The following is a 58043-nucleotide window of genomic DNA, read 5'->3' as shown; positions in this document are numbered from 1 at the left end:
TGAGTTGGTGTAAGCAGAAAGACTTAACAATGGTGGGTAAAATACAGTTGTTTGTATATTCTAAATTCAGTTATGTGCCATCCCTCACACCGGTCCCGAGATGGGTATAAATTATGAGGATTTAGCTTAGGTAACTGTCGATTTTTGTGTGGGCCCGTGGGAGGAATAAAATTAACAAAAGTACCTTGTATTTAGCAGTGGCGGATCCAGAAATTTCTTAACGGGGGGAGGGGAGCACAAACTCGCATGGGGTGAAATATATGAAAAACGATGGAGCGAGGAGTCAGCGACGAGGGACGGAGCGACCAAGTGGGGGCGGGTCTGTGAGGGGGTCAGAACCCCCTCTAAGAGTAGAAAGCATTTGCAATTTTATAACGATATTAAGCGCATTTACAGGCACTCAGGGGCGTCTCTAAAGGGGGGGTGTGGGGGTGCGATACCCCCACCTGTCAGGATATTGTCGGTAAAATTGCGCTGCCGTCGGGAAAAAGGAGAAAAGGGGGAGGGAAAAAGAGAGGGAAAGGGAAAAAAAAGAAAAAAGGAAAAGAAAAGAAAGAAAGGAAAAGAAAGAAAAAGAAAGGAAAGAAAAGAGAAGAAAGAAAGAGAAAAAAGAAAAAGAGGGAGAAGAGGAAAGAAAGGAAAAGAAAGGAAAGAAAGAAAAGAAAGAAAAGGGAAAAAAGAAGAAAAAAGAGAAAAGGGAAACAAAAGAAACGGGGGGGGGGGTGAAAGAGAGGAGAGAAAGGGGACACTGGCGTACTGGTGGGGGGCTTGGGGGCGCTAGCCCCCCCCCCCCCAAATAAAATTGAACCATGACTTATTTTCAATTCCATATACAAGTGATGTATAAATGTTCGTGTTATCACATGATTTTCAACAAAAATGCGCGTTTCTCCATTTCTGTTGCAAACTGACACATTCCCAAATGGCCAGGAAGAGCATATGTTTTTTTATAGTCACTGAGGGGCCGTGGCCACTAACAGTAACACTATAAAAAAAACTCCATTACCGAAGCAAATGTGACAAGCACTGCCGGGCGTTCCATACTTACATCATGTAACACTGCACATGCACCGTTGAGGGGCCCAGTGGGGAGATTGAATTCAGACTAGGATTAAAAGTCGAGAACGGTACAACCAGGAAGCTGTAATGAATGGAGATCCCGTCCAAGAGGCCCCTTTGAAGTCATCCGTGGCACCGCGCGTCTTTTGTTTCCCCTACCGTAATCCCCTTAATCCCCCTCCAAAACCTTACAGCTCCCTAGTAGCACTAAGTCCTCCCTTTCCACACACAGCCCAGCCCAGCGAGCACGGCGGCTTTTGCTTTGCCGGCCCGTACTTTGGGTGAATAGTGGTGCTAACTTGACAACTTCTAGCCCTAAATCAATAAATGCGCAAACATACAACACAATTTCATTTAGTTCTTTAGGAAGATAAACCTTTGGACTACCTTCCTAGCTATGTACAAATTTCGGAAATTTTCGGAAAATGTCAATAATTAGATGAGAAAATCATGATTATGAAAATCTTTCATTCGCTCTAACTCATGATTTCCTTGGTCGATTTCGCTGGTTAAAATGGCCATGTCTTCAGTAGAGCTATCCGAGAACGGAAGACGCATTTGATGACTAATAGAAAGTTGCATTGGTCATAATGTTGTGAATTCTGCATTTTATATGTTATAGCTAAATACATCTTCCATGAACATGACTTAATTTGTCGGTGCCACGCATGGCTTCAAAGCCCGATGCTTGCATATTTTTGCAAACGAGTGAATAGAGAACTTAGGGAAACAGATGGCGTTGCGTAACATTTCGTACTATTTGGAATGCCAGAGAGGGACTGTGCATTGATATGGACAGCTGTTGATGGAAATGATGGCTGGAGAGGGTTACATTTCTTTTTGTTAAGCCAGGTTAATCTTGAATAATTTTCCCTCAGAAAATTCTTTCGAGATGGTATCTCCATTCATTACAGCTTCCTGGTACAACGAATCGTCTTCCTTCTTTATAATTTAATGAAGTGTCAACGCTTCCGCGCTTCGGCGGGGGTAGGGGGTACTCAATTCAGACTAGGATTAAAAGTTGAGAACGATACAACGAATCGTCTTCTTTCTCTAATAATTTGATGAAACGTGAAAGCTTCCGCGCTTCGCGCGGGAGGGGGGGGGGGTAACTGAATTCAGACAAGAACACGATACAACGAATCGTCTTCGTGAAAGCTTCCGCGCTTCGCGCGGGATGGGCGAAAATCAATTCAGACAAGGATAAAGAGTAATAATTTATTGAAACGTAAAAGGTTCCGCGCTCCACGCGAGATGGGCGAAAATGAATTCAGACCAGGATTAAGAGACGGAACCGGTAAAATTAATCGTCTTCTTTCTCTAATAATTCAATGAAACGTGGAAGCTTCCACGCTTTGAGCGGGATGGGAAAAAATGAATTCAGACAAGGATTAAGAGTAATAATTTAATGAATCGTCAAAGCTTCCGCGCGAAGCGCGGAATGGGTGAAAAAAGAATTCAGACAAGGATTAAGAGTAATTATTTATTGAAACGCAAAAGCTTCCGCGCTTCGCGCGAGATGGGCGATAATGAATTCAGACAAGGATTAAGAGTAATAATTTAATGAATCGTCAAAGCTTCCGCGCTTTGCGCGGAATGGGCGAAAATGAATTCAGACAAGGGTTAAGAGTAATAATTTATTGAAACGTCAAAACTTCCGCGCTTTGCGCGGGGGGGGGGGGGGGAATTGGATCCAAACAAGAATTAAGAGTCGAGAACGGTACAACGGATCGTCTTTTTTTCTATAATAATTTAATGAAGTGTCAAAGTTTCCGCGCTTCGCGCGGGAGGGGGGAGACTGAAAAATAACTTAGTTCCTGGCCCCGGGTTTATAGGGTTAAATTTGTCGACATTTGGACATTGGCATTAATATATTTGTCGGTAATTGGTTGCTCGGTTTGTCGGTGATCGGTGGCCTCTACACCCTCCCCACTCCCTCACTGACAAAGGTCTAGCGACGCCCCTGATAACAACCCAGTTTATACACTCGAGAAAATTTTTGCAAGTACTACTGATGAAGTACCGGCAGGGGCGTCGCCAAAGGGGAGGGGTTTGGGGGGGGGTGCGACACCCCCCCCCCCCCCCCACCTGTCAGGATATTGTCGGTAAAATTGCGCTGCCGTCGGGAAAAAGAGAAAAGGGGGAGGGAAAAAAAGAGAGGGAAAAAAAGAGAGGGGAAAAAAGAGAGGGGAAGGGAAAGAAAAAAAAGAAAAGAAAAGGAAAAGAAAAGAAAGAAAGGAAAAGAAAGGAAAGAAAGGAAAAGAAAGGAAAGAAAAGAGAAGAAAGAAAGAGAAAAAAGAAAAAGAGGGGGAGAGGAAAGAAAGGAAAAGAAAGAAAAGAAAGAAAAGGAAAAAAGAAGAAAAAAGAGTGAAAGGGAAACAAAAGAAACGGGGGATGAAAGAGGGGAGAGAGAGGGGAGGTAAGAGTCTGAGAGAGGAGGAGTGGGAGTAAAAGAGAAAAGGGGGTTGTTGGGTGGAGTCGTCTCGTCGAGGGAGCAAGAAAGACACGGGTAAATATGTTGCTGTGTCGGGTCAGCTGTGTCGGTATTCTTGCTCGATCCTCATCAATGCATAAGTTTGAAGTCGGTGAGATGTATATTGTCGGTCGGCCGACAAGTTTTTTTCCCTACGAACTGCGACTTCTTATCCGCTGTGACGACTTCGAGAGTGACTACAACTACAATACTTTTTTTTTCTCGAAGTTTCACTTTCCTATAATATCAGCTAAAGAAATCAGAGGTTTAAAATTTTTGAGGAAACTAAATTCAACAAGGATTAAGAGTCAACAACGGTATACGACGAATCGTCTTTCCTTTCTCTATATTTTGATGAAACGCCAAAAATTCCGCGCTTCGCCCGTGAGAAGAAAACTTCATTAAAACGAGTCGAGAACGGTACAACGAATCGTTTGCTTTCTCTCAAAAATTTAAGGAAACGTCAAATCTTCCGCGCTTCGCGTGGGAGGAGGGAAACTGAATTCAGACAAATTAGGGTTAAGAGTCGCGAACGGTACAACGAATCCAGTCTGCTTTTTCTCATAATTTAATGAAACGTCAAAGCTTCCGCGCTTCGCGCGGGAGGGGGAAACTTCATTCAGACAAGGATTAAGAGTCGAGCACGGTTCAACGAATCGTCTACTATCTTTAATAATTTAATGAAACGTCAAAACTTCCGCGCGAAGAAGCGCGGGAGGGGGAAAACTGAATTCAGATAAGGATTAAGAGTCGAGAACGGTACAATAAATCGTCTTCTTTTCCTAATAATTTAAGGAAACGTCTTAGCTTCCGCGCTTCGCGCGGGAGGCCTATCACCCACACACCCCTAATGAGCGCGCTTTGCACGCTCTTTAAGTGATTCGCTCAACTACCGCCCCTCCCTAAAATAAGATACTAGCTCCGCGCCTGCATTTAAATATATAGCTATGATGCTGACTATGTTGACTGAATAATTCGTATGTTTATGTCGTCAAGGAAAATGACAACTTGCGCATACGCAAGTACTATAGATAGTCCATAGGGAAAACAATTTAGCCTTCGGCCCCGGGTTTATAGGGTTAAATTTGTAGATATTGGGACATTTAATTTTGTCGGTAATTGGTGTCTAGTTTTGTCGGTAATCATTGCCCTCTACACCCCCCACCCCCCCCCCCCCCCCCCCCACTGAAAAAGGTCTAGCAACGCCCCGGCAGGCACTCCCTGGAGTAATGACGTAAAATTGCTTCCTCCTACCCCCTCCAAGAGTAGGGATCTTTTGCAATTTGAGAACCACATTTGGCGCATTAATGTCCACGGGCACTTCCTGGAAGAAAAAACACGAGGCTGCTAATAATTGGTTAGAAGTTAGAAAAAAAATGATCTGTCACGTCGCGAGACGTTGTAACTAATATTCGTTGCTGCACAATGCACAAAGACGATGGTATGGGACTTCACCAGTAGTACTTGCAAAATTATCTCGAATGTATAAACTGTGTTGGTAGGGGCGTCGCTAGACCCTTTTCAGTGGGGGGGGGGGGGGGGGGGGGGGGGGTGTAGAGGCCACCGATTACCGACAAAACTAGCCACCAATTACCGACAAATATATTAATTCCAATGTCTCAATGTCTACAAATTTAACCCTATAAACCCGGGGCCAGGAACTAGATTATTTTTCAGTCCCCCCCCCCTCCTGGGCAAAGCGCGGAGGCTTTGACACTTAATTAAATTATTAGAGAAAGAAGACGATTCGTTGTACCGTTCCCGACTCTTAATTCTTGTTTCGCCCCTCCCGTGCGAAGCGCAGAAGCTATGACGTTTCATTTAATTATTAGGGAAAGAAGACGATTGGTTGTATCGACTCTTAATCATTTTCTCAATTTTCAAAAATGTTTCTTTGTCCGATAAATAGTAACAGTTCGTAGGAAGAAAAAAAAATTGCCGGCCGACCGACATAATACATCTCACCGACTTCAACCTTTTGCATTGATATAGTACACGAGGATCGAGCAAGAATACCGACACAGCGGACCCGACACAACAACAGTCATGATTATATTATATGCGTATATCTTTCTTGCCCCCTCGACGTGGTGACTCCACCCAACATCCCCCCTCTCTATTCCTCCCATCCCTCTTCTCTCATGCTCTAACCTCTTTTCTCTCTCTCTCTCTCTCTCTCCTCTCTTTATCCCCCGTTTCTGTTGTTTCTTTCTTCTCTTCTCTTTCCTTTCTTTTCCTTTTCTTTTTTTCCTTTTCTTTCCCTTACCCTCTCAATTGCCCCTCCCCCTTTTCTCATTTTCCCGACAGCATCGCAATTTTACCGAGAATATCCTGCATAATTTTGCAATGTGCATAATAGGGGGGGGGAGCTACACGTCTGGCAAGAGGTACCCCATATTATGCACATTGCAAAATTTCGTGCCCCCACGCCCCTTTCCCGGTAAAAAAAAAAATCACCTTCTTATAATGCAAGAAATGCAATTCCTCACGCGCTCGCACCTCTTTCTATCGTTGTTTAATTATCTTTCATTTGTTTCTCTTTCCCCCCTTTGTTTCCATCTCTTTTTTTCTTCTTCTTGTGCATTTTTTTTGTATTTGTATGGGGGAGCTACACGCCTGGTAAGAGGTACCCCATATTATGCACATTGCAAAATTTCGTGCCCCCACGCCCCTTTCCCGGTAAAAAAAAAATCACCTTCTTATAATATCATCCCCCTTTCTTTCTTTTCCCTTCTCATTATTCTCCTTTTTCCCCCTTTTCTCTCCTCCGTCTTTCCCTCTTTCTTCCTTCTCCGCCTTTTCTCTCTCCTCTCTCTCTCTTTCCCTTTCTTCCTTTCTCCCTTCCTTTTCTCCTCTCCCCTTTTCTCTCCTCCTTCTTTTTTTCTTCTTCTTTCTCTCTTCCCTTTTCTTTCATTTTCTCCTCCTTTTTGTTTCCCCTCCTTTTTCTCCTTTTCTCCTTTTCTTTCGCTTTCCATCTTCCCCTCCCCCCTTTTTTACGGGGGGGGGGGGGGGGCAGGTGCCCCCTGTGCCCCCCTGAATCCGCCACTGTTTAGATTACCAGTTTGGAGGTCTGAAAATTATGAATTTGGAATTGTTGTTTAAAGCACAGAGGGTTGTGTGGGTTAAAAAAACATACAGAAGATGATGGAATGAAATGGATGCTGTATTTTAATTATGACACAGAACACTTAGGAGGGAAATTCATATTTTCATGTGACTTTATCCTTGGACTCAACAGTGTCGATTTGTATCCGTGGTTGGGGGGATGATAAGTGTCAAAATATTTTTGGCAATGGATCAAAGCAACCAAGAGGTAAAAGCGTGTGGCAGGTTGCATCCCCTCCCTCCCAAGTTATTAACTTTTTCAAGTTACCCTCAATAACGATTACATTTTCAGAGAACATGGAACCCATGTGGGTCCCACATGGGCTTGCTACCTGGGTTATTATCCTCTCAAGCGCGTAGCAAGGATTTTATTATTAGGGGGCAGTAGTGAGCACGCGAAGCGCGCTCCCTAGAGGGGGGGGGGGGGGGGGGTGCAGGCTGGGTAAGTTTTCCCCGTCTCGCGCGAAGCGCGGAAGCTTTGATGTTCATTAAATTATCAGAGAAAGAAGACGATTCGTTTGTAATATCCTCCTTGGTTGTACCGTTCTCGACTCTTAATCCTTGTCTAAATTCAGTTTCTTTTGACGTTTCATTAAATCATTACAGAAAGAAGACGATTCGTTGTACCATTCTCGACTCTTAATACTTGTCTGAATTCAGTTTCTTTTGACGTTTCATTAAATTATTAAACAAAGATAAACATCTTTCTTATAAAGACATTTTAAAGGTTTTAAGAGATCACAAGACAAGGTACATTATAGCCGTTAAAGGGAGTTATATGGGAGGAGATATATTTTGGAACACAATTAATTGATCAAGGAATGGAGCAATCGGTAAATCACTTTTTAATTCCAGTGAGGTATTCGATTTTCATGGGAAGAGAACGGAGTTTCAAAGAAGTTGAATTTGAGGAAAAGAATTTGAAATTTGAAATAAATTTGAACTTTAGTGTGCTAAAATTTGAAAATCGTGCCGGCCGATATTTCGCTCATCTGACCGTATAAATTAACTACCTAAAACCCCTGAGCTTCCGGGGGCTCTGCCCCTGGACTCCCCGCAAATTAATGATCTGTCAGTGTCACAAATAAGGTATCTAAATATGCTTATCTGACTGTAATTTAATGCCTAAAACCCTGAGCTTCCGGGGGCTCAGCTCCAGGCCCTGGACCCCACGCCAATTTACGCTCTATACCTGATCGTTAATACTCAACTTTGAAAAACGTTCCGCGGGACCTGCATGTAACGTGTAAGAGTGGTGGTGATGCAGATTTTTCTTCTGCCCCCCCCCCTTCCAAATGTTTTTGCTCATTACCTCACTGCCCCTGGAAGGTGAACCCCTAGAATGATTGCCCCCCAATCCCAAACTGCTTCCGGTTCGCCTGGTTGGAAAGGATGTTTTTGAGAAAAAGAGAATGGGCGGGTGAGTTTGTGGATGGAAGGGGGAAGGTGGTGGTGAGGGTCAATGTCGCTATTCGTAAGGTTCGCTATTCATAAGGTCCGCTATTCAACAAGGTCCGCTATTCATAAGGACAGCTTTTCATAATTTGAGAAAAGGGTCATTATCATAAGGGTCATTATTCATAAGGACCGCTATTCATAATCAAAGAAGAGAGTCGGAATTCATGATATGTGAAGAGGGTCGCTATTCATATTACAAGAAGAGGGCCTCTATTCATAATGCAGAATGAGGGTCGCTATTCATACTATAAAAATGAGGGTCGCTATTCATAATACGAAATGAGGGTCGCTATTCATAATAAGAAATGAGGGTCGCTATTCATAATACGAGCAGAGGATGTGCTGCTCTGATGGGTTACTTTTTTGCCCCAAATTCCTAAACATGGAAAAGCGCCCCCACTTTGAAGACCTTGAACTTTAAACATGGGTTACTATTTTTTGACAGAATCATATCTCACCCATAATTTTGCTAAAGTGGAAATTTCAGATGTAAAATCGAGCAAAAATAATTGAAATCATTTCGCTTTTTCAACCAAAGTCCTCGCCGATTGTCGCACAGATTTAAAATATCATTAATTTGAGCTCCGCTTGTGACTAATTTATAAACGAGTAACCCACCCCACCCCTCGAGTGTACGCAAAACAAAATTCTTTGTGGGTTCTTACGAGTAATTGGCACTTTCGAGAAGTACTGCTTCTGGGAGCTGTATAGCAGTGGCGGATCCAGGGGGGGGGCCCGACCCCCCCCCCCCCCCTTGAGAAAAAAATCATGTAAAATCACGCGATTTTTACCTTTTTGGGGGGTTGGGTCCCCCCCCCCCCCCACTGAGCGACTTTTTGGCCGGCGCGATTTTCAAATTTTCGGGAGCAAACGAAAAAAAAATTGGGCCCCCTCCCCTAAGAAATCCTGGATCCGCGCCTGCTGTATAGGTCTGCTTTTTCGTTGATTTTTCCCACAGTTCTTTTCCAATTCGCTACATTATTGTTACATTATTGTTATAACATCAAATGATGTGTTTTAAATCAAAGAAGCCAAAGAGGCCAGAGTACGACGGCAAGCAGGGGCGGCGGAGCGACTTCCAGAGTGGTGGGGGGGGGGGGCACCAACAAAAAAGGGCACCTACAAAGAAAACCTTAAAGAGAAAATCAATAATTATTTAAACATTGTTATATACCCCTATATTGTGATTACATTATCTGGGATGCTAAGCATGGCATGGTGGGATTTGCTAGAATATTCGCTACAAAGTAGTGATAAACATTAATTTTGTCGAGAAGACTTATCTGTGAAAAGCGAGCGAAAACCGGGCAGGCTATGGTATAGTACATGGACCGATATTTGGATATTTCGCAATCCATAATCAAGTCGAAACGCACATGGACTTTGTGTTGTTTATGTGCATACATTACACGAGTCGCCACCCCTTCTGTACAAATGCGGCTCGCGTACATGCCCAAAGAAGGAAACCGAGTCCCATATTTGGAGGACATGTCGGCCATATTAGGTAGCCCCATTTCCTTTCTTGTGCGACTAGACTGTTAACAATAATTACTGTAAAATATCAATGCGAAACCCTAAATTTTTGACAATTTAAGTACTATTTTGCCAATTATCTGTGTTAAATAGAAATTTGTCAGGATTTAAGAATATTTTAGCCCCTCGGCACTAACAATTTTAATAAGGTTATTGTAAAATTACAGTATTTACATTAATTTAGCGCATGTACATTTCATCAAATAACACTGTGACGACTTCCTTATATGCAATCGCCTAACCTGTGTTGACTGTCGAGAGAAGTACAAGATACTGTGCCCGTGGAGAAAATCGTGATCTCGTCGACGATTTGCGTTTAATATCATTGTTGTGATTTAAGTCAATCATGTCAATGTCAAGTGTTAATTTTTCCAATCTACAGAAGCTGAAAAATGGTATGAGGGACCATGGATCATGTTTACCGGACAGTGACAGTAGCTCTGTTGGTACGGGCTCCGAGCTAGCGGACCGGGACCATGACTTGGATGATCCCTGTCTCGGCCCGGGCCTAACCCATCTGACTCCCGCTGATATGGCGGACAACATTGAAAAGGCTTCAAAACACGGCAAGAAAACGAAAGGAAGAGTGAAGATAAAAATGGAGTTTATTGAAAACAAGTTGAGACGTTATACAACTTTTAGCAAAAGGAAAACAGGCATTATGAAAAAGGTGAGGAAGACATTTCCAAATTCATGTGATCGACTCGTAGACCTAGCCGTACTCTGACTGAGTTGTAAATACTGAGTGTAGTTCAGCCTTTTCACACACAACTAAAATTCATCGTATCTAGAGATGATTAGTATAAACATGTTTAACTCAACAGTTTTAAACACCTTTAAAGAAAATTTTCCCTGTGTGAACATCGTTTAGTCTATACAATGTTCGAATAGACTTCTAAGTTCTAGATACAAAGTCGCGATTCATACGGCCCTCAAAGCAGGCTGCAGATACAAAGTTTGTATCTAAAAGTTAGAGAGCTTGACATATTGTGTGTGAACGGTTTAAACGTGTTTAAACTGGATAGAGCGTGTGCTTTGTTTGATATGACCTGACATTCAATGCGCAATGGCACTACTGCACATTTTAAGAGCAGTAGTAATCACGAAACGATTAACGATCGCACCGAAATTTCTGTGTGTGAATGATGTCATATGTACAGCTGATTAGTTTAAAGCCCTTTAAACTAATCATGTTTATAGAATTTTAGCTGTGTGTGAAAAGGCTGTTAGGGTAATGACAAGTAATGAACATTGCGTGCCATTTTCTGGACAGAAATAACCGTCTGGTATGGAACAAGGAATTTTTAAATAAAACTGAAGTTTGTCAACCTTCCCCATACACAGACGGTACCCCTTGTCACACGCACAAGTAGGTGGGGGGGGGGGGGTAGTAGACCTAGTTGGTTTTTCTTTATCTGAAAGAATTAATATTAATAAAAGGGTGATTAAGATAAAATCGTCGAAAACGTTTAGAGTTGGACCTCACTCCCACCTCGTGCATTGCTCATTTATAATCGTTTACCTTAAAAAGTAACATAAAAAATCATTATCTGTTGCCTTTTTTCGAATTTCGTTTTGTTTTATTGAAGGGGAAGTCCACCCATCAATATTAAGTTGGTTTTAATAGGAGCATAAAAAAAGCAGGAAAGGGTCAGTGAAGGTTTGAACGAATTCTGATTGGAAATAAGTAAGTTAGAAATTTTGGAAGTTGCGATCAAACACAATTTATCAGACACAAAGGCCCGAATTCACAAAGGAGGTTTGTCGTCAAACCTTGGTTTTTGTACGTCATATGACGCGTTTTATGCGTTTTTTACAAACCTGGTTTGTAAAGAACAAAAGAGGTTTGGCGAAACAAAAGGAGGTTTGAGCTCAAACCTTGCTTTGTGAATTCGGGCCAAAGTGACAAAACTGACATATCTTGCAAGCTCCCTTCCAATTTGCTAGTACATAACATTTCAGAAAATGTCATTTTCTTTGTTATTTATGATGGAATAGATTTTTTCCATACAAGAATATTTATTTTCAATTTTGCATATATGGTTGAAATAATATGAGTTTCTGATTTCTTTCAAATCATATCATACTTGCAATAATGATAATAATAATAATAATAATAATAATAATAATAATGGTTTTATTTCCATACATAATGTAGGGAAGCCTCATCAGCTTCAATGATTCAATTATTATTAGTAGTATTATCATTATTAGTATATCATTATATTGTTATGTTATTGTTTATTGTTTATTGTTTTTTGTTTTAGTAATAATAATTCCATAATAATGCTCTTGGGCTTTATTCACATTCTACAAAATGGAGACAGTTACAATTGTCACTAAGCTATAGTCTTTAGACTATCGTTTACACATGAAAAAGAAAGGGTCAACATTGATCTAGGCTTACATGTACATGTACATTTCTACTCACAAATTCTGTGATAAACAAAACAGACAGTAAAAAAAGTATCACATTTTCAGGTGCCTTTTTGGTCTCATATTGCCACTGTAGAGCCATAGGAAGCCATTAATAGAAGGCTTACCGTATTTGTTTTTTATTTTTCTTGTTATGCCACATCTGCTTTGGGGGGTCAAAAAAAACAAACAAGCGCAGTGATTTGTAAACTGCCTGACCGTTTGCAGTGGTGCCCCCTCCCCCACAATCATATAAACGTTAATGATACCAGCTATATCTAAAGACTCTATATTATAGATCTAATCTATTTCTTGATTCTCTTATTCCACCTTCAAATTAGGCTTATGAATTATCAACATTGACTGGAACACAGGTGATGTTGCTGGTTGCCAGTGAGACAGGACATGTTTACACTTTTGCCACACGCAAACTCCAACCTATGATCACAAGTGAAAGTGGGAAAGCCCTTATTCAAACCTGCCTGAACTCCCCTGACATCCCTTCAGACAGCCAGCATCATAGTCGTAACCCTGATCAGCGCATGTGTGCTACTGGCTTTGAAGAGACTGATCTGTCATATCAAGTCAGCGATGAGGAAGCTCTCAGTGGAAAGGTTAACCATTTTTCTTACATTTCCTCATTACAATGTATGTGAATAATAATATTAAAATTGTGTTCATAAAGCGCTTTCCACCTTATTGACCTAAGCAATATTATTATATTTGATATTCATCTTATGAATCTGTTTTTTGTTGTTGTAACAGTACAGCACATTTATTGACATGTACAGTGTTGGTAATCACATCCTGGTGTAAAATAAAGAAAGTTTTGATTCATGGCAATTACCATAAGCCCTTTCATGCTTTCCCCCTAAAAAAGAGAAGAATTGCTGTGAAATACATTTCACATACATTTCTCAAAATGTTCATAGTCTATTTTTAAACATGTATACATGTATGTACTAATATTATTGTTCTCCATTTTATTATATTTTATATATTCTTATGATAAATTATGAGAAGTTTTTGTCATATGAAAATATGTCTTGGTTAATGCAATGTAGCATAAAGATGGATGGTATGGGTAAATGGGAGAGAGAAAGAGAAAGAAAGAGAGGGGCGGGGAGAAAGAGAGGGAAGATTAAATATCATACACTCATACACTGGACTAGCGAGAGGCCTTGGAGGCGCCCTCCTAAGAGTCATGTCATTTTTGCTGCTCATTTGTAACCATCACATTTGTGTCATGCCTTATGCTGACCTTTTCATGCATATTTCAACTTTTTATGAAATGGATATAATGTTGTTGCATTATGTACAAAATAAATGGGGAAGCTTGTTTTCTTTATAAATCAGCTGAAGAAAAAAAACCCTCTCAAATGACAGAACTAAAACAAAGAAGGAATATTAAACAAACAAAAATTAATAGAAGATGTAATAACAAATTTATTTTTAAAATGTTTTTTTTTTTAATAGTAAGGTCCGGCATAATTATAATGCTATGAACTTTTATTTCATGATAATCAAACTTAATTCCTAATCTTATTCTAAACGATTATTCATCATCCTGATTCTTCTTCCTTGCCATCATAAGTGTTTTTATTATTACTTTTATTATTCCTTTTTTTCCATTGATCTATCATTATTTATCAATCTTTTCTTCACACATTCTTCTTCCTTATCCTTGTTCATTGTTTTTCTTCATTTTTACCCCTCAAAATTATTTGTTTATCATTATTCATCATTCTTATTCTTCTCTGTCATCGACATTATTTATAAATATTATTTTATTAATATAAAGACCTTATTGTGTCATCATTATTACCTTTATTATTCGTCGGCGAGGGGATATAGTAACGCTGCCGTCCGTCCCTCCTTCCGTGCGTGCGTGCGTGCGTAACAAATTTGGTTTCCGATCGATAATAGTAACGTTTAACGGATTTTAATAAATTTGATATGAAGCTTCTTGATATCAAAATACAGGGTAAGTTCGATTTTGGAGTACGTAGGTCAAATGTCATAGCTCATTAAATATGCAAAAAAATACACATCTGGTTTACGATCGATAACTTACGGAACGCTTGACGGATTTTAATGAAATACAAGTTCATGGTATCAAAACACAGCCTAAGTTCGATTTCAGAGTATGTAGGTCAAAGGTCATAGCTCATTAGGTATGCGAATCTGGTTTCCGATCCATAACTTTAATATTGTTTGACGGATTTTAATGAAATTTGATATGAAGGTTCATGGTATCAAAACACAGCCTAAATTCGATTTCGGAGAATGTAGGTCATAGCTCCTTGAATATGCAAATCTGGTTTCCATTCGATAACTTGAGTAATTTTGATGAATTTTAATGAAATTTGATATGAAGGTACATGTACATGGTATCAAAATACATGTACAGCCCAAGTTCGATTTCTGAGTATGTAGGTCAAAGGTGAAAGGTCATAGCTCATTAAATATGCAAAAAAAACCTAATTATATATGTAAAAATGTGGTTAACTTCCTTGCCTAACAATATAATAGTATAGTCCACTGGAGGTAACTTTTTCTGACGTATATAGGCCATTTGTACCCTGCGAGGGGAGTCTATGCTTTGCGTTGACTTGTTATCATTATTTCTCGTTACTATTGTTAATAACATTGATTTTGTGGTCACTGATTCATGCTTCTCGTAAGCCGTTTCTCGGCTGCCTTGAAATAGTTTGTTGCGAGGCATTTCACAAACATTTTTTTATCCGTAAATTTGTTTTCATGATGAAAATGTGAACTGTACCTACACCGTCTACACGTGGTGCGCGCATGGATGCACGTTCTTCTGCAAGCAGAGGTGACTGTGTGTGCAAACTGGTGGAAAATAATTTATCACTTCATTCATTACACGTCCAAATTTGTACTCAGTTTCAAGGTAAAATTGAATGGAAATTACCGATATCGGCTAACTGATATTTTGGTTCTTCGCCTTCTGTTTCATCACTAGCTTTCAAGTCAATGTCGCATGTACATGTATCATTGACCTCCGTTATTCTTATTTTTTTGAGGGGGTATCGTGCGCTGCCTGTACCAGGGACTCGGCGGAACAGGTTTTGCTGCAAAATGTGAATCGCTATTGCACGTTCCGTAACAGCAATGCTTTCCCATTATTCTTGCCTAAAACTCAGCGATTTTAAAGATCAAATGTATGAAGAACAAAATCACACCTCACAGATATTTACTATTCAAGTTTGAAACTACCTCTTTTTTTCTTCTCTCTCTCTCAAAATATCGAAGGCAAACAATACAATTATAACACCTCGAACATAGCGTACGATGCACATACAGTGTAGGCTGCTATGCACCACCAGTTCTTTGTTTGACTAACCCTCCAATGCGATTTAAAGGTCTGTGAATACATTACGAAACTGGCCTATTGTGTATGTATATTGTAACTAATAGACAATTCCCTTGGAAAAGGTTCATTTGCCGTATTTTTTTTAATAATCCCATTTAATTGTCACTTACATGTATAGGTACATGTACATGTATTTTTAATGGTTATAAAATGTTTGCATAATTTTATTACTGAAATCATGCAAAATGCATTGACATCAATTTATTTTGTTATAGTTAAAACAAAAGAATTGTTGCTGTACATTTCTTATAATATAAACAACAATATAGATTTTGCAAATTAGTGAAACTTCAGGAAAACTTAGAAGTAAGATTTCATTCAACATTCTAAACAGCATCAACTCATATATACAAGAACACAAACATTATCTTGGTGCCTGATAAGGTTGACTGTTGTCCATTGAGAAGTGTGTTGGGTTGGCATGTGCCATACAAGGAGCATGACCCATTGACCTTACATCTCCTTGTTTGGATTGTGCCATACCTTATAGGCCCACTCTTTCCAATTATGGCAAGCATGGCATGCGCCTGGCACTAGGTCATGTCCATCATCTGCTTCAGGCACAAGCCACATCTACCTTATTTGGCTTAATGGCATGCAGACATATTGTATCTAATTTTGAACATATGACTTTGTGGTTTGGAGCTAACTTTGTAACTTTAAAGATAAAAGTTTTTTTCTTCTTTTTTTACCATCACATTGAAATTGAAAAGGAAATGTTCAGAAGTATAATACTGATACGATTTGAAGAAGAAGCCCACCCTAATATTCAGTTGGTTTCAATAGAAACAGATAAATGAAAGGAATAGACAGGTGAAAGTTTGAGTAAAATCTGATGAAAAACCAGAAGAAAAAAAAGATTAATCTAGGTAACACAAATTTGCAACTTTGTGACATATCTTCATAATCTTGTGAGATCCCCTCCCTTTTGCTCTGTACTAAAAAATAAAAAAATAAGAAATTTTCCCTTTATATTCTACAGTTGTATCTGTACTTTGTTTTACCACTTTTTTTTTCTTTTCAGAATAGTGATTTCCTTAAACCATATCATCATGTTGTGAATGTTCATTCCACAATATTTCCTTTCACCTGACTACAGGCATGTTTTGTTTTGTAGTAGCAGGATATATACATGGGAAGAACGGTCAAAAGTGGATGCGGTGTAGTGACATCATTCAATACTTCCTTGTCAGAAGGCAGGCTTTTGTTTTCTTTTTTTGTATTTCCCCTTTTACATGTTGGAGATGAATTATTTTTAGCAAGGAAGTTAAGTCAGAGTTAAAGGGCAATCCAACCCTTATGATAACTTTATTGGTATGGAAGCAAAATAATAAGAGAAACAGAGTGGTGAAAGTTCGAAGTAAATCAGACCAAAAATAAGGAAGTTACGAATATGAAATTACTAAATCCATGCAAATCCGATTCAGCCAATCTGAAGTTTCTATACATACATGTATGTATAGGCCTACATTTAAATAATAACAATTTTCAAAAATTCATAATTTTTGTATTTTTGTTTGATTGCAAGTTTGCAACTTAGTCTGGAGGTGTAATATTTCCTTTTAGTTCCCAAAATGTCAAATATAGCAAAGGTACCGGTAGTATGAACAAGAATTTTCCTTTCTTTTTGATTTCCACAAACATCAACTTTGTCTGAAGGTGTCGTTTTATCCTTTAAGTTCTTCAAATGTCAATGATAGGAAAGGTAGTATGAACAGGAAACAAGAGGAAGGAAGGAGAGTAGAGCAATCCTGATGGAGATATCCCATGTGACTCATCTCCCATTCACAATTTATTACTAACTTACTCTACATCTACTCTGCCCTTATCCTCCATTGTTTTAATAAAAGCAGAAAAATTAGAGAAACATATTAGTGAAAGCTTGAGCAAAATTCAATTACAAATAGAAAAGTTATGAAAATTTGAAGTTCGGTGAAACATGAATTGGCAACACTTTGACATATCTTGCAAGTTCCTCTCCTATTTGCTCTGTACAGAAAATTATATATGGTAAACTTTAATTTTCTTATTTGCTGATGATGGAATAGATTTCATTCATACAGGGGTTGTATAAAACAGGCCTGATAATTACCTGATTTAAATCGTTTTCCCCTTTTTTTCCCCCCAATTTTTTTCTTTCTGATTTTACCCCTATTTTCCTGATTTTTCCCTTATTTTCCTGTTTTTTTTTTCTTCCCCCCAATTTTTCCCAATTTTCTTACTCAAAAGGCGGGGAATGTTGTTAGATGCCATTTTTTTTTTCATTGCTCACTATCACCCCTGTATAAAATCATATTTGCAATTATTATATTTAGGGTGAATGCATGATTGATAATTTTCTTAAGGGAAAATATTTTTTTTTTACATGGCAAATGGGAGGGGAGCTCACAAGATATGTCACAGTTTCCAATTTGTGTTTAATTGATTGCACCTTCAACATTTTATAACTTTCTTATTTTTAATCAGCTTTTGCTCAAACTTTTACAGACCTGCTTCTCTCATTTTCTGCTTCTATTAAAATGAACTTCATAACAGGGTGGACTTCCCTTTAATTTAGACGCTGCTCTGTAATGTAAGTTTATAATTTTTGTAGGGTTTCTTCTAGACTATCATCTTTATGACATTGATGTTATTTTAACATGTTCAGATCTGTGATGTGTTCATGGAATTTCAGAAAGCTCGACTTTGGTTGAAATCATACATCAAAATGCATTGAGAACATATGACCGGCAAAAAATAAGATAAAATTTGTAAAGAAAGAAAATGTTTATGAACACACCTGGGTTTTAAACGAAATGTGTTCCAAATTCATATCTTGGGGTTGAAAAGAAAAATGTATGAATGTAAGTCTATTATGTTATTTTTATACTAAGAAAAGGATTTATCTTGTTTCATTCACTTTATTAGTTCTCTCACTTCCCTGTATCCATGTCTTGTTTGACTGAGTAAAGCATGCTGCTCTGGTCCAAGTTGTTGAACTTGAATATTGCAGACTTTTAAAAAGAAAACCAAAGTTAGATTTAAGAGTAAGAAGAATCGTATCATCACCCATGTGAGACTGTGAACTACCTGTATGTTTCAGTGTAGGCAGTGTATTAATCTGCTGAAGCATTTCTCACACATGCATAATGCAAATAGTTCATCTCAGCAGTTTAGAGTAACTTGTTGCTATTGAAGTGTTTGAATACTAAGGACATAAATAGTTGATACATAGAGTTCTTGTGAAAGCATTCTGCATACATGTCATTCCAACATGTAGACCCTAGAAACCTGTCTGACACGAAGCATGCACGTAGACTCCTCTTCAGCAGTGCTCAGCATAGCAAACAATAACAAGTTTTTGTTTATAAACACAAGACTGCTTCCCCTACCCATACCTGAATGAGATGATGTATTCATCTTGAATAGTAACTGTCTAGATCCACGGTGGCCGCATCACCCTAGAGCTTGGTGATATGATGACTTCACGCATCATGAAATACCAAGCGCTCTCTAGTGTTGAGACCGTGGAATGGTTGTTATGACGTCATAATTGTAGGCGGAGCTTGCACATCCCTTGGTGCCAACATGGTTCGGATTGCTTGGATTGTAAGGGATGTAACCATTAGAAAGGGGGCTGGGTTTAACACTCATCAATCATATACTACCACATGAATTCGCTTCATTGAATAGTAATTAATGAAGTCAAAGCCCTTTCACATATATGCCTTTGCTATAGTATTCTTGATTTAAGTATGCTAAGATATAGCTATTGATGAAGCAACTTGATTAGGAGGTGAAAGCAAATAAATTAAGATGACATTAAAAACTGGTAATGTTAAGTATGCTCAGAACATTTTGGGGGATTGTGAGGGGGATTATAATATGGTTTAACTCATTTTGTAGCTTTGCATATATGCTATTTGTTAACCTTTTATTTCTTTAAAAAAATCTCTTGAAATGATTTAACACATGGAGTATAGAAAAGATATTTAGAAAAAAATAATTTCATACATGTAGACATTGATAATTTCATCACTTTCATTTGTGATATAATTCAATTTGGCATATTTACATATTCATGTATAAACACATAAGGAGCAACAGTCCTGTGATGTATGATTGCTGCCCTCTCTCTTCATTATGAAGAAAGGAGGCAGCCCACACTGATTAATGAGAGTGCCATGTTTGAGAATGCGTATTCCATATATGGGTAGAAGACCTTGGGTGTCCTACAACTCCTTTTGGAAGAAGGCCAGGGGTGTGCTCTGTGACGATGCTTGTTGAATATTGATGAATGCATACCAATTGACCAAAACATGGACCCCCAACCCTCCCCTGTCTATTAGTCTGTCAGATTAGCTCCTCAAGTAAAACATGATACAAGAGAGCCAAGTGAGATTGAATTCATCAGTTGACTCTACACTGGTACAAAATTCTTTTGCACTGGCATCACCCCCCCCCCCCTCAAAATGCATCGCTAATCCTCTCTATGCTATCACTGAGAAAATTATATATATATATTCCTTATGAGTGCCTTATTTCAACCTACTACTGTACCCTGGCCCACCCCTTTCCAAAACAAGAAACTTGATCAAATCAAATCAAATCAGACAAATTTATTTATAGCTACAGATTACTATTAAAGATCATATCCGAACTGAAAAATGAAATGGATGAATTATATATCAACGAAAAGCATATGAGCCATAGATTACATTAATATCAATTATATGCCATGTTAGTGTCTGTCAGAGGAGCATCAGCTCTCTGAAAAATCTAAATCTAAAGCTTTGAAATCAGAAGTTGTTGACCTAAAAACTTGCTATCGACTTTATGGCATCATCTCATGTGGAGTATGCATATATTCACAATGACTTTGCATTAATCAAAGCACTGCTCATCGCCTCAACTATATAGGTGAACCGGTCGGTCCACATGTTACATGTATGTCTTCATTGTAGCTTCAGCAAATTTGACTCCTGTTGACCCGTAATTAGGAGGGGTATGGGAAATGAGGTTTTAATTTGCTTTTGTCCAATAATGAAAGGGTAAATACTTTTTATTCCCTTATATTTGTATTCTATATGCATTCAGTTTTCCATTTATATCAAGTTGTATTTTCATTGAACTATGTCCCTTTTGCAGCCAACCTCAAATTCTGTAGATCTTTGCAGGAATTATGAATATGTCATGTTTGTCCTATCTGTGAAATTTAAACGTTAGCAGTGTCCTAATATTCAAATTATGCAAGGAAACCTGTTTACTTGCTAGACTTTACTGTCAGACACTATCGTCAGTATTGAGTGACTGACTGGCTTTTTCTTCTTCTTTGGTAATAACATACATAAAATGAGCTGTAAAGGATTTGTCTACATCAATATCCCACTTCTTGTAATGGCCAAAATTAAACTGATTGAATCTTTGTGCAGTATATAATGTACGACCATGCGGTACAATGGTATGAAAATCAAGACTTTTACTTATTGGCTCTATAGCTCCTAAGTCGATTTGACAACTAATACGGTAGTCGTTATTTTCCCACTTAAAGACATTTTCAAGCCCCATTTTTGTAAGGGGAGTTCTAAATTAGTATTATCTTTCAAATGCCATTGGAATTTAACCTTTCCATTTTTTTTGGCCTGCAAAAGGGACATAGTGCCTTTAAGTATACAAATAATGAGAGAAGGGAAATAAACAAAGACAAGGGGACAAATGGAAATAAGGAGTGATGTAAAATAACATACAATTTATGTCTATTCCTTTTGTCAAACTCATCCTTTACAGATAGCAGTTCACAAATAGAGCTGAAAATCGAAACGTTATTTTATCACAGTGTCCTCTTAGATGGATGTTTTTACAGATAGGTAAACACAAATTTGGAAAAGCATGTGTCTCATATCAGAATTTAATTTGTTCAAGTGCCTTGTTGTCAATTTGTTTGTAGCTATGGTCAGAGATATATCCCAAGCTTATTATCTGCAGAGATTCAGAAGGATGTTACTGAATGCCTTTCTGTTTCTCAAGTCTCATCTGATGATATATGTTTTCATAGCTCTGAGAAAAGATTAATCCCAACCACACATATTATTAGGAGAGAGGTAGAAGGATGTTGACTAAAATCCATTAAACACAGAGTCAACACACTTCAGTTTGTCAACTAATGGTATACATGTGCAAATTGCTAAGAAATCAAACACAATCAAATAATAATGCAAGCAGTAAAGTTGTAGAGTTTACAGGTAGTATGCCGAAGTGGCAGAGAAACATTATTTGAGAATCAAATCACACAAAAATATCATTAAAAAATGATTCTGTCATAAGAAATCAGATAAAGATATAATTAAGAGACTGCTCATTTTGCGTTGCTGGTAACAAAAAAAGTCTCATCTTGATTCTCTTAATTGTGTACATAACTGAGAAACGTCGAAATTGTGAAATATTAATTATACGTAGGAAAATATATTTTCATATTTCCATAAATTTTCGTTGTACTCAGAGGCATTTTAGTGAGTGGCAATGTATCTCATCTTTGGTATGAGAAGACCTACATGTTAATGGGAAAGCCATTGATGGGAGTGTATATCACCCGACCAATGGCAGTTCAAAGCTTGCAGCAGCGGCACTGGCATATATGGCATTCCATCATATAAGGGCTAGAATAGACGAGTCGCATTGTTGGAAGTTTAGAGTTTATTCTTGGTTGTGATGCAGTCAAGGAATCTCAACAAAGTCATCCACTGATATACAGAAAGAAGGAGTGGAAGAGAGAGAGAGAGAGGAGGCAGAAATGTTTCACATTTGTCACTAATTATCATACCAGCTCTAAGAGAGGCTTACAAGTGATTTCATTTTCTAGGTTATCCAATGTAGCATCTGCTTTTATTTTCTCATTACGAAGGAGCTTGATAATATCATAGACGTAATTACGTCTATGATAATATGTGACATATATATACACAATGTATGTATGCTTCGGACCCATAACTACATGAACATACATACACCCTATTTTACACTTGCCCTCCATCCTCATAGAAGTTGATGATTTGAAGTTCAAAAAAGGTATAAACTATGAAGAGAATTTGTTTTGTTTGTTGGTCATATGGGTCTACATAATATTGGTTAAAGTCACAGGGGCTCAACAAATACAATTCCTGTTAGTATGTGGAATGTTAGTATTTAATTATATAATTTTGAGGATTATAGTACAACACAAACCCTTATTTTTTTATTTTTTTATCTGCACTTTTGAGAAATTTAGCAAAGTTTATCTGTGTATTTTATTGTAGGAAGGAAGATCAGCTATATTTCAAGTGACACAAGTACCAGGAGCAGGAGCTGATGCAAACACAAATACTTCAAATGGTAAAATTCAATGTCTTTATTGTTCTTTATAGAAAATTGTTAAGTTCTGATAGAAAAAAGGGAAATGGAATAAATGTAGATATATATTTGATGTAAAGTAGATTTTGAATATTTCTAGAGATACTATCTCATTCTTGCATTTGTGTACTGTACAAATATTTGCATGAGAAACTGATGATCTATTAATGATGATGATGAGGATCCATTTGGTATGGATAAATTCAGAATTTGTTTAGATTTCACCATATAATAATCTGATGATATGATATTTTCCATATTCAGAAAATTAAAAGGAAGGCAAACTTGTAAATGACAGAGTATTAAATGTTATAGTCCCTTTGGTGATTGAACTGCATTGTTTAGCCCCCAATATGTATTGAGATTTGAATGTATGTTGATAATTGTAATCAGTGAATGCTTTATAACTCTCTATATCCATATATCCAGGTCTCTTATCGGGTGCAGGGCATACATTTCCAATGACAACATATTTACCTACTTCGTCAGCTGCTCCTGTAACACCTGGAACAAAAGTCAGCTCCACAGCAGCTACTAGTCTACCAATGTCAGTTCCACAAGGGGCTACTATTACAACACTCATTTCACCTACAGGTATGTTCCTCTACAGTGGCATAGCATGGGTCTAGCCATTGAGGGGGTACTGGTATAGGGATGGGGGTGGGGGGGGGGGGGGGGCAGTGCCAATCTTATTTGATACATGACATGACAGATAACAATGCCATCAAGTGGGGAGAGGGAATAAGAACAGGTTGTGTCATCTTCTTTTCATTTTGTCTTTATTCAAATTTAAAAGTAAAAAGCAATTCAATATCATTAAAACATACCGGTACGATATACACAATTATTACAAGAATGTACAGGAATCGAGTCATTTCAATGATAAATCATTACAATAAATATAAACATGAGCAAATTAACTATTATTATACAGGCGATTCAAATTTGGAATAGGACTATTTTGCATGCGACTGGTTTTACATTTAAAATCCGGAATTTTCTTTGAATTTTTAAGTGTTCTAATACAATGTTTTTGTGGGAGAAATTGTTTAAGTTGATCAGTGAGTGATAATGTTTTTTGAAAGAAAGTAGTACATAAATAGGTCATGTTCTGCAGGATGGCGTGAGTGCATTCTGCAGACCACATTTCTTGATGGATTTCTTTAAATTTTGTATAGAGTATCTTAGTACAATCTACACTTCTTTACTTTTTGGTCATGCTGCCCTCATTGTTCCATCCTCTATAGGGTCAAAGGTCATTTGTCTCATTTGTCTCATTTGTGCGCTCTATCTACCACATTGGCAGATTTCTTTCAAATTTTGTATGGAGGTGTGTCTTAGCAAAATCTACATATCTTAAGTGTTTGGTGATGCTGCTGCCTATGTTCTGTCTATTATACGGTCAAAGGTTGTCTTGTTCGCTCTGCAGGTCACATTTCTTGACACTTTTCTTTCAAATTTCTATATACAGTGTAGATGCATTATACTCTAATCTACAAACTTATGGTTTTAGTGATGCTGCTCCTAGTCTTGACAATAGTCTGAGCCACTAGTGGCAATCTCTAAGCCATCCTTTTGTTTCAGGGAGGGGAGAGGGGATCTTTGTCCCTCCTTTGAACATAAGGATGACACAAACATCGCTGCCAGTGCCTGGGGATACTTTTGTGGTAATGGAGATTGCAATATTTCTTGTTTATTTTTGTATTTGTCTATTTTTCTATAGATATTACATTTGGGAGGCTCATGCTCCATGCTTCCTCTATCTATAGCACTGTCCACTTTATTAATTTAAAAAAAACGCTCTTAACTGAAAGGGTACATGTGAATTAAATCTCCAGTTCTGTATTTGCAAAATTGTGCACTTTCATTGAGGAACAAATGGCACAGCGTGGTGATATTTTTTGAACTGAAATATAATGGGTACATGCTATTGTCATCCTACAGGACAGGCATTAACAGCAGGACAAGCACTAAGTGCTGGGATGCTCCAAGTACAACCCAGTCATTCTCAACTGCAGCTTCAGCCTAATGCACAGGGCCAGACACCCTCGGGAACACCCACACTCTACAGGTAAACATCTCCGCATCCAACAGCGTGTCCACACTCAAAACAATTTATGCCGAAACTCTATAACGAAACGTCGTATAAATAATCATCGTATAAATTTCAGAGTGTCCACACACAAGAAAGGTCGTATAAATAATCATTGTATAAATTCCAGGATGTCCACACACAGAAGAAAGTAATCCTGAAACTCTACAGCGAAATGTTGTATAGGTGCGCAGTTTGCTGCTGCGGTCGTGAAATGGAAGCGGAAATGAGAGGTCTGGTCTCATTTCGCTCGAGGTCACGTTAAGCCCCGCCCAGTTAGTTACACTAGTTACACTCCCCTTGTCCACACACAACATTTTCCGTGATTAGGCGTGATTAGGCGTGATAAGTTATTAGTTTCAGTTTGAAACGATGCCCAAACCTGCGTTTCGTTAGACTAGTTTCGTTATACGACGTATCGTTAGTGAGCGTCCACACACACAATTTCATCGTAAAACTATCGCGAAACGGTATCACTATTGCGAAACGGTATAGCTAATCACGCCTAATCACGGAAAATGTTGTGTGTGGACAGGGTGCAAGTCCCATCAGTTTTACAATTTTGTTTGAAGACCTTGGTGGTTTATGCTATATTATCTTCTCCTGAGGCAAGTGGCTTATGGAGGTAGTAACTCCCAAGATCCCTTTGACAAGAATAGATCATCCTACATTACCCTTGCATTTGATACCTTTTTGGTGTATATCCCATTTTGGCAATTCTTTATTAAAGTGTACTGTTTATTCACACAATATAAATTCTGTGGACAGTCCTATGTTACGGATACCAATATTCATGGCATCTTTTACCAAAGTTAAATGTGAGATGCATGGCCCTATGTGTCATCAGTGTCTGTGAGGTGCTTTGAAGCCCTAAAAAATAGCACTTTAAAATGCTCATGAAGTGCCTCAAAAGCAAAAAATCTTTAAGTAACCAATTTTACCATACTCATTTTCTTCAATAGACTATAGTGTTATAAAAACTGTTAAAACGAAAAATGAAATTTCGTTTTCCTATCATAAATATCTTGATAATCAGACAGGCGATTGGCTTTTAAAAGTCATGGGATTCCTGACTGACCTAAAGGGTTTATAATTATGATTGCAGCATGAGCTAAATCCAGGATTTTGTTTCAGAATCTGAGACAATGTTACCGAGTAGCTTTAATGAGTAATATGTCCTTGACATTAGCCGTATAGACAAATACAGTTTCTCAAAACCACAGCCCTTTGCTCTAATTTCGCATGTCTTTGCAATTTGGCACCAGAAACATAAGACGCCACCAATGCAATATTCTTTACTTTTCTTCCGACTGCCAGGATAGGCAGTGTGTGCTATGTTATGTGACCCCTTTTTTACTGTTTGTCTTCTAAGGTTCTATGTTTGTGGGATAATATTAGTGTTATCATTATTCTTTTAGACTACAGCAAGGAACAGGTCTTGCTGGTACAGCTAGTCAGATGGTTACTGCCTTAGTCCCTTCTGTGCATGCTGGTGCTGCTACTACATCCACAACCCAACACACTCAGAGTGCCAACACTGTAACCATGCTCACTGCACCGCAATCATCCATGAGTCGTGAGTATGATCATGAAGTTTCTATAATATATTATTGCATGTATCCATTGTGTAAGCCATTGCTCAATTGAAATCATAGTTTGTACAAGTGTATATATATCCATTGTTCAAAGCTTGTACATTCTTCTGAAGGGCAAGGATTCTGTTGACAGCTGGGAATTGGCTAAATTGCGATTTTGAGAGACCTCTTTTATTTAATTTTCTTTTAAAATATTATTTAATGTTAGCAGTTTTTGTTTATATTTGTACTAGTATATCATTTTCATATAAAGTGTAGTCATATCTGGAAGGGGGCCACTGAGCCCCCAAGACCAAAATGTAAGCACCACTTACTTAAATCCTGGATACCTATGGTGGTCAAAAGAATATTCTAGCTTCATATTATATTTCCCTGATTTTTATTTTTATCAGATTTCTTTTTGTTTTTATATTTTTTTGAGCATTTGTTTCAGAATCTTTCCTCCAGGCGGAGAGAAAATATATTTCCATTGTTCAAAAGATGTTGCTTTTTTATTATTAGAAGCCTTTCTGCAGAGGAAAATCTTTGTTTTTTCTCTTTCTTTTTGGGGCCCAAGTAGTAGTCATAATACCATTACTGAAGATTTATTTGGGGCCTGATATTTGACTTGTTGACAAATCCTTCCCTGATAATCACTCTAAAAACTAAATTTCTCATTTAATTGTAATTATCTATATTTAGATTGACTACCTTTAACATGTATTACACAATTAAAACAAGAAAAGTTACTCACATAAACCTATGTTGCCTCTTCTGCAGTAACAGTTTTAAAAGCAATCAGCAATTTATGTCTATGCATTGTAAGTGAAGAGGAGGCAATGGCTGGGCTATAAGCAAACTGACAGTCCCTGTTTTATTTGATATGTGGTAATTAATCTAATTAAGTTGCATACCCAGTTGGTATAGCCATATCTCTATTGACCCAATTCTTGTGACATTTAATCATGACCCCCATGGGAGTAAGACCCAGTCAGACTCAGACATGATGATAGATCTTAACCTGACCCAATTACCATTGAGATACCAGCCAATATTATAAGCACCAGTAACTTCAACCATCACATAGCATTACTTTTTTTTGTAGAACTTTGAATAAATGTACAGTACACAAAAACAAGAGAAGAAAATCTTGCAAATGTAAATTATGTAATATCACACAGAATTGAAAGAAATGTTGCTGAATGTTAAATGTAAATCACAATAATGCTAGAAGTCATGTGTATTTTCTTGTTGGTAATTTTGGATCGATACCGAAATATGTAAGGTTTAAATGTTTGGCGATGCAGAGCTGCCAACCTTGTGCGACCAAAAGAAGGAATCATGATGGAAAAAAAAAAATGAATTTCAAGCCAAAAAAAGGAATTCATAAAAACGAAACTTACAACCACGCGCGACACACTTCCAATGCAGAAATGCTCATTCATCATGCTGTTTTTTCCATACAAGCAGGTAATTTTTTGGTGGTTATTTTGGTATTATCGGCATTTCATTTTTTTTGAGAATATTTTTTTCTTCAAGTATGTTTTAAAATTAGTTTTCTATTGAATTTGTGATCAAATCACCATTTTAGGGTAGTTGTTTGATGTGCGATTATTAAAAACCGTATTTTATGAAGAAAAAACGTAATACCGTAATTTGGAGGAAAAAACAGAGTAATTCCGGCAAAAACGGAATGGTTGGCAGCTCTGGCGATGTCATGGGGATAACCGTGAGTCACATGTATGCATACTGTGTTTTCTTGTAAAAAATTTAAAATGATTTATAATTCAACATTCAATCATGTACATTGAACTTGTACATTGAACCTGTTTCACATATTGTATAATTAAGTGATTTTTGTATGCTTTTCCTCCATATTGTATGTTTTTTTACTGGTTCAAATGGTGTTTGGTTGTTTTTTCTGTGAATTGTTGGCATTTTAAAACAAATGGCGAAGTGATACCAAATAAGCAAAGAAACAATGGTTCATAATGTCTAGCTCTTTACTGTGTACTGTTTATTTTCAATTCTGCAATGAAATAAGTAAACCAAATTTACCCAGTCAATAAATGCAAATGGTAAATGGATTTAATAATGAATTAGTCTTTGTTTGCTCATTTAGATATAGAATTATCACAATGTTGATGGAAGGAAGGAAGAGGTAGAGATGCTCCATAAATCGGTGGACAAATGCCACCGGCTTAGGTAAGACAGGATCTGACCTTGGCGTTGAGACCCTCTAGGTCTTTGGGGGTACAGGGTTCTGGGAGGAGGGGACCAACTAAAAAGTATTTCCACACGGTTGCACAAAGTTCCTACATTCTTACAATGGTGTTGTAGTGTGGCAGAAGAATACCTGACAGGGACCATGATATGAACGCTGCCTCTGTGCTTATACATTTTTACAATACCACCCAATACCTTTGCTTTTTACAGCTGCAGGTAACACCAATGCGATAGCCACGCCCCTGATGTATCACACCCCTCAAGGAGTGGTGTATGCCGCATCACCAGCAGGCACTGTCAATACTCTACCAGAAGGATTTTTCTTTAACTATCAAACAGCTGCTGCTGCTGCTACACACCTACATCAGACAGCCCATGGTAAGCATAGAAATAACTTACCATTATCATTCAAATGTTTTTTTGGAGCCAAAAGGGGAGTTACCACCCTGGCTCAAAACAGACAAACCCATCTCTCTCTTATGGTGGCGCAAGTCAGAGCTTAGGTATTTTACATTTACATGCATACATATTGCTATATAAAGAGTCCATTCCTGGTGAACAGTATTCTTTGCAGTGATTACTTTGTTTGTTGAGAGCCAGAAAGGCATTAACTCTGTGTTAAAGGACATGAGTTTAAAGGTAAAGACCAGTTATGGTCATGCGATTGCATTGTGAAAGAAACATTGTGGAATCGATCAGAAAAGGTTGATCATCTAGCATCTAGCATCTGCAAGGTTCTGGAATCATCAAAATGATAAGAAATTTGGCCCATTCTTCATAAAGTTACAAGCACTATACACAGAAAGATGTATATGGGACTACCCTATATCTCTCACAGACTATGAGAGAAACAAATTTACCAAATATATGAATTAGTAGGCGGTTTCCCCGGCAAATTTTGTATCATCATGTATTAGTCAAAACATATTCTTTCACATGATTGGTAATGAGAGCTTCCATTTCATTTTTTGAAATTGGGGCGTTTCCAATACTGGTCTTTACCTTTAAAATCATTCGGCCTCCAAACATACAACTTCCTCTGTGGTGATCACCTTGAATGAGGAGATGAGTGAAGTGAATTTAAGAATCATATGAAGCATTCATTAGCATGTTAAAGCAGTCATTGAAAGACTTGATTAAGCTTAGCATAGACCTTTATATGACCCTACTACTAACTTGAATTCCTGCAAATGCTCCGTCATCAACTAATCTTGTCCAAGTCGTATTGTATCTATCATATTCACATACATGATGTGCCACCATCAGTTTTCCATGTATTTTAAGAAGTAGAAATCTACATTTTAGAATAATGTTAATTAATTTAATGGTTCTGGATAAAACACTTTAAGAAGAAATGTATGAATCTTATTAGGATTTATATGTTGTTTGTAGCCTTTAATAGTGAGGCAGCAGATAATGTTACAATACCATGACATTGATCAAATCTGTAGGCAAGTAGGTAGAAATGCATCAGGCTTCTTGGAGAACATCTGTAAGCTCCAAGAATTATAATGAAAGAAAATGGACATTCTTTCTGACAAAAATATTTAAATCCCTTTAGTGGTCTCATGATTTCACATTTGCAAGTTAAGCTTTAGTGATATTTAATTATTGACTAATCTTGGATTGGTGATTTTATGTTTAGAAACATTGAATTTCTGGCATTTTCTGGGATGAAATTTATCAGGTACAATCTTCAAAGGATATTATACATGTACATGTAAGTCGAAAAGTATACATCCAGTACTGCAATAGAACAGTCTTTATGGGATACTATTGACTGGCATATACCATTAAGTCTAACTTGCATAGTGAACAAACTTGAGTGTAAATAAATTAACATACATGCATGTTTATGTGATCCCCTTGTTAGCAAACATAGAGGGAAAGAACACAGTGACAGTCCCTGGAAATGTACCAGCCATTCAGCTGCATGTAGCATGCCAACAGGTGGGCATTTACCCCTTTAACATTAACTAGCCATTCTCTTATCTTTTTTTGTTGACTCTAAGCTACTCTCTCACACTTTGTTTTGGCTACAGCCCACTAGACTAACAACCCACAAGACTAACAATGTCAGTCTACAAATGTGTTGAGGGTTCACCAGACCAATGGCCCATGAGACCAACATCCCATATCTAGTGGACCTTTTTATAAGACAAAGTTTCTTCTGTTCTATGTTTTTTCTTTATTTTGTCAATTTCATTGGCTGTTGGTCTACTTGGATGATCCCTTTGTTTCTTCTTGATGCAGATTTTGAGAGTATATCTTTTCACACTAGCAGAAGTGCATATTTCTAGATGAACAATACATATTAGTTTAAACATGCGATATATGGTTTGCTTTTTGTGTGGTTAATTGTTTTGGGATGAGCTTGACCTTTAAAATAGTGTCAACATTGGAGTCATAATTCTCAGACGACAGATGACAATCAACCCTTATTAAGTTTTGAAAAGAAAAAAATTAGGAACAAAATTTGTGAGCACAAGTTTGTGGCAGTCATTGTTATATCATACATGTCACAAGGGTTTGGAATTGCCGCAAAGCAAGTTATACTTTCTCATATTTATGATTTGATTATGGTACTTTTACTTAAAAGTGAAAATGAAAAATATATATTGATCAATCCCATGTTTGTAGAGGTGTTGTGGTCAAGTGGGTAAGTCTTCGGACTTTAAAACACAAGGACAGGGGTTTGAATCTCTGTTGCAGCACTTATGTTCTTCGGCAAAACATTAATCTACATTTGGCAGACTCCACCCGGGTGAGGTGAATGGGTATCAGGCAAAAATTAATTACTGGTACTTAAAATGTTCTAGCACTGTAATCGCAGCTGTGCTAAAGCCAGGGTAATAATATTGGAACACCAGGAGTGCCAGACATGAGTGCTATACAAGACTCTACTATTATAATCATTGAAATCCTTGAAAGAGTGTTTACTAACATGTGTTTTGTTAAGGTTCTTATTGAATTCATATTCAAATTCTTAACCTTATTGCAGCAATTTAACTTACCTCATGATCAAACTAACATTGCTCTCCTGTATTATGAAGTATTAGGTAGAAATATTCTTTGTGATCAGATTAATTGCAGTACCTTTATATAGTTAATCCCTTAGGTCTTAATGCATGTGCACATTTCTCCAGTATTACACATTCAAAAAATTAACTCTAAAATGAAATGGTATACCGGTATGTGTAGTAACAATGTTGTTCATTGGAATATAAAGGTGATTACTTCATTTTCTTCATTTTTTTCTTTTTGAAAACTGAAATCAATTTAGGTGACCAACACATCTCAAGCAAGTAGAGCAATGTCCATTCAGTCATCATCAAAGAGAGCAAGAGATGATGTGTCGAATTCAGCAACTCCAGTCAAGATACCATCGTTAGAAGCCAAGACATTATGATATAGACAATACTAAAGCAGTTTATCTGCCCTATTGAAGAAGTGACTCGATGTAATCTACTTTGCTAACTCAAATGAGACCTGAAATCAAGCTGTTGCATGGAAACACATTACTTGCCATGAGGTGTTTGATATTTTGAATGTTAAGTGGACACGTCATAGCTTTAAGTCAATGTATCTAGTTTTGGTATCGGAGAGGATATTGGATTGAACTTTCATGAATATAGTGTCATATTATTCTTCTTGTATCAAAAGAAATACATGGTCCAGATATGTTGAGGATCTATATGTGATTTCTGATGAATGTTTTTGTCACTATCTACAAGGAATGTTGAATGTAGGATAAACCTCTGAGAGCTTCTTAGATATCCCTGCGCGTGCAGCTTACTTACCAGTGTCAGCTTAGCCAGCCTATTGTTTGTAGGCTATTCCACATGAATAGGACAAAATGTACGATCTATCCTTGTAATTAGTAACTATTTTTTTTCAACTCAAATTAATGAAATTAGGGCAAACATTAGATAGGGCTTTACCAAATTGTACCACTGTATATAAAATTATGAAACCCAGGTTTTTAAGCAGACTATAAAAAAGGCAGTTCTGAGTCTACTGCATGGCTGCTGAATTTTTATTGGGTATATTAATTCATTTGTTTTATTAATTCTGTCAGATGTAAGAACAATTCCAGTAGTTATTCTGAATCTGAAATCATGTGTAGTTCTTCAGTTTGGTAGCTTACAGCGTGTACATGCATACTTTTAGAATATGTTATAGTGCAAAACTACTCAAAAATATACAGAAATAGCTGTTTGATCATACATTCAATTGGGGGTATGCGAATCTGATCATTCACACTGTGTGTGACAGTGAAATTTAGACTGAAAAAATATCATGTTTGTATGATAAACCAATCATATGAACCATAATTATGATAGCACCACATCCTGGTTTGGGCTCAAGAATAAACAGATTGAAGCTTTACTTATATGTAATTAATTTTGTTATACAGTGTTGTATAAGAATTTTGCACATGTTGGCAGATTGTGTATAGTCCGAAAATTCATCATCGGATATATGTGTAATTGTATATCATAATTATCATTACAAATTATTTTTTTGTTATACACTGCTTTGATCGTCTATTAAGAAATTATTGCTGATTGTTAAAGCTGAGCAGTGGCTATGCCTTCCTTTTTTAAATTTCCACAACATCAACATTTTAGGCTGAATTTGTCATTGTTTGAGACGTGTCTGTAATATGGGTATTTTCTTTAGTCATACTAATACTATACATACACACATTATTCAGTGAACTCATTTTCTTTAATACAGAGTTGATGCCCTACTAGCTCAGAAGTCAGAACTTTTTTTTGTATCACTTGATTTCATTTGAGGCACCTAGTTTTCTACACACCAGCAAATTTAAGTGTACACCACTCTCTGATGAATAATGCTTGTTCTGGAATTATTGTAACTACAGAAAGTATTTGTTTTATTCTGAATGAAAATCTGTTGTTTTCTCATATATCATGAGGCTGCTCATTTCATAATGTAGATTTACTGAAAAGAGAAATGTTTACCATGCATGCCAAGAGTATAAATATTTTAGATTGACAAATTATTTTGATTGATTGAAAATCTGTAAGTGTGCAAGTAGCAAAAGTACTTGGTCTTAGATAGTGATTAGTTACTTTCTATATCATCATTCCAGTTTTAGTGCATGATAACAGTACTTATGAAAGACCAGCAAGCATCCATCATATTCTGGAATTGAACCATACAAATCAGCAGTGTACTACTAAATTCAGTCAAACTTTGAAAATTTGAAATTTGAAGAAGCTCTTTGAGCAAAATAACAGAAAGCTAAAATGAGATATTCTCAATTTTGAATCCTAGAGTTAAAAAATTCCGTAGATAGAGCAAGTTTATTCCCTCTGCTATGGCTGTTTCTTGTTTCTAGGAATTCTAGCTATTTCTTGTTATTCCATCAGTTTTTTTTGTGATCTAAAATATGATGGATGTGCAAATATGCTGGGACATGAAATTTCTTGTATGTTATTTTGCAAGGAGATGTGTAATATTACTCCTAATCTTTGATGCTTTTCATTACAATCATTGGTACTATACCATGTTAGAATGAATGAAATTAATTGACTTTTAGACATTGTTTATTATCATTCTTCTAATATTTGAAACTTTAACTCTGTCTATATTCATGTCCGATTTTGTTTACATCATTTTGCAAAATTATCTAATGGATCATACAAATTGCAAGGTTTATTTTCATATTTTTAAGTGGCAAACAATTTCCAAAAAGTTGTAGCAATATTGAATGTAGAAAGCATGTAGTTATTTTCTGTTGAATGTGACAAAAACAGAAAATATATTCTTGAAAGTGTTGCATCTGCGAGGTAAGTATTTTGGCCTCTATTTACACTTTAGGCTAAACATGAACCCTATTTTTTTTAAAAGACGCACAGCATGACTTTCCTTAAGACAGAAATTCCATTTAACAAGCTGTCCAAGGGAAGCTTTGTTTTAGTGTAAATGGAACTTGTGAAATGAAATTTCTATGTAATAATATTGACCGCTTTGGGTGAAAATGGTAAAAACTATTCCAACTTGTTCCAAATTGAAGCACAGGACTTCATTTAGGGGGAAAGAGTACTAGTTTAAGGTAATAGTTTTGACCATAAGAGTTTATTCTATGTAATACTACATTTTACTCGATCCTCAGAAAGGGATATTCAAATTTAAAAGCCCTGTTGAAATATATACACGTTTACATGGATATTTATGGAACAAATCATAACCTTAAAGGTAATACAAAGTTTTGGTAATATTTTGACAGGATTGGATTATGAAATTTAAAATATGCATTACCATTGTGAAACCTATTTTTAGAATGAGCAACTTAAAAAAAATTGGGCTCTAAAACGCTAAGGGTTTTCAAAATATCAAATATATCAGTGCTCCTGATTAATTTCAAATAGTGCCTACAGCCATACAATGATAGCTCGGAATATATGAAATTCTGATATATCATTTCCAAGCGGGAATACCAAATTGGTTGATTTTAGTCAGGAAACATTATTTTGAAGCTAAAGTAATATCAATCTTGAGAGATAGCTATACAACATAAAGAGTTTATTACAGTATTCACAATTTCATCACTTTGGACTCGATTTCAACCGCGACAATGATCACTGAATATTGTAGGATCGCATATGCTTCCAATATGTTCATTTCAACCAAAGTCATGACTCCATACCAAAACTTTGTATTACCTTTAATATAATTGTGTGTATCCAAATTAAAATTTGTGCATCCTTGCCTTTTGTAGTTTGCGAAATTGGAGCTATTGACCAGGTATATATATTTTCTAGCACTTACATTTCAAACCACTCAGAGGCTTAGAGGTCTGATAGGCAGTGTATCAATCCAAATAATCCCAAGGAATTGAATACTTTCACTGCGCAAATGTACATGGCTGTACATGTATACATACATGAATGAATAAATTTCTTGAATTGAAGTGTACATCTGTGTAAATAAAGGATTTAATTGTTAGCTTTACTGCCATTAAATTATTTAATTAAGAGTTATAACATTGATGCTCAACCATTGAAGGTTTTTCATGCCTTTTATTACAACTTATGATTGTGTCTTACTTTTTTTAATGTGTTAACTACATTTCAACATTTCTTACTCCTTGGCACAATATTCAAGATTAAGAACAGTGAAAATGTATAATTGTATGAAATGTTCCCTTTTATTTATTTTTATGTTGACTGTTTTGTTGCAAAAAAGGAGGTATATTCAAATTTCTATTTAAAGTGCCTAATATTCATGTGTGCAGGAAAATATATAAGATATGTACAAACAATTATCACTCAGTATTGGTTAATTGGTTAAAAGCCTTTCCCCCAAATAATGATTTACTAGAAAACTTTTTTTATGAAATCTTTGTAAAACATTTTTTCTATAATGAAATTTAATGAATTTACATGTCAAAATATTTTAAAAGATCTTTGCAAACGCTTGGTATCTATACATGAAGTGTATTTTTGTCAGAAATTGTAAAAAAAAAATTGGTATGAAATGTATTTTTTGATAAGATCTGTCAAGAGCTATAAGAAATAGAAAATTTACTTGAAATAATGGTTCAATATACATGTTCATCTCCCCCAATGTGATTATAAATTAAGTCATTATTTAGATGTTGGATAACCTTATTTGACTTCTTTGTTAATGCTTCTTATCTTTTCAATCACTTGTTCCATGACCACATACTGTGACCACCTCTACAATAATGAATTTTATAAAGGCGATCAAATATTACAATTGCAGAGTTTTATGTATGGATCTACACTAGCCATGTAATGGTTTTCTCTTTAATTATACTGAAAAATACTGATTTCCAAGAATGATCTGTATATTGTAAGCTTATTCAAACACCTGTATATCAGGCTTTAGTTTTCTAATGGTTTTCTGGTAAGTGATGGTCCAGGTGGTGGGCATTTAAATATGGAGTGTGAAACAATATGCTCTGTATTTGATCATTTCTCAGATACCAAAGTGGTTAAAGACATTTATGGACCTCTCGTACTGTGTAGAAGACCAGTCCCTTATCTTTCATTAAACAGACAAAATGTGATATTTCTCTCGTGCACATGAAGTCCATACTTAATTAGAAGAATCTAATATGACTTTCTTTGCCTTAAATTATGTCCCATCAATGAGTTGCAAGAGTTATGGGTCAAGCAAGTGAGTAATCTATTCTTTATATTTCTATTGAATAAAGAAAACTATATTTTTAATGCGATATCTAGTTTTGCATCGTTTATGTTCCTTATTTAGACTAATATGGTATTGTGGTATAGATAATTAGATTGTATTTTTAAAAAGTGTGTATATTTGGAGATAGCAGGTAATGGGGGGGGGGGGGGTGTGACATATTCTCCCCTCCAGCCTCCCCACAAAAATGGATTTAAATTTTTTTTTTAAAGCAACTTTAAAATGCAAGTAGAACATGACATAGATGTTAAAACCAAAGGCAAATTTGAGAGAAAATAATCAGAGACAGTTTGCACTCAATTAGTCCCATAACTGTGTTTCTAAAGTGGAAATCAGTATTTTGTGTGTGTTAGTGTATGTGGGGAGGAGGGGGGGGGGGTTACATGGTGTAGATTAATTCTTTTGTAGGCCCTTATCGAGAAATATTTTAGATGTTAAGAATGCAATGCTTGAAGGGGTAAGCCCCTTATCTGGAATTCATGTTTTAGATATTGATTACTAAATATGAAACCCGTTTAAAATAAGATTATAGGATAAGTTCATAGATTCATTTATTTTCTACAACAGTAAAAGTACAAAAGTGTACAACTGACCAAAGCATATAAGGCAAACAACTGTAAGAACTCGCCTTCCATTCAAGATACAGAAGAAAAGTCATCAAGAAATCATAATGACATATTAAAATTAAATTGAAACGGCATGGGGGAAAAAAGAGGCTACGCATTTAATTAATGTGGAGGGAGTGAACAGGAAGATTAAATTATCAGTTGACAAGCAAAATAAAAGTACAATATACAAAATATAAGGGAGAGCAAGACAGAGAGAGAGAGAGAGAGAGACGGAGAGAACTAGATGTGGGAAGAGATATTAAAGAAAAAAATGAGTGTGTTAAAGGATAGGAGATGTGAGGTAGAATTTCTCTAAGTCATAAGTGGTGCTCGTAGGAGGGGGCTATATAGGTCACAGTACCCCCAACACTTTTACGAGTATCCCCATAAAATGCCCCTTTATAATTTGTAGGAAATTAGGAGCGCCTCTTTTTACTTCAGATAAGTCACTGATACCCCTTTTTCTTTCTAGTAAATGCCCTTACCCCTTTTCACCTCTGATAAATTCCCCTATTCTAATCTGACAGGTGCCCTAGCTGGTTACTTTGACAATTAAGTGCCATTTAATTTTCTAATAAATTTTCCTTTCCCTTCTTATAAGTGCCCCTTTTTAGATATATGAGAAATACCTCTTTTCAGCTCTGATCATAGTGCCCCTATCCAAATCTGATAGGTGACCCTTTTAATTTTATGATTGTAAGTGCCCGGCCCTTTTCCTTTTCAAAAATGTCCCTTCTACGTCTGACCCTCGTAGCTCGCAAACCCGAGTAAATGGCCATAAAGTCGGGTATTGAAATACCCCCTTCTTTGCTTGCAGCAGAGGAGGCCTAACCCAGCCGATCAACTTGTTTTCCAAACATAGCGTTCGCGCTACTTTCGATCTCTCTCTCTCTCTCTCTCTCTCTCTCTCTCTCTCTCTCTCTTCGAATCTGTTTCTTTCAGGCTGCCTCATTCAGTCTCTCTCCTCTCTCTCTCTCTCTCTCCTCTCCTTTCTATCTATCGAACTCTCCCTTCCCTAGCTCTCTCTCTCTCTCTCTCTCTCTCTCTCTCAATCCCTCTCTCTCCTCATGTTTATTTATGTCTGTCTCTCCATTCCCCATGTGTCCGTCTCTGTCTCTCTGTCTCTCTGTCTCTCTCTCCCTCCCTCTCTCAGAAATATTAATTCTATCAGCTCTCTCCAGGCGCGCCGGAAGCAGTTTGGGATTGGGGGGGGCAAACATTCCAGGGGGCTCACATTCCAGGGGCAGTGACGTAATGAGAAAAAAAGTTCGGAAGGGGGGGGGGGGGCAGACGAAAAATCTGCATCACCACCAGTCTTACACGTTACATGCAGGTCCCGCGGAACGTTTTTCAAAGTGGAGTATTATCGATCAGGTAGAGCGTAAATTGGCGTGGGGTCCAGGGCATGAGCCTCGGCAGGGGGTCAAGGGGCTGAGCCCCCGGAAGCTCAGGGGTTTTAGGTATTTAATTACGGTCAGATGAGCATCCAGGGGCCCGCCTTAGGGCCCTTGGTGGGGTCCAGGGGGCAGAGCCCCCGGAAGCTCAGGGGTTTTAGGTATTTAATTAAGGTCAGATGAGCATCCAGGGGGCCGCCTCAGGGCCCTTGGTGGGGTCCAGGGGGCAGAGCCCCCAGAAGCTCAGGGGTTTTAGGTATTTAATTAAGGTCAGATGAGCATCCAGGGGGCCGCCTTAAGGCCCTTGGTGGGGTCCAGGGGCAAAGCCCCGGAAGCTCAGGGGTTTGAGGTATTTAATTACGGTCAGATGAGCATCCAGGGGGCCGCCTTAGGGCCCGTGGTGGGGTCCAGGGGGCAAAGCCCCGGAAGCTCAGGGGTTTTAGGTATTTAATTACGGTCAGATGAGCATCCAGGGGCCGCCTTAGGGCCCGTGGTGGGGTCCAGGGGGCAAAGCCCCGGAAGCTCAGGGGTTTTAGGTATTTAATTAAGGTCAGATGAGCATCCAGGGGGCCGCCTTAGGGCCCTTGGTGGGGTCCAGGGGGCAGAGCCCCCGGAAGCTCAGGGGATTTAGGTATTTAATTAAGGTCAGATGAGCATCCAGGGGGCCGCCTTAGGGCCCTTGGTGGGGTCCAGGGGCAAAGCCCCGGAAGCTCAGGGGTTTTAGGTATTTAATTACGGTCAGATGAGCATCCAGGGGCCCGCCTTAGAGCCCTTGTTGGGGTCCAGGGGGCAGAGCCCCTGGAAGCTCGGGGGTTTTAGGTATTTAAATACGGTCAGATGAGCATCCAGGGGCCCGCCTTAGGTCCCTTAGTGGGGTCCGGGGGCAGAGCCCCCGTAAGCTCTGGGGTTTTAAGCATTTAATTACGGTCAGATGAGCATTTTTTATACCTTATTTGTGACATTGGCAGGTCACTTATTTTTTTCTCCGTCTTTCTTTCTTTTCTCTTTAACATACTTTTTCAAAAAGGAGGGGGGGGGGGGGCTCGAGCCCAGCCACTTTGCAGACCATGACATAAAGGCTTCTAAATAAGCGTATTTCGCCCGACTGTAATTTGGGAATTTCTTATTTTCCAACAAACGCATAAGAAGGTATGACTTACAAAAAAAATGGAGAAAAAATGCCGGAAAATCATGTCACAACATCAACATTTGTATATCACTTGTTTCGAATAAGAAATACATCACCCCCCCCCCATCAGTACGCCAACGTTCAGGGGCTCATGTCTTCTCACCCCTATAACAAAAAAACGGACACGCTTTCCCATTCTCGCACAATATGTCCACGATATGCGCGTATCGCTATTATAGAGACCTCCATTGATAAATACCGTATAGGTGGCATGCGCAATGTTTATGAAATTTAATTCCTGTGAACTTTCCTTTTTCTTTGAATGGAATTGTATATGTGATTTAATTCAGGTTTTTATTATTGTTACGTTCTTTTGGATTAAAAATACAAACCATGTTTACTCCTTTACTGTTTTTTTTTTTTTTTTTTTGGAGGGGGGGGGGCGTTTTGGGGGGGCAAAAATGCGTTTTGCCCCCCCACTTTTTTGACTGGGGGGGCAACTGCCCCCCCTGCCCCCCCACTTCCGGCGCCTATGGCTCTCTCTCTCTCTCTCTCTCTCTCTCTTTTCTTGTTTTTCTTCTTCTCCTTCGCCTTCTCAGTCTATAGTGGCCTAGTCTTTTTTTTTTTTTTTTTTTTTTTTTACCTGTATGGCGCGGCCACCGATCCTATATAGTCAGTCTCTGCAGACTTCCTTCTTGCGTTTCACTTTCTTTATTCTCCATTTTTCTTCTCCATTTAAGCAATTACTAATGTCTTTCCAGAAGCCACTCCCCCATTCGATCAAGTTCTCAGTCCTCAGGTTTTTCCTGGTTGAAAAAACCCCATACATAAAATTTGAGTCCTCAACTCGGGTTTTGAAACACCCCCTTATCACCCGCGCATTGATAATAACAAGCAAGTTCTCTTTACACTGCACTATTTAACTATTTCTGTTTCTGTTCTGTGTCAGAAGCTTGTTATATCTTAATTTATATTACATGTACTTTTTATCAGTGGATATTCTTGCATCGGAATTCTGCTTCTTAATGAGGACTAATTTCTGTGCGGATTGTTATTAGGGGGACACTTCGTCCCCCTACCCTCTCTTCAATTTGTTTTTAATCACTCGTGCGTGAAATATGCATCATATGAGTTACATCAAATGAAAGAGCTATCTATGCTTTTTATGTCATTTATTAATTATAGTTGTGATTAATTCTCGGTTTCGTTTTTTCTGGGACGCACAGTATAGTAGGCCTACTTGCGATATGGGCACATGGTCATTTTCCACGACAACATGAATATATTAAGATTTATTTCGTTAACTTAGTCAACATCGTAGCCTACACCCGTACAAACTAGTGCTCACCACCACCTCCCCCCCCCCCCCCCCCCCCCCCCCCCACTCAGGTTTCGAAATGACCGCATGCGTGTTGCCAAAATGTCCGGTAAAGGGGTACTTTTCGTGCGACAAAGTCTGGCCCGAGAATTGTAAAAAAAGGGGTGTATTTGACTTTTCACCCGGAGATTTCTTTAAGGGGGTGTTTTTTCTTTTTTTTCTCTCATCTCTTTGGACTCCTGAGAAATTATTCCGAATTTAAGGGGGGTACATTGAGCATTTTTCCTGATTTAGGGGGGTCTCCAAGACAGGAAAAGCCCGTGAAAAGCCCGCGAAAGGGGGGTTCGGAAATGTTGGCAGTCCTCAGATAGGGGGTGCTTTCAAAAAGAGGGAACGAGCATATGCGTACCCTAAATAACACTGAGTGGGGGGGGGGGGGGGGCCGGGCACCTCCCCCTGATTTAGTTATGATAAAACATCGATAATTCTCAGTTTCTTTTTTTCTGGGACGCAGAAGACTTTGACATTATCGAACATTACTTCCTTACCTGGTATCAAAGGCAACTTGAAAGTAACAGTATTATACATAAATTAGTTTTGAAAACTAGCATTATATGGCAAAATAGCTAGGAAATGGAGTTAATATTTCTAAGGCTCAATGGAGGGGGTGCTAGGCTAGATGGAGAGGGTGCTAGGCTGGATGTATATAGTTAGTGCAAGTTTAAACGAAATCATGCTAGGGGATAGATGGAGCTAATATCTCTAAGTCTCAATGGAGGGGGTGCTAGGCTGGATCGAGAGGGTGCTAGGCTGGATGTAGTTAGTGCAAGTTTAAATGAAATCATGCTAGGAGATATTATGGAGTTAATAATTAATGAGCGAGAACACTAACTGAAGTTCTTCAAAATGAAACATACTAGGTATGGGGCTTGTGTGATCATCACACCATTGTTTAGAACAAGATTGTTTGGAACCAGCAACCTTGATAACTTGGCCATGATGACGTGACATTTCGGTACTTTATAATACAGATTATATCTGATATATTGGTAAAGAGTAAAGATTGTGAAAACTTTATGTAAAAATTAGTAACATTACAAAATATGCAAGTAGTCAGGAAATCCCTTACACGATCTAGGAGTAAAGATTGTGATAATGCTCTCGCGCTCTAACTCGCCCCCTCCCCTCTCTCTCTCTCTCTCTCTCTCTCTCTCTCTCTCTCTCATTTAGTTTTTCACGTCTAGTGACATTCCTAAACATAAGCCTGGTATATAACCAAAACTTGATATTATAGAAGTAGGAGCAGATGTGCCAAAATAACCAAACATCATAATTCGACATGATCGGTATCAGAAGCTCCGAGAGAGATGAAATGAGACAGAGCCTAATTTGCGTCAACTACACTATATGAGATTGGAGGTGGCTTGTGTTCCAAGTATGGTACATTGCTATCTAAGCGCATTACATTGATCTACAGAAACGTATACAATGCTCGAGGTGCATGCCGGGAAGGCGTATGAAAGATGACGTAATGGTATCGAAATAAAAGAAAGGAAAAAAACTTCAGTTCAAGACAGTTCGAAATAATGCTGGGAAATGGAAATTGAAATGATACCGTTTTAAAAACCAGTTAGATATGGTTTTTGGACAAGAAGCATGAGATAATTCATTGCGCGGCAATCTGGACTGTATTTGAAACAGAGCATCCAATATTCCTGATAGTTAATAGTATACTGTCAATGAAAAAATATAACTAAAAAAATTAATAATATTGGACCTCTTTACCCAAGGCTGTGTGTCTTTGTCGAGCACAAAATGATTCTGCTCGGGTATGCAGGCCAGTTGTTAGCCCATATTGGGCTTGAATCAACTCGCGAAGTTAGGGGGCTCTCATATGAGAAGTAAAACCTTGCCCATCATTGAATTCATGTTGTAAAGTTGTTTACAGACTCGAAAAGGAAGGCATGGGAGTGTACAGAGTGAATAAAAGGAAGAAAGTAATGTAGTTTAAAAATTGGACATGGCTTTGGGGCTAACGCTACCGGCCACTGGCTACGCTGACGACCGCCAGCTAGGTGACGACCGTGTCAAAAAAAAGGAAAAAAAAGACCCCAAAGGGGCTCCCTTACACTCTTTCCTACACTCAGCTGCTCCCCCCTCACCATAGGCCCTTTCTTCAATTTTGTTTGAGGAATCCATTGACATATTGAGATTTGGAACCCTTTCCCATACATCAACATTACTGCCAACAATAATTATTTTATCACTCTTTGAGTGAGATAAAAATGGGTTAACATCAGTTTTTATTTTTCAAAGATTTATAAAAAAAAAAAATAAAAAAAAATAAAAAAAAAAGCACTAAAAAAGCTGGGAGTCGAACCCGATACCTTCCAGATGCCAGGCGTTTGCCTATCCACTAGACCAATGTGTCACACTGGTAATCTCCATGTATTTTTTTACATATTAATACTTCTTGTTGTAGATGTAGCAAAAGAGGTATTCTAACTAATTCAGAGAGCCGCTTGTTAAATAAAGAAAGAGTATCAAATGTTATTTTCTCCTTTGTTGAGGAGGAAATGGAAATTGAAATGATACCGTTTTAAAAACCAGTTAGATATGGTTTTTGGACAAGAAGCATGAGATAATTCATTGCGCGGCAATCTGGACTGTATTTGAAACAGAGCATCCAATATTCCTGATAGTTAATAGTATACTGTCAATGAAAAAATATAACTAAAAAAATTAATAATATTGGACCTCTTTACCCAAGGCTGTGTGTCTTTGTCGAGCACAAAATGATTCTGCTCGGGTATGCAGGCCAGTTGTTAGCCCATATTGGGCTTGAATCAACTCGCGAAGTTAGGGGGCTCTCATATGAGAAGTAAAACCTTGCCCATCATTGAATTCATGTTGTAAAGTTGTTTACAGACTCGAAAAGGAAGGCATGGGAGTGTACAGAGTGAATAAAGGAAGAAAGTAATGTAGTTTAAAAATTGGACATGGCTTTGGGGCTAACGCTACCGGCCACTGGCTACGCTGACGACCGCCAGCTAGGTGACGACCGTGTCAAAAAAAAGGAAAAAAAAGACCCCCAAAGGGGCTCCCTTACACTCTTTCCTACACTCAGCTGCTCCCCCCTCACCATAGGCCCTTTCTTCAATTTTGTTTGAGGAATCCATTGACATATTGAGATTTGGAACCCTTTCCCATACATCAACATTACTGCCAACAATAATTATTTTATCACTCTTTGAGTGAGATAAAAATGGGTTTAACATCAGTTTTTATTTTTCAAAGATTTATAAAAAAAAAAAATAAAAAAAATAAAAAAAAAGCACTAAAAAAGCTGGGAGTCGAACCCGATACCTTCCAGATGCCAGGCGTTTGCCTATCCACTAGACCAATGTGTCACACTGGTAATCTCCATGTATTTTTTTTACATATTAATACTTCTTGTTGTAGATGTAGCAAAAGAGGTATTCTAACTAATTCAGAGAGCCGCTTGTTAAATAAAGAAAGAGTATCAAATGTTATTTTCTCCTTTGTTGAGGAGGAAATGGAAATTGAAATGATACCGTTTTAAAAACCAGTTAGATATGGTTTTTGGACAAGAAGCATGAGATAATTCATTGCGCGGCAATCTGGACTGTATTTGAAACAGAGCATCCAATATTCCTGATAGTTAATAGTATACTGTCAATGAAAAAATATAACTAAAAAAATTAATAATATTGGACCTCTTTACCCAAGGCTGTGTGTCTTTGTCGAGCACAAAATGATTCTGCTCGGGTATGCAGGCCAGTTGTTAGCCCATATTGGGCTTGAATCAACTCGCGAAGTTAGGGGGCTCTCATATGAGAAGTAAAACCTTGCCCATCATTGAATTCATGTTGTAAAGTTGTTTACAGACTCGAAAAGGAAGGCATGGGAGTGTACAGAGTGAATAAAAGGAAGAAAGTAATGTAGTTTAAAAATTGGACATGGCTTTGGGGCTAACGCTACCGGCCACTGGCTACGCTGACGACCGCCAGCTAGGTGACGACCGTGTCAAAAAAAAGGAAAAAAAGACCCCCAAAGGGGCTCCCTTACACTCTTTTCCTACACTCAGCTGCTCCCCCCTCACCATAGGCCCTTTCTTCAATTTTGTTTGAGGAATCCATTGACATATTGAGATTTGGAACCCTTTCCCATACATCAACATTACTGCCAACAATAATTATTTTATCACTCTTTGAGTGAGATAAAAATGGGTTTAACATCAGTTTTTATTTTTCAAAGATTTATAAAAAAAAAAAAAAAAAAAAATAAAAAAAAAAGCACTAAAAAAGCTGGGAGTCGAACCCGATACCTTCCAGATGCCAGGCGTTTGCCTATCCACTAGACCAATGTGTCACACTGGTAATCTCCATGTATTTTTTTTACATATTAATACTTCTTGTTGTAGATGTAGCAAAAGAGGTATTCTAACTAATTCAGAGAGCCGCTTGTTAAATAAAGAAAGAGTATCAAATGTTATTTTCTCCTTTGTTGAGGAGGAAATGGAAATTGAAATGATACGTTTTAAAAACCAGTTAGATATGGTTTTTGGACAAGAAGCATGAGATAATTCATTGCGCGGCAATCTGGACTGTATTTGAAACAGAGCATCCAATATTCCTGATAGTTAATAATAGTATACTGTCAATGAAAAAATATAACTAAAAAAAATAATAATATTGGACCTCTTTACCCAAGGCTGTGTGTCTTTGTCGAGCACAAAATGATTCTGCTCGGGTATGCAGGCCAGTTGTTAGCCCATATTGGGCTTGAATCAACTCGCGAAGTTAGGGGGCTCTCATATGAGAAGTAAAACCTTGCCCATCATTGAATTCATGTTGTAAAGTTGTTTACAGACTCGAAAAGGAAGGCATGGGAGTGTACAGAGTGAATAAAAGGAAGAAAGTAATGTAGTTTAAAAATTGGACATGGCTTTGGGGCTAACGCTACCGGCCACTGGCTACGCTGACGACCGCCAGCTAGGTGACGACCGTGTCAAAAAAAAGGAAAAAAAAGACCCCAAAGGGGCTCCCTTACACTCTTTCCTACACTCAGCTGCTCCCCCCTCACCATAGGCCCTTTCTTCAATTTTGTTTGAGGAATCCATTGACATATTGAGATTTGGAACCCTTTCCCATACATCAACATTACTGCCAACAATAATTATTTTATCACTCTTTGAGTGAGATAAAAATGGGTTTAACATCAGTTTTTATTTTCAAAGATTTATAAAAAAAAAAAAAAAAAAAAAATAAAAAAAAAGCACTAAAAAGCTGGGAGTCGAACCCGATACTTCCAGATGCCAGGCGTTTGCCTATCCACTAGACCAATGTGTCACACTGGTAATCTCCATGTATTTTTTTTACATATTAATACTTCTTGTTGTAGATGTAGCAAAAGAGGTATTCTAACTAATTCAGAGAGCCGCTTGTAAATAAAGAAAGAGTATCAAATGTTATTTTCTCCTTTGTTGAGGAGGAAATGGAAATTGAAATGATACCGTTTAAAAAACCAGTTAGATATGGTTTTTGGACAAGAAGCATGAGATAATTCATTGCGCGGCAATCTGGACTGTATTTGAAACAGAGCATCCAATATTCCTGATAGTTAATAGTATACTGTCAATGAAAAAATATAACTAAAAAAATTAATAATATTGGACCTCTTTACCCAAGGCTGTGTGTCTTTGTCGAGCACAAAATGATTCTGCTCGGGTATGCAGGCCAGTTGTTAGCCCATATTGGGCTTGAATCAACTCGCGAAGTTAGGGGGCTCTCATATGAGAAGTAAAACCTTGCCCATCATTGAATTCATGTTGTAAAGTTGTTTACAGACTCGAAAAGGAAGGCATGGGAGTGTACAGAGTGAATAAAAGGAAGAAAGTAATGTAGTTTAAAAATTGGACATGGCTTTGGGGCTAACGCTACCGGCCACTGGCTACGCTGACGACCGCCAGCTAGGTGACGACCGTGTCAAAAAAAAAGGAAAAAAAGACCCCCAAAGGGCTCCCTTACACTCTTTCCTACACTCAGCTGCTCCCCCTCACCATAGGCCCTTTCTTCAATTTTGTTTGAGGAATCCATTGACATATTGAGATTTGGAACCCTTTCCCATACATCAACATTACTGCCAACAATAATTATTTTATCACTCTTGAGTGAGATAAAAATGGGTTTAACATCAGTTTTTATTTTTCAAAGATTTAAAAAAAAAAAATAAAAAAAAATAAAAAAAAAAGCACTAAAAAAAGCTGGGAGTCGAACCCGATACTTTCCAGATGCCAGGCGTTTGCCTATCCACTAGACCAATGTGTCACTGGTAATCTCCATGTATTTTTTTTACATATTAATACTTCTTGTTGTAGATGTAGCAAAAGAGGTATTCTAACTAATTCAGAGAGCCGCTTGTTAAATAAAGAAAGAGTATCAAATGTTATTTTCTCCTTTGTTGAGGAGGAAATGGAAATTGAAATGATACCGTTTTAAAAACCAGTTAGATATGGTTTTTGGACAAGAAGCATGAGATAATTCATTGCGCGGCAATCTGGACTGTATTTGAAACAGAGCATCCAATATTCCTGATAGTTAATAGTATACTGTCAATGAAAAATATAACTAAAAAAATTAATAATATTGGACCTCTTTACCCAAGGCTGTGTGTCTTTGTCGAGCACAAAATGATTCTGCTCGGGTATGCAGGCCAGTTGTTAGCCCATATTGGGCTTGAATCAACTCGCGAAGTTAGGGGGCTCTCATATGAGAAGTAAAACCTTGCCCATCATTGAATTCATGTTGTAAAGTTGTTTACAGACTCGAAAAGGAAGCATGGGAGTGTACAGAGTGAATAAAAGGAAGAAAGTAATGTAGTTTAAAATTGGACATGGCTTTGGGGCTAACGCTACCGGCCACTGGCTACGCTGACGACCGCCAGCTAGGTGACGACCGTGTCAAAAAAAAGGAAAAAAAAGACCCCAAAGGGGCTCCCTTACACTCTTTCCTACACTCAGCTGCTCCCCCCTCACCATAGGCCCTTTCTTCAATTTTGTTTTGAGGAATCCATTGACATATTGAGATTTGGAACCCTTTCCCATACATCAACATTACTGCCAACAATAATTATTTTATCACTCTTTGAGTGAGATAAAAATGGGTTTAACATCAGTTTTTATTTTTCAAAGATTTATAAAAAAAAAAAATAAAAAAAAATAAAAAAAAAAGCACTAAAAAAGCTGGGAGTCGAACCGATACCTTCCAGATGCCAGGCGTTTGCCTATCCACTAGACCAATGTGTCACACTGGTAATCTCCATGTATTTTTTTTACATATTAATACTTCTTGTTGTAGATGTAGCAAAAGAGGTATTCTAACTAATTCAGAGAGCCGCTTGTTAAATAAAGAAAGAGTATCAAATGTTATTTCTCCTTTGTTGAGGAGGAAATGGAAATTGAAATGATACCGTTTTAAAAACCAGTTAGATATGGTTTTTGGACAAGAAGCATGAGATAATTCATTGCGCGGCAATCTGGACTGTATTTGAAACAGAGCATCCAATATTCCTGATAGTTAATAGTATACTGTCAATGAAAAAATATAACTAAAAAATTAATAATATTGGACCTCTTTACCCAAGGCTGTGTGTCTTTGTCGAGCACAAAATGATTCTGCTCGGGTATGCAGGCCAGTTGTTAGCCCATATTGGGCTTGAATCAACTCGCGAAGTTAGGGGGCTCTCATATGAGAAGTAAAACCTTGCCCATCATTGAATTCATGTTGTAAAGTTGTTTACAGACTCGAAAAGGAAGGCATGGGAGTGTACAGAGTGAATAAAAGGAAGAAAGTAATGTAGTTTAAAAATTGGACATGGCTTTGGGGCTAACGCTACCGGCACTGGCTACGCTGACGACCGCCAGCTAGGTGACGACCGTGTCAAAAAAAAGAAAAAAAAGACCCCCAAAGGGGCTCCCTTACACTCTTTCCTACACTCAGCTGCTCCCCCCTCACCATAGGCCCTTTCTTCAATTTTGTTTGAGGAATCCATTGACATATTGAGATTTGGAACCCTTTCCCATACATCAACATTACTGCCAACAATAATTATTTTATCACTCTTTGAGTGAGATAAAAATGGGTTTAACATCAGTTTTTATTTTTCAAAGATTTATAAAAAAAAAAAAAAAAAAAAATAAAAAAAAAAGCACTAAAAAAGCTGGGAGTCGAACCCGATACCTTCCAGATGCCAGGCGTTTGCCTATCCACTAGACAAATGTGTCACACTGGTAATCTCCATGTATTTTTTTACATATTAATACTTCTTGTTGTAGATGTAGCAAAAGAGGTATTCTAACTAATTCAGAGAGCCGCTTGTTAAATAAAGAAAGAGTATCAAATGTTATTTCTCCTTTGTTGAGGAGGAAATGGAAATTGAAATGATACCGTTTTAAAAACCAGTTAGATATGGTTTTTGGACAAGAAGCATGAGATAATTCATTGCGCGGCAATCTGGACTGTATTTGAAACAGAGCATCCAATATTCCTGATAGTTAATAGTATACTGTCAATGAAAAAATATAACTAAAAAAATTAATAATATTGGACCTCTTTACCCAAGGCTGTGTGTCTTTGTCGAGCACAAAATGATTCTGCTCGGGTATGCAGGCCAGTTGTTAGCCCATATTGGGCTTGAATCAACTCGCGAAGTTAGGGGGCTCTCATATGAGAAGTAAAACCTTGCCCATCATTGAATTCATGTTGTAAAGTTGTTTACAGACTCGAAAAGGAAGGCATGGGAGTGTACAGAGTGAATAAAAGGAAGAAAGTAATGTAGTTTAAAAATTGGACATGGCTTTGGGGCTAACGCTACCGGCCACTGGCTACGCTGACGACCGCCAGCTAGGTGACGACCGTGTCAAAAAAAAGGAAAAAAAGACCCCCAAAGGGGCTCCCTTACACTCTTTCCTACACTCAGCTGCTCCCCCCTCACCATAGGCCCTTTCTTCAATTTTGTTTGAGGAATCCATTGACTATTGAGATTTGGAACCCTTTCCCATACATCAACATTACTGCCAACAATAATTATTTTATCACTCTTTGAGTGAGAAAAATGGGTTTAACATCAGTTTTTATTTTTCAAAGATTTATAAAAAAAAAAAATAAAAAAAAATAAAAAAAAAAGCACTAAAAAGCTGGGAGTCGAACCCGATACCTTCCAGATGCCAGGCGTTTGCCTATCCACTAGACCAATGTGTCACACTGGTAATCTCCATGTATTTTTTTACATATTAATACTTCTTGTTGTAGATGTAGCAAAAGAGGTATTCTAACTAATTCAGAGAGCCGCTTGTTAAATAAAGAAGAGTATCAAATGTTATTTTCTCCTTTGTTGAGGAGGAAATGGAAATTGAAATGATACCGTTTTAAAAACCAGTTAGATATGGTTTTTGGACAAGAAGCATGAGATAATTCATTGCGCGGCAATCTGGACTGTATTTGAAACAGAGCATCCAATATTCCTGATAGTTAATAGTATACTGTCAATGAAAAAATATAACTAAAAAAATTAATAATATTGGACCTCTTTACCCAAGCTGTGTGTCTTTGTCGAGCACAAAATGATTCTGCTCGGGTATGCAGGCCAGTTGTTAGCCCATATTGGGCTTGAATCAACTCGCGAAGTTAGGGGGCTCTCATATGAGAAGAAAACCTTGCCCATCATTGAATTCATGTTGTAAAGTTGTTTACAGACTCGAAAAGGAAGGCATGGGAGTGTACAGAGTGAATAAAAGGAAGAAAGTAATGTAGTTTAAAAATGGACATGGCTTTGGGGCTAACGCTACCGGCCACTGGCTACGCTGACGACCGCCAGCTAGGTGACGACCGTGTCAAAAAAAAGGAAAAAAAAGACCCCCAAAGGGGCTCCCTTACACTCTTTCCTACACTCAGCTGCTCCCCCCTCACCATAGGCCCTTTCTTCAATTTTGTTTGAGGAATCCATTGACATATTGAGATTTGGAACCCTTTCCCATACATCAACATTACTGCCAACAATAATTATTTTATCACTCTTTGAGTGAGATAAAAATGGGTTTAACATCAGTTTTTATTTTTCAAAGATTTATAAAAAAAAAAAATAAAAAAAAATAAAAAAAAAAGCACTAAAAAAGCTGGGAGTCGAACCCGATACCTTCCAGATGCCAGGCGTTTTTGCCTATCCACTAGACCAATGTGTCACACTGGTAATCTCCATGTATTTTTTTTACATATTAATACTTCTTGTTGTAGATGTAGCAAAAGAGGTATTCTAACTAATTCAGAGAGCCGCTTGTAAATAAAGAAAGAGTATCAAATGTTATTTTCTCCTTTGTTGAGGAGGAAATGGAAATTGAAATGATACCGTTTTAAAAACCAGTTAGATATGGTTTTTGGACAAGAAGCATGAGATAATTCATTGCGCGGCAATCTGGACTGTATTTGAAACAGAGCATCCAATATTCCTGATAGTTAATAGTATACTGTCAATGAAAAATATAACTAAAAAAATTAATAATATTGGACTCTTTACCCAAGGCTGTGTGTCTTTGTCGAGCACAAAATGATTCTGCTCGGGTATGCAGGCCAGTTGTTAGCCCATATTGGGCTGAATCAACTCGCGAAGTTAGGGGGCTCTCATATGAGAAGTAAAACCTTGCCCATCATTGAATTCATGTTGTAAAGTTGTTTACAGACTCGAAAAGGAAGGCATGGGAGTGTACAGAGTGAATAAAAGGAAGAAAGTAATGTAGTTTAAAAATTGGACATGGCTTTGGGGCTAACGCTACCGGCCACTGGCTACGCTGACGACCGCCAGCTAGGTGACGACCGTGTCAAAAAAAAGGAAAAAAAAGACCCCCAAAGGGGCTCCCTTACACTCTTTCCTACACTCAGCTGCTCCCCCCTCACCATAGGCCCTTTCTTCAATTTGTTTGAGGAATCCATTGACATATTGAGATTTGGAACCCTTTCCCATACATCAACATTACTGCCAACAATAATTATTTTATCACTCTTTGAGTGAGATAAAAATGGGTTTAACATCAGTTTTTATTTTTCAAAGATTTATAAAAAAAAAAATAAAAAAAAATAAAAAAAAAAGCACTAAAAAAGCTGGGAGTCGAACCCGATACCTTCCAGATGCCAGGCGTTTGCCTATCCACTAGACCAATGTGTCACACTGGTAATCTCCATGTATTTTTTTACATATTAATACTTCTTGTTGTAGATGTAGCAAAAGAGGTATTCTAACTAATTCAGAGAGCCGCTTGTTAAATAAAGAAGAGTATCAAATGTTATTTTCTCCTTTGTTGAGGAGAAATGGAAATTGAAATGATACCGTTTTAAAACCAGTTAGATATGGTTTTTGGACAAGAAGCATGAGATAATTCATTGCGCGGCAATCTGGACTGTATTTGAAACAGAGCATCCAATATTCCTGATAGTTAATAGTATACTGTCAATGAAAAAAATAAACTAAAAAAATTAATAATATTGGACCTCTTTACCCAAGGCTGTGTGTCTTTGTCGAGCACAAAATGATTCTGCTCGGGTATGCAGGCCAGTTGTTAGCCCATATTGGGCTTGAATCAACTCGCGAAGTTAGGGGGCTCTCATATGAGAAGTAAAACCTTGCCCATCATTGAATTCATGTTGTAAAGTTGTTTACAGACTCGAAAAGGAAGGCATGGGAGTGTACAGAGTGAATAAAAGGAAGAAAGTAATGTAGTTTAAAAATTGGACATGGCTTTGGGGCTAACGCTACCGGCCACTGGCTACGCTGACGACCGCCAGCTAGGTGACGACCGTGTCAAAAAAAAGGAAAAAAAAAAGACCCCCAAAGGGGCTCCCTTACACTCTTTCCTACACTCAGCTGCTCCCCCCTCACCATAGGCCCTTTCTTCAATTTTGTTTGAGGAATCCATTGACATATTGAGATTTGGAACCCTTTCCCATACATCAACATTACTGCCAACAATAATTATTTATCACTCTTTGAGTGAGATAAAAATGGGTTTAACATCAGTTTTTATTTTTCAAAGATTTATAAAAAAAAAAAATAAAAAAAATAAAAAAAAAAAGCACTAAAAAAGCTGGGAGTCGAACCCGATACCTTCCAGATGCCAGGCGTTTGCCTATCCACTAGACCAATGTGTCACACTGGTAATCTCCATGTATTTTTTTTACATATTAATACTTCTTGTTGTAGATGTAGCAAAAGAGGTATTCTAACTAATTCAGAGAGCCGCTTGTTAAATAAAGAAAGAGTATCAAATGTTATTTTCTCCTTTGTTGAGGAGGAAATGGAAATGAAATGATACCGTTTTAAAAACCAGTTAGATATGGTTTTTGGACAAGAAGCATGAGATAATTCATTGCGCGGCAATCTGGACTGTATTTGAAACAGAGCATCCAATATTCCTGATAGTTAATAGTATACTGTCAATGAAAAAATATAACTAAAAAAAATAATAATATTGGACCTCTTTACCCAGGCTGTGTGTCTTTGTCGAGCACAAAATGATTCTGCTCGGGTATGCAGGCCAGTTGTTAGCCCATATTGGGCTTGAATCACTCGCGAAGTTAGGGGCTCTCATATGAGAAGTAAAACCTTGCCCATCATTGAATTCATGTTGTAAAGTTGTTTACAGACTCGAAAAGGAAGGCATGGGAGTGTACAGAGTGAATAAAAGGAAGAAAGTAATGTAGTTTAAAAATTGGACATGGGTGGGGCTAACGCTACCGGCCACTGGCTACGCTGACGACCGCCAGCTAGGTGACGACCGTGTCAAAAAAAAGAAAAAAAGACCCCCAAAGGGGCTCCCTTACACTCTTTCCTACACTCAGCTGCTCCCCCTCACCATAGGCCCTTTCTTCAATTTTGTTTGAGGAATCCATTGACATATGAGATTTGGAACCCTTTCCCATACATCAACATTACTGCCAACAATAATTATTTTATCACTCTTTGAGTGAGATAAAAATGGGTTTAACATCAGTTTTTATTTTTCAAAGATTTATAAAAAAAAAAAATAAAAAAAAAATAAAAAAAAAGCACTAAAAAAGCTGGGAGTCGAACCCGATACCTTCCAGATGCCAGGCGTTTGCCTATCCACTAGACCAATGTGTCACACTGTAATCTCCATGTATTTTTTTACATATTAATACTTCTTGTTGTAGATGTAGCAAAAGAGGTATTCTAACTAATTCAGAGAGCCGCTTGTAAATAAAGAAAGAGTATCAAATGTTATTTTCTCCTTTGTTGAGGAGGAAATGGAAATGAAATGATACCGTTTAAAAACCAGTTAGATATGGTTTTGGACAAGAAGCATGAGATAATTCATTGCGCGGCAATCTGGACTGTATTTGAAACAGAGCATCCAATATTCCTGATAGTTAATAGTATACTGTCAATGAAAAAATATAACTAAAAAAATTAATAATATTGGACCTCTTTACCCAAGGGTGTGTGTCTTTGTCGAGCACAAAATGATTCTGCTCGGGTATGCAGGCCAGTTGTTAGCCCATATTGGGCTTGAATCAACTCGCGAAGTTAGGGGGCTCTCATATGAGAAGTAAAACCTTGCCCATCATTGAATTCATGTTGTAAAGTTGTTTACAGACTCGAAAAGGAAGGCATGGGAGTGTACAGAGTGAATAAAAGGAAGAAAGTAATGTAGTTTTAAAAATGGACATGGCTTTGGGGCTAACGCTACCGGCCACTGGCTACGCTGACGACCGCCAGCTAGGTGACGACCGTGTCAAAAAAAAGGAAAAAAAAGACCCCAAAGGGGCTCCCTTACACTCTTTCCTAACACTCAGCTGCTCCCCCCTCACCATAGGCCCTTTCTTCAATTTTGTTTGAGGAATCCATTGACATATTGAGATTTGGAACCCTTTCCATACATCAACATTACTGCCAACAATAATTATTTTATCACTCTTTGAGTGAGATAAAATGGGTTTAACATCAGTTTTTATTTTTCAAAGATTATAAAAAAAAAAAAATAAAAAAAAATAAAAAAAAAAGCACTAAAAAAGCTGGGAGTCGAACCCGATACCTTCCAGATGCCAGGCGTTTGCCTATCCACTAGACCATGTGTCACACTGGTAATCTCCATGTATTTTTTTACATATTAATACTTCTTGTTGTAGATGTAGCAAAAGAGGTATTCTAACTAATCAGAGAGCCGCTTGTTAAATAAGAAAGAGTATCAAATGTTTATTTTCTCCTTTGTTGAGGAGGAAATGGAAATTGAAATGATACCGTTTTAAAAACCAGTTAGATATGGTTTTTGGACAAGAAGCATGAGATAATTTCATTGCGCGGCAATCTGGACTGTATTTGAAACAGAGCATCCAATATCCTGATAGTTAATAGTATACTGTCAATGAAAAAATTAACTAAAAAAATTAATAATATTGGACCTCTTTACCAAGGCTGTGTGTCTTTGTCGAGCACAAAATGATTCTGCTCGGGTATGCAGGCCAGTGTTAGCCCATATTGGGCTTGAATCAACTCGCGAAGTTAGGGGGCTCTCATATGAGAAGTAAAACCTTGCCCATCATGAATCATGTTGTAAAGTTGTTACAGACTCGAAAAGAAGGCATGGGAGTGTACAGAGTGAATAAAAGGAAGAAAGTAATGTAGTTTAAAAATTGGACATGGCTTTGGGGAAACGCTACCGGCCACTGGCTACGCTGACGACCGCCAGCTAGGTGACGACCGTGTCAAAAAAAAGGAAAAAAAGACCCCCAAAGGGGGCTCCCTTACACTCTTTCCTACACTCAGCTGCTCCCCCCTCACCATAGGCCCTTCTTCAATTTTGTTTGAGGAATCCATTGACATATTGAGATTGGAACCCTTTCCATACATCAACATTACTGCCAACAATAAATATTTTATCACTCTTTGAGTGAGATAAAATGGGTTTAACATCAGTTTTATTTTTCAAAGATTATAAAAAAAAAAATAAAAAAAAAATAAAAAAAAAGCACTAAAAAGCTGGGAGTCGAACCCGATACCTCCAGATGCCAGGCGTTTGCCCTATCCACTAGACCAATGTGTCACACTGGTATCTCCATGTATTTTTTTTACATATAATACTTCTTGTTGTAGATGTAGCAAAAGAGGTATTCTAACTAATTCAGAGAGCCGCTTGTTAAATAAAGAAAGAGTATCAAATGTTATTTTCTCCTTTGTTGAGGAGGAAATGGAAATTGAAATGATACCGTTTTAAAAACCAGTTAGATATGGTTTTTGGACAAGAAGCATGAGATATTCATTGCGCGGCAATCTGGACTGTATTTGAAACAGAGCATCCAATATTCCTGATAGTTAAAGTATACTGTCAATGTGAAAAAATATAAACTAAAAAAATTAATAATATTGGACCTCTTTACCCAAGGCTGTGTGTCTTTGTCGAGCACAAAATGATTCTGCTCGGGTATGCAGGCCAGTGTTAGCCCATATTGGGCTTGAATCAACTCGCGAAGTTAGGGGGCTCTCATATGAGAAGTAAAACCTTGCCCATCATTGAATCATGTTGTAAAGTTGTTTACAGACTCGAAAAGGAAGGCATGGGAGTGTACAGAGTGAATAAAAGGAAGAAAGTAATGTAGTTTAAAAATTGGACATGGCTTTGGGGCTAACGCTACCGGCCACTGGCTACGCTGACGACCGCAGCTAGGTGACGACCGTGTCAAAAAAAAGGAAAAAAAGACCCCAAAGGGGCTCCCTTACACTCTTTCCTACACTCAGCTGCTCCCCCCTCACCATAGGCCCTTTCTTCAATTTTGTTTGAGGAATCCATTGACATATTGAGATTTGGAACCCTTTCCCATACATCAACATTACTGCCAACAATAATTATTTTATCACTCTTTGAGTGAGATAAAAATGGGTTTAACATCAGTTTTTATTTTTCAAAGATTTATAAAAAAAAAAAAATAAAAAAAAAATAAAAAAAAAAGCACTAAAAAAAGCTGGGAGTCGAACCCGATACCTTCCAGATGCCAGGCGTTTGCCTATCCACTAGACCAATGTGTCACACTGGTAATCTCCATGTATTTTTTTACATATTAATACTTCTTGTTGTAGATGTAGCAAAAGAGGATTCTAACTAATTCAGAGAGCGCTTGTTATAAAGAAAGAGTATCAAATGTTATTTTCTCCTTTGTTGAGGAGGAAATGGAAATTGAAATGATACCGTTTTAAAAACAGTTAGATATGGTTTTTGGACAAGAAGCATGAGATAATTCATTGCGCGGCAATCTGGACTGTATTTGAAACAGAGCATCCAATATTCCGATAGTTAATAGTATACGTCAATGAAAAAATAACTAAAAAAAATTAATAATATTGGACCTCTTTACCCAAGGCTGTGTGTCTTTGTCGAGCACAAAATGATTCTGCTCGGGTATGCAGGCCAGTTGTTAGCCCATATTGGGCTTGAATCAACTCGCGAAGTTAGGGGGCTCTCATATGAGAAGTAAAACCTGCCCATCATTGAATTCATGTTGTAAAGTGTTTACAGACTCGAAAAAGGAAGGCATGGGAGTGTACAGAGTGATAAAAGGAAGAAAGTAATGTAGTTTAAAAATGGACATGGCTTTGGGGCTAACGCTACCG

The 58043-nt window shown here is 37.7% G+C and overlaps 1 protein-coding gene across 2 annotated transcripts; it reads left to right on the top strand.

The window, feature by feature from the left end:
• The first annotated feature begins 9850 nt into the window (after window positions 1-9850).
• LOC592160 (serum response factor) lies at window positions 9851-34092 on the top strand. 2 transcript variants are annotated; one of them, XM_030998764.1, is made up of 9 exons: window positions 9851-10298; window positions 12385-12657; window positions 22712-22787; window positions 23235-23399; window positions 24750-24876; window positions 26316-26473; window positions 28908-29075; window positions 30571-30647; window positions 31981-34092. In XM_030998764.1, exons 1-9 carry the CDS (start codon window positions 9975-9977, stop codon window positions 32104-32106), a joined length of 1494 nt encoding a protein of 497 aa, XP_030854624.1. In that variant the 5' UTR covers window positions 9851-9974; the 3' UTR covers window positions 32107-34092. The 2 variants fall into 2 exon arrangements, with proteins under 2 accessions (XP_030854624.1, XP_030854625.1); XM_030998765.1 differs by lacking the exon at window positions 30571-30647 and having other exon boundaries at window positions 31981-32113.
• The last annotated feature ends 23951 nt before the right edge of the window (window positions 34093-58043 follow it).

This window comes from Strongylocentrotus purpuratus, unplaced genomic scaffold (assembly GCF_000002235.5).
Source record: "Strongylocentrotus purpuratus isolate Spur 01 unplaced genomic scaffold, Spur_5.0 spur5_scaffold_5, whole genome shotgun sequence".
Classification (NCBI taxonomy): domain Eukaryota; kingdom Metazoa; phylum Echinodermata; class Echinoidea; order Camarodonta; family Strongylocentrotidae; genus Strongylocentrotus; species Strongylocentrotus purpuratus.
This window is presented reverse-complemented; position numbering and strand designations above follow the sequence as displayed.

What these genes read in the sequence shown, in the direction of transcription:
- LOC592160 (XM_030998764.1), top strand. Translation starts at nt 9,975, where the DNA reads ATGTCAATGTCAAGTGTTAATTTTTCCAATCTACAGAAGCTGAAAAAT. An exon ending in AAACAGGCATTATGAAAAAG is followed by an intron (nt 10,299 to 12,384) that starts GTGAGGAAGACA and finishes CCTTCAAATTAG; the next exon opens with GCTTATGAATTATCAACATT. An exon ending in CCTACATCAGACAGCCCATG is followed by an intron (nt 29,076 to 30,570) that starts GTAAGCATAGAA and finishes TCCCCTTGTTAG; the next exon opens with CAAACATAGAGGGAAAGAAC.